This window comes from Equus przewalskii, chromosome 15, assembly GCF_037783145.1.
Source record: "Equus przewalskii isolate Varuska chromosome 15, EquPr2, whole genome shotgun sequence".
Classification (NCBI taxonomy): Eukaryota; Metazoa; Chordata; class Mammalia; order Perissodactyla; family Equidae; genus Equus; species Equus przewalskii.
The window spans coordinates 44,112,707-44,180,642 of record NC_091845.1 but is presented as its reverse complement, the minus strand read 5'-3'; the positions used below and the strand labels follow the sequence as shown (position 1 = coordinate 44,180,642).

General features: G+C 41.0%; 1 protein-coding gene across 3 annotated transcripts; it reads left to right on the top strand.

The window, feature by feature from the left end:
• The first annotated feature begins 13,051 nt into the window (after window positions 1-13,051).
• On the top strand, window positions 13,052-47,279 carry ABHD5 (abhydrolase domain containing 5, lysophosphatidic acid acyltransferase). Of its 3 annotated transcripts, XM_070577169.1 has the most exons (9): window positions 13,160-13,406; window positions 13,507-13,691; window positions 20,665-20,751; window positions 27,518-27,603; window positions 30,149-30,521; window positions 40,599-40,753; window positions 43,335-43,446; window positions 46,106-46,292; window positions 46,819-47,279. In XM_070577169.1, exons 3-9 carry the CDS (start codon window positions 20,717-20,719, stop codon window positions 46,906-46,908), a joined length of 1,038 nt encoding a protein of 345 aa, XP_070433270.1. In that variant the 5' UTR covers window positions 13,160-13,406; window positions 13,507-13,691; window positions 20,665-20,716; the 3' UTR covers window positions 46,909-47,279. The 3 variants fall into 3 exon arrangements, with proteins under 3 accessions (XP_070433268.1, XP_070433269.1, XP_070433270.1); XM_070577167.1 differs by lacking the exon at window positions 13,507-13,691 and having other exon boundaries at window positions 13,052-13,271; XM_070577168.1 differs by lacking the exons at window positions 13,507-13,691; window positions 20,665-20,751 and having other exon boundaries at window positions 13,052-13,271.
• Window positions 47,280-67,936: the final 20,657 nt, after the last annotated feature.

The window sequence follows — 67,936 nt, the reverse complement described above, 5'->3', positions numbered from 1 at the left end:
TTTAGAGAGGAGGAGGAGTGATTGAGTGGCAGGTGGGGGAGGTTTTTGGCATGTTGAAATGTTTCATTCTCCACCTAGGTGGTGGTTATATGAATGTTCACCTTATAATAAAGCACTGGGCTGGGTATTTGTTTTGTGCACTTTTCTGTACATGTATTTTAAGGGGAAAAAAGTTTTAAAAAAAGAGACGGGGAAAAGCAGTATCTTTTTTTTTTTTTTTTGGTTTTATAGAAAAGTCTGGGCCTTCTAGCATGGTGATTCTTAAGGCAGCTTATTACATAAAACTCAGCAAGCGTCTATTTATTGCTCTACCGCCTTCCTCTTCCTTAAGCTTCCCCTCTCTCTATCAACATCTCTCTAAAAACAGATTGCTTCTGCTCAAGGATAGAGTATGAGTAACAGGCAAAATCCTCAGGATTCACTCTTGCCATTGCTCCAACTCTTAGAAATCAATCAACTAGTTTAAATGTGATTATGCTATTCAAATCATTATGAATAAATTTGGGTAATACTCTCAGTGTAAGCAGCATGGGGAACTGATATGAAATGTTTACTTTTATATTTCCCAACTTGGGGATGTTTAGTTATGGTTATAAAGAGGTTCTAGCACGTGCTTTTAGTGTTAGATATTTACTGGGGTTTTTTATTGTTGTTTTCAATGCACTTTTATTCTAATAACTCCAAAGAAACAAGAGCATGAATAGATGTGAAAAATTATATTAATGTAATTTTAAGTTATTTACATGTTAAATAAAACATTTTACTTTAAAACAATACTATATTTCAGTCATAGATTCAGGATTTTTAATTCAAATCCTGATTGCATGCTGTTTAACATACAAACACTGGTTTTAGAATTAAATCTATATTTCGAATACTAAAGAATAATTCAAGAGGCAGTATTTAATGTCTCTTTGTTTTCTGTCTCTCAAGAGCAAAAAAAAAATCTTACACTTGAATAATGGCGAAATTGCAGTGATAATTCAAATAAATGGAAAACAGATTAAGAACTGCAGTTACATGAAGAATGAAATATCTCATTGTGGATTTGGGGGATTGAATCGTTAACTAAACTGGGCAATCACTTTTCTGTAAGTTGTCAAAATGGTTACAAATTCATCTAAGAAACTTAAATCCTCTCTTGCTTTGGAATTCAACTAGGATTCTACATATTTTATCTAGACTGATAATTGCTTTTTTTAAATTTGTTTTCAACCAAATAAAGATAATTACAGTTAAGCTGATGATACTCAATAGGAGAAAAAAAATAGAGGCTATATCTATATATCTCTCTTATCTATCGTAGATATTAATCTATCATCTATCTATCACAATCAAAGCAAATTTTTGGTTTATTTATTTTTTATTTCTTTTTTTTTTTAAGGAAGATTAGCCCTGAGCTAACATCTGCTGCCAATCTTCCTCTTTTTGCTGAAGAAGACTGGCCCTGAACTAACATCTGTGCCCATCTTCCTCTATGTATATGTGGGACACCTACCACAGGATGGCTTGCCAAGCAGTGCCATGTCTGCACCAGGGATCCGAACCGCTGAACCCTGGGCTGCCAAAGCAGAATGTGCGCACTTAACCGCTGCGCCACCGGGCTTGCCCCTGGTTTATTTTTAAATGCAATTCTATGGCATAAATCTGGAGATCATTCCTAATTTCCTAATAAGCTGGGAGGTTTACGGTTAAGAGCCTAAATTTTTTAGCAGACTTTGGTGGTATTTTTATATAATGTTTCTATGCCTGGACCAATTTGATTTCCAAGTTTCCAATAAGGGTGAAAAATAATCCATCTGATCCAATCCTCAGAAGTGAAACTGGGCAAAAAGACTAGATTCAGCTTTCTTAGAATTAAACAACCCAAGTGAATAACTGATTTACAAATTTAGTCGATAGCTGAGGTCTCAGTTGTTCTAATTATCTGGTTACGCATTACTTGGATGAGCTGATTGGCAGTAGAAACAGAGCCTCTGGCTGATGACAGTTGCCTTCTGGCTCAAAAGTACATCTTTGGCTGGCAGCTAAGCGGTTATTGCTCTACACTAAGAAGACCAGCAAAACTAGTCTTGTCAGGTTCACAGGCAGACACATTACTAACTCTTTTCAACTGCCCTGCAAGAGATGCAAATCTGTCACCACTGCTATAAGCACATCTCCAGGCAGTGCCTTAGCAGTGGGGGTAAGTGGTGGGATAGCCTTTTATCAACCACCGCCACCTCATGGGACAGCTACCACCACCATGCTAGGGCATATGATAAACTAAATCAAAGAGACAGAGAAAAGTCCTACAGTTCTTGCTGCTTTCTCTCCGTATAAGTGTTGGTAAGCAATAGAACCTCTCTATTCCCTGATTTCCCATTTGTATGATGGAAAAAATAACATTAACTGTCAAGAGTGATGGAAGGATCACTTGGCTTAATCAGACGGCATTTGAATCCTTTGAAGGCGTTATTTAAACGTGAGCTGTAACTCAGTCAATAAAAAGGGTTTATTTGGTCTCCACAGTATATAGATTACAATATAGTTCAAAGTTCTTCCAGGAATAATAAAAGAAGTAGAGGATACATCTCTATTCTTAAGGAACTATTATACTTCAGGGAAGATAGGACCAATCCCAGTTAAGGTTGCTAAGCACACTAACAAAAATATAACCAATTGCAGCCACTGGCAAGGAATATATTTCTCCAGTGGTCCATGACCAGATTCAGAAGTGGTGAACTGGAAGTTCTACTGGACCCAAGCAAGGAAAACTAGGCTCATGAGATGGGTTCACTACTGAGGGTTTAAGAATTTTGGTGAATCATTTTAGCATAAGCTCATGTTACTGTGTAATTTTTGTTTTTAAGATTTTATTGTACTGAAAAAATTCTCTTGATTACAAAATGGTAGATTCAGTGTTAATTATCACTAAAATTATCATTTTTGTTTACATACAACTTTCCCCCAAGAAAAAGAATGCACATATGTACATAAATGATGGTTTGAATGTCTAGTTTGGGGAGACTGGTAAGTTCATAATATGAAAGTAGCAGGTAGTAATATACATACTGAATATGCTACTGTACTTGAAAGATATTTAATAATAGTCTATTTCTCCCACTTGCAGCTGAAGAAATTACATTAAATCAGAGACTACATTAAGAAGAGGAGTAGCTAAGCAACACCTTAAAATCTCAAAGGAGAAGAGTAACAAAAAAGCCGTAAATTTAGCTATTAAATGCATATTCATCAGCACAGCTAAAAAAAAGTCTTCATAAGCTGATTTGCAGCATCTATTAAAACAAAATTAAAATCTAGAGCAAGTTACATTGTCCAACTGAAATTCTTGAAGCTCAAGTATCTATGAGGGAGCTGCGAGTCATCTCTTCTGCTGCATGCCTGCCTGGATGGCCTGCTCTATTACTTTCTCCCAGAGTGTTTCAAAATTTGCTTAATAATCTGAATTGTGCTTATGTGAGGATGTTCACTTTGTGATAATCATTATGATTTGTGCTGTATACTTCAACTTAAAAGAAAGCAAGCCTTATTTGAGGCTCACTGTCATGAATCATTACCCCACTTACTTGATCTAATAACCAGGTCTCTATCTTCCAAATGCTTAAATATGCTTACCTATACCTGTGTATATTTACAGAAAGTTCTTATACCTTTGTCATCTCTTTGTGTGGTTTTAGTTTGCTTGTCTTTATTCACTTTTTCCTGTGAAACCTTAATCTCTTTGCCTGTCATCTCCTTTGTAACTCTCCTACGTTGAGGAAGAGTAGGCAGTGCTGTGTTGGTAAACCAACTCTCAAAAAAAAAGAGCTCTCGTTTGAGGTGATTGTCAATTTCTGTGGTATAACTACTCCTGGTTCAAGACTCCATGGTTTAACCTCCAGCTCAAAATTCCTGAATATTTAACAATGATTCATGAATTGATAAGAGCCAGCTCCAGCCATGTAGGTAAACAATAAGATGATAGTGAGTTTTTGCACTGACAGAACAGCATTTTCACTAACTACTCATTCACTCATACCACCACAAAGTTCTTCCAGTTGCAGGCACAATCATAACATATTTCAGTGTGGAATCAATGATGGGTGAAAATTGTTCCTTCTGTGCATCCCTGCAAAGCTAAAGCTAAATAAGCCAATTTGCTGAATTACTTAGAACAAAGTATTTATTGCATCACAGATATTTCCCACTTGTCAGAAAATGTAATTGAGCTAAGACGCCAATTGCTGTTTGTTTGCTGCCACAAGTGCAGACTAAACGGAATGGATATTCAATAAGCTGTACTAAACTGAAGGATGCATTTTCAAAATGGTGAGGGGGTGAATAAACGGGTAACATTAATGTCAGGGAATTATGGGTATGAATATTTTCTTTCTGCTGCTGTATAAACTGTCCCTGCTACAAATGTTCAGTGGCATAAATAATGACTACATGTACAGGTTTTGCTCTTGGAAGTTCAAACACAGAAAGGCAGCTGACACTTTCAATGTCAACATTTTGGAGGGCAACATTTTTCCTCATCTACGAGGATGCCTATTATTTCAGCATGGACTGATCACAAAAACAAAACAACCAAAAGAAAAATAAAAGTTAAAAGATCTAAAATATGGTGGGAAAAATTCTTTTTATAAACATTAATTGTACTGAAAATAAAAATCCAGGGCTCTTTTATCACAACCAAATGAAATGAAAGGTGGAGGAAAGGAGTGCTATTAAAATTGTCTCCCCAAATCATCATGACTTTAAATTTCCTCGGGCCATAGGACGTGATTGGAAATTCAATGTTAGTCCCTCTGTCCTCTTCCTTTCCTCTCTCTTCCCTGCCCCTAACTCCAATGTCATCGAAGCTTGAAATTGGACAGTCACTTTTAGGACTTCCCTCTCTATCTAAGTCTGGGTTTCCTAAGGAGTCATGAAAAGCACTAGAAAGACATCAGAATGGGAGCTGGTGCAAGTGTGAGGATTATTTTAAGGGTCATGATTATCTGATTTTCGATCACATGTTGATGGGGATATTTGGCCCCTCTGTACTTCTGGATATTCACCCATACATCTACTGTCCTAGTGCTGGAACCACGACAAACCTTGGTGACAGAGAAGGGGACAGCATCATGCAGCTCTCACTCTATTTCACTTGTGATCTTTCTCTTATAGGCATGCCTGTGCTAATCCTACCACTCACATCTGTCCTTTCCCTACCTTTCCACTTACTTCCCTCTTTTGCAGTGGTGTGAAGCGAGAGCAGACTTTCCGATGAAAGGCTTTCTGTTGAGGTTGACTCCTATAATAGTAGCGTAATAGTTTCACCATTCTCAATACTTAAGCCAATTTTAATGTCTATCATTACATAAAAATGAAAACGAGTGTCACAGTTTGGAATCTGTGGGAAGTAGTCTCTGAGACAGAGTTTAATGTTCAGGGAATGCCCTTGACATCAACACCTGTAGGAAGAAGGGGAGAAAGTGCGATTGGGCAGAGGAAAAAGTTGAGCAGTGGTACAGGCTCACCAGCCTCAGCCACTGGAAGTTCTGGAGAAAAACGGTTCATCAGAATTGTCCCACTTTGGGTGGAAACGGCTAGTTCGTTACATTGCTACCTCCATCCATCATTAGATGTGAGCCGTCCTCAGAAGGGGAAGGCAGCTGTCTGCAGCTGAGGTGTTCCCTGAAAGGACTGAAACCTGGAAGCTGTTCTATTGAAAGACTCCCAGCAGCAGCAGTAACAAGTCCCTCCTCGAAGACGGATTTGAACACCATCTCTCCATGTTTACCACCACGAATCTCCTCACCCTGAAAAGTATCTGTCATTGTTCACATATCATATATCCTTTATAAGAGCATAAGAGGCTACTTGGTAATACTTTTTTTTTTTTTTTGAGGAAGATTAGTCCTGAGCTAACTGCTGCCAATCCTCGTCTTTTTCCTGAGGAAGACTGGCCCTGAGATAACTTCTGTGCTCATCTTCCTTTACTTTATATGTGGGATGCCTGCCACAGCATGGCTTGCCACACGGTGCCATGTCTGCACCTGGGATCCAAACTGTCAAACCCCAGGCTGCCAAAGTGGAACGCTCAAACTTAACTGCTGCACCACCAGACTGGTCCCTACTTGGTAATACATTAAAAACTATTTGTGATTTCAACAAATGGTGCTGGAGCATAGGCAAAAACCAAACAAACACCCTCGACCCAAACCTCTCACTTTATACAAACATTAACTCAAAATGGATCATGGACTTAAATGTAATATATAAAACCACAAAACTTTTAGAAAAAGACAAAGGGACCTCTTTGGGACCTCAGGTTAGGCAAAGAGTTCTTAGATAACACTAAAAGCATAAGCCATAAAAAAAAAATCAACATGTTAGATTTCATTAAATTAAAAACTATTGCTCTGCAAAAGACCACATGAAGGGGATGAAAAGATAAGCTGAATATGGGAGAAAATCTTTGCAAACCACATATCTGACAAAGTACTAATATCTAGAAAATATAAAAAGCTCCCAAAACTCAACAGTGAGAAAACAGCAAAAGACATGAACAGACATTTCATTGAAAACGATATACAGATGGCAAATATGCAAGTGAAAAAATGCTCAACATCACTAGTCATCAGGGAAATGCAAATTAAAATCACAATGGGACATTAATATAAATCTAACAGAATGGCTAAAATAAAAAATACAGACACCACCAAACGCTGACAAGGATGTGGAAAAACTAGATCAATTACATTTTGCTGGTGGGAACAGAAAACTGTACAGCCCCTCTGGAAAACAGTTTGGCAGTTTCTTGAAAAACGAAATATGCAACTATCATGTGACCCAGCAACTGCATCCCTGGGCATTTATCCCAGAAAAATTAAAATTTAGGTTCACATAAAAACCTGTACACAAATGTTTGTGGTAGCTTTGTTTGTAATATCCCCAAACTGAAACACCTCAAATGTCCTTCAACAGCTAAATGCTTAAACAAACTGTGGTACCATGGAATAGTATACTACCACGGAATACTACTCAGCTATAAAAAGGAACGAACTGTTGATACAGCAGCAACTTTAATGAATCTCCAAGGAATTATGCTGAGAGAAAAAAAGTCAATCTCAAGAGGTTACATATTGTATGATCCCACAACGTTCTTGAAATAATATTACAGAGACAGATTAGTGGTTGCTAGAGGTTAAGGACGGAGTGTGTGCAGGAGAAAAGTGGGTGTGGGTATAAAAGGGCAACTTTAGGGATCCTTGTGGTCATGGGAATGTTCTATACCTGTCTTGCATCAATCCTAACAATCTAGCTGTAATATTGTCCTATAGTTTTGCAAGATGTTACCACAAGGGAAAACTGGTAAAGGATACATGGGATCTCTCCATATTATTCTTACAACTGCCTGTGAATCTGCAATTATCCTGAAATAAAAAGCTAAAAAATCTATTTGTGAAAAAGATCTCGAACTCAATAAACCAACGATATAATTTAGTATGTATATGAAATAGCAGCATTACACATTGGTGGGGTAAAGGGTTGTCACTGAATGATGCAAGGGTGATTCAATTATCTATTGCTACATAACAAACTACCTCAAAATACAGTGCCTTAAAACAATGACCATTTTGTTTTCTCACAGTTTTGTGGGTCAGGAGTTTAAGCTCATCTGGGGAGATATTTTAATCCATGTGGTATTGGTCGGTGTCATTCACTCAGGCGGTGGGTGGGTGGGCTAGAAATTCTAAGAAGGCTTCACTCACAAGTCTGGCGCTTCCATGTCTTGACATGGCCTCTCTCTCCACTTGGCTAGCAGAGCTTCCCCACGGCATGGTGATCTCAGGGTAGTCACACTTTTGCCACAGTGGCTGACTATCAAGAGGAATTACCTGAATTGGTAAACATTGAAGCTATAGATCTCTTAAGTTCTAGCCTTGGAAAATACACAGCATCACTTCTGTCAGGTTCTGTTGGTCAAAACAGTCACAGCTCAGATGGAAGGGGAGGGCAAATAGACTTCAACTCTCAATGTGAGAAGTGGAAAGGATTAGTGGCCATCTTACTCCACTGTTAAGTACTTGAATTAACTATTTGAAAAAATATGTTTCTTTGTGGGAAGTTCTTAAAAATTGTACGTAGTCAATTCAATGAAATTACATATTTAATTTAAAAAATAGATATTAAGCCATCACCTCACTCCCATCAGAATGGCTATAATTGACGGGACAGGAAACAACAAGTGTTGGAGAGGATGTGGAGAGAAGGGCGCTCTCATACACTGCTGGTGGGAGTGCAAACTGGTGAAGCCATCATGGAAAACACCATGGAGAGTCCTCAAAAAATTAAAACTAGAGCTACCATATGATCCAGCTATTCCACTGCTGGCTATTTATCCAAAGAACGTGAAAACACTAAAGCATAAAGATACACGCACTCCTATGTTCATCACAGCATAATTCGCAATAGCCAACACTTGGAAGCAACCTAAGTGCCCATCAAGGGATGAATGGATAAAGAAGATGCGGTACATATGTATATATACAATGGAATACTACTCAGCTATAAGAAATGATGAAATCCAGCCATTTGTGACAACATGGATGGACCTTGAGGGTGTTATGCTAAGTGAAATAAGTCAGAGGGAGAAAGTCAAATACTGTATGATCTCACTTAGAAGCTAAAAACAACAACAATAATCACACAGAGACAGAGACTGGCTTGGTGCTTACCAGAGGAGAAAGGCGGAGGGAGGAGGGCAAAACAGGTGATTAGGTACATGTGTGTAGTGATGGATTGTAATTAGTCTTTGGGTGGTGACCATGATGTAATCTACACAGGAACCAAAATATAATGATGTACCCCTGAAATTTATATAATGTTGTAAAACAATGTTACTGCAATAAAAAAATAAAGTACATATTCCCCACTCAAAAAAAAAAAAAGATATTGAGCTACTCAGCTTTTCTACTTCATTTTGCCAGTTTGTACAAGTTATGTTCTCTAAATATTTTTGTCTATTTCACATAAGTTGTCAAATTTTGGGCGATAAAGCAGTTTGTAATGTTGCCTAATTATCTTTCTAATGTTGGTAGGATTTGTAGTAATATCCTCTTTTCCAAACATGATTTTGTTCATTTGTGCTCTCTCCTTTTTTTTTTCTCTTTCATGATCAGCTGGCTAGGAGTTTATCAATTTTATTTTTCTCAAAGAACCAATTTTTGGCTCATATTTCATGGATTTTGCTTTTTCTACATATCAATATGCTCTGGAGAGCTTTTCATATTAGTACATATAGTTCTACCTCATTTTTCCTAATTGCTGCCACCGAACTTCATATTATGGGGGTACCAGAATTTATTTAATTACAGGCATTCTTCTTATTATTAATTTTGCTATTAGAATACTGTACAAAACATCCTTTTATATGTTTCTATGTGCTCACGAGAAAGGCCAGACCCCAAGCAGTTAAATTGCTGGACCAGAGGGTACATTAATTTGACTTTTTTAAACAAGTAAATTCCAAACTGTTTTCCAAATGGCTGTATCACCTGGCACTTCCACCAACTGGGTAGAAACATTCCTTATCGATCCAGGTTCTTGCCAATATTTAGTACCATGAGCCTTTTTCATTTATGTCATCATGGTTTCAATTTGCATTCCCTTGATCACAGATGAGTGTGAGCATCTTGTGGCTATTCTGGCTTGAGAATTTTCTCCTCTGAGAAGGATTTTTTTTAAATCTATTTTCAATTTATTTTTATTATTCACTTTTTCTTTATATAGCAAAGATATCAAACTGTGGTTTCTCAACATGTCCAAAATAGATTTTCCTAGTCTGTTCCATATTTTTGCATTGTGTTTTATTGTGTCTTTTTTCACACGCTTTAAATTTTGATAGAGTTAAATTAATCATTATTTTCCTTTATGGCCTGATGTTTGTATTTCACTGAAGGCCTTTTCTCTGGCTCTGAGAGTTCAACTGACATTCGTTGGCTAGTCAGTCTCTTGTCTCTGGAGGGCAGCTCTACCACTGAGTTCTAGAACCCAGCCCCTAGGTGACCATGCTCTTCTCTCCTCACCTCTCCCACCATAGTGGAGCTCTCAATCCCTCATGCTTTACTGCAGGTTTAACATCTGTCCTCTCATCAACCCACCATCTCCAGGCCCCTTACACACCTTGAAAATGACAACTTGGAACCACAGAATGACAGAAAAAACATTGGGAATTGTCTAGTCTCAAACTCTCATTTTTATAGATGAGGAGTATAAGATCCAGACCTTGCTATCCAACACGGTAGCCATTAGCCAGATGTGGCTTTTTAAAATTTAAGTTAATTAGAAGTAAAAATTCAGTTACACTGGCCAAATTTCAAATTTCAAATGTGAGCTACATGTGGCTCACAGTGACCATATTAGGCAATGGGGGATTAGAACTTTTTCATCATTGTAGAAAGTTCCAGTGGACAGGGTTGCTCTAGAGCTTCATTACTTAAAGGGCAGACTGCTGATTGGCAGCAGGACCCTAGGCATCATTGGGAGCTGGTTAGAAATTGAGAAGCTCTATTAATTAACAGAGAATCAGGCCCCATCCCAGACTTACAGAGTCGGAATCTGCAACTTAACAAGATCCTCAGGAAGTTTACATGAGGGTTAGTCAGAGAAGCCCTAATCATGTTATTTTTTTCCCCGAGGTCACATAGCTGATTGGTGTCCAGGCCCTTCCCTGACCTGGCTACCATTTTCCCTTACCATCCCATGTCCTAATTATTATCTCCCTACCACACCTGCTTTCTGACTCTGTTTAATTACAGCACTTTATAAACATTTATAAGACAGCCAGGCCATTGAAGCCCTCAGAAAACCTCCATGCTTTCACCCTCATTCTTTGCAAATGCTTGCTTGGTAGACTTGTGATATAGGCCCAGACCCCTCTAATGGCTGTGGTGTTGTTCAGCATTTCCCCTGGGGAATCACTGTTGAGGGGACAGAAATTAAAGCCAACCTTAAAAACAGTGGGACACCACTCATCAACTGTATGGATACTTGGTCTTGGTGGTATACTGGTAGCATTCAGTTCTTTGGACTCCACAGCCCTGAGGTAGAGCATGCAGAGCAGGCGATATACTTGCCTTGCTAACTGTCACACCTGACCATCTGATTGGAGAGTTCAAAGTAGGCATGGTGATCTCCTAACGTAAGCACTGCTCATTCAAGGTAATTAATCAGTAGGTCACCAAAAGGAAGTGGATTTGGTGATAGGGCACCAGGCTGTTCTGGAACTCTGGGAGGCCTGCCCTCAGGGCACCACCAAAATACAGGAAAGCAGTGATGAAGGAGAAAGTCCGGCCTAGGCAGTGTTGAGATTGCTGTAGGCAGAACTGTCCAGGTGCAGCTTGCAGCAACAGATGTTAGCCTCATTGTCTCCCAAGAAGACACAAAGTCCAATGGCTCCAGGGTGGACTGGCAGTCAGGATGGAGCTGCAGGGTTCCTTCACTGTTGGCAGCACCCAGAGGCTGCTTGGATGGCTGATTTCAGCTTGGACTTCTTGCCATAGTCAAGAGCAGCTCCTCTACCAGCAGCAAGGTGAAGCCTGGGCCAGAGCTACCCAGAGAGCTGGGGAACATCACATGCACCCCTCTGTCAGTTTCTGGATAAACTCCAGCACTGGATCAATGATCTCTCTTTGTTTTTCTTTCCACCATGCAGCAGCCATAGGCATCTATAAGAGCAGGGTCCAGGTCCACAAAGACCTCTGAGGGTGCACGAATGCCAGCCCAACTTTCTGAAGGCGGCCACAACCTTGGATCTTATTGCTGGACTCAGTACCGCTGGGCTGGGACTGTACTCAAGGCATTAGAGTCCCCAACAACAGCTTGGCCAATATAGGAGGAGGTGCCCCCAATACAGACGTGGTCTGAGAGGTGGAAATTTCACAGGGTCAGTTTCTGCAGACACACTACAAGTCTCTGGCAACACCATGGATTCCTGGAAAAGTGTTTTTATATGTCCTAGTCTTCCCTAAGATATTTATGAATTGGACCAAATACAATAAAAATATTTATTAGTTATTACTACGCTCAAGGGATTATGAGTGGCTCTTTTTTCCTCCGAAGTCACAGAAGACACCATCCCTATCCTCAAGGAACTTCCAGTGTAGGCGGAAGGATATTCAATAACGTCCATTAAAAATGCCTAACAATTATACAAGGCTGAGAATCTGAGTGCTAGATGGGTGACAGAGACAGGCGGGGTTAGAAGGGCTCAGAGGAGAGAGAGAGGCTGCAGTGAGGGAGAGAGGGAATGAGAGCAATGAACTGCGTCTAAAATAAAGGGTTATATATTAGCGTGGGCTCTGTAAAGGCACGAGCCCTATTTCAAACCACTGTTTCTCAGCGTTTGGAACAGAGTGGGCATATAGTAGGCACACAGTAAATACGAACGGATGAATGGTAGGGAGTAGTATATGTCCAAAAGCAGGCAGTATCAGATGGCTAAAAGGCTTGAAACCAGGCTAAGCAATGTTGACATTTACGTTAATGATTCCCGCTCAATAACTCCTAAACACTGACTCTCTACACCCCTCCCGCGTATACAGAGCCCCGGCCGGATGGGAGTCGTCGGTTTTGGCCACTCCTGTAACCTCAGCGCCCGCAGCAGCACCCCACACGTCGGTGAATACCGACGGGCTGAGGCGTCCTGTGAGTCGCCTTCTCTCACTGGCTGCCCACGTGCCGGGAAGGACTGGCGGAAGGCCACGTATCACCTCCATTACGACATTTCCATTCGCCATTGCGGCGTCTATCAGGATGCTATCATGGCTCTTCGAGGGCAAGGTCGCGCCTCAGTCCCCAAGGTGCTACCAGCACAGCGCGCAGCACCTGACAGACAATACCAGCGGATGATGCACTAATACGGTCATTACTGAAATTAGTTACTACCTAAATCGGCTGGTAACTCTCATCGGTTTCTCACGGTTGACTGTCCCACCAAGAACCTACACCCGAGCGCTCAGGCGGGATGACGCATGCGCGGCTGGCAGGGTGGAAGGGTGGGGGAGGGTCAGGGAGGGAGGGCCGGGTACGCGCAAGCGCGCGGCCGCGCCGCCGGGCCGTGCGAGAGGGCGGGCGACGCATGCGCGGGCGGCGGCGGCCTTAAGGACGGCGGCGGCGGCCCGGAGGGGCCCAGTCGGCCTGTCAGCCGGCTTGGAGGGACCGCTCGGCGCTTGCGCGGCGACAGCGGCCATGGCGGCGGAGGAGGAGGAGGTGGACTCGGCGGACGCCGGCGAGAGGTGAATGCGGTCGGGGCTGCGTGGGGCGCAGGCGCGCGCCCTCCGCTTCGGTGGGGTTCGGGCCGGACGGGCGGCCCCGAGGACTCGTAACCCGCCCACTCGCTCCTTCATCCGTCCCGGGAGCGAGTCGGCTTGGCGCCCGAGGTGAAGCGCCGGCCTCGCTCTTCCCCGGGCGCGCGCCGGTCGGCGCCGGGGCGCGGGAGCCGTCTGAGCGTGACCCCGGCCGCGCCGGGAGGCCGCTGGACCCCCCCCCCCCCCCGCCAGTCCCGCGGAGCCTGCAGTGGGTGGCCCGGAGCCTGGACCTGGGCTCCTAGTCTGCGAAGGGTCTCCGCCCGGGCGGCGGCGGCCGGCGGCGGTGACCGGCGGTCCGTGCACCTGACTCGAGTCACGGGAAACTTCCAGGTCCCTTTCCGTCGACAGGTACGCGCTGTGCTCTGTCCGGCCTGCGACAGGAACGAAGGCGCCCCGGGCCGAGCCGTCCACAGCCTGGAGGAAGGGGAGGCCCTGCCTTGGGGCCGTGTTAGATGGAGAGCCCGCATTCACCTGAGGGGCCGCGGAGATGAGGCGCTGTCGAGGGCAGGAGGAGCCCAGCTTGGGGGACAGGGGCTTGAGGGAGTGGGTGTATGGCTTTGGGTTTCAGAAGAGGTTTAATTTACAGATGCTTTGTAGAAAGAAAGTTAAACACGGTGTGGATGGCAAGTTCAGAGTTAATAATCTTTAAGATGGAGAGCTCCTTTGCTTCCAGGTGTTCTGGCATTACTGGAGAAGTGTGTGTGTGTCTGCGCCTCTGGAAGACACATACATGTAGAAAACTCTGTGGGAGTTGGAGGACAGATGTCCAATGTGAAGCTTTTTGATATACGGATACCCTAAGTTTAGGTTATTCTTTTCTACCTGTAACTAACTTCATGCTCTTGTCAGTAAGCGAATAGTAGAGGAAAAATTAAATTTCTGTGAGCATCATTGCCTTTTTTCTCTAGGCTGGTCTTATCGGAAAGTACATATGTTTAATATTTTGACAACAGTTCTACTTCAGATATGGGGAGAAGGCTGCATATGAAACATAACCTAATGATAGAAAATATGGAGTACCATGAAGACGGGGGTATTTGGAAAGATGCCAGAGGGGAAAAGTTGTGAAATATTAGAAAATAGGTTCTTCCTTTGAGTTTTGTTTGTATGATGAATAGGTTGGTTGTTTTGCTTTGGTAATGAACTTCCTTGTTGAGGTGAGGTGCTGAGTGTCACGTGAACACAAGTAGGAACCTAAGTGGTAGCTTCTTCCCAACTAGTTTGTCACAACATTTTTAGTGTCTTTCTAAGACTGCTCTTCAGTGGACTCTTTGGTGTCCATGTTGTTGTGGGGCTTGGTAGTCTAGGGCACAACTGTGAAAGGAATTTGTGGCTTTGAGTGATGATAAGAGGTCACGGGGGACAGACTATAAAATATCCTTAGCAGCTGACCAGCCATAGTCCCCCAACAGAGGTGGGCCTCCTTGGTACTCTTGGCATTACACTTGAGCAGTGTCCAAACTAGTATGGCCTTCTGAACTATACAGGGCGGGGGGGGGGGGGTGGGGGGGGTGGGGGGGTGGGGGTTGGGGCGCGGGGAGCAAGTACCTGCTCCTGCTGGGTGTTCCCTAAATGTCTCATATTGAACCCTCCTACTGGGTGTTCCCTAAATGCCTCATATTAAACCTAAGGTTGACCGTATCTGCTAGGTATTACTGTTCCCATTTTTCAGTTGGATCTGAACCTGGGAGGAATACTAGCACCCCACTAGCACGTAGCAGGGCTGGAGTGGAGCCCCCCCAGGTGGCTGGATTTAGTCTAAGAACGCTTTCCCCATGTCTTTGCTGCCTCTCTCTGGGATTGGGACTCATGGGGCGTTTGGTTCTTGTTTCTTTTGCTTACTCTACTGACTCTTGGTAATTTAATCCTTGGGTTAATACAGAGTTCACTCTTTTTTTTTGGTTAATCAACAGTAGAACTATCCCAAGAGCCAAGTGGATTGTGGCAAAACACAAGTCTCGAATTAAGTTCCCTGTCTTTAAGACATTTCAGATTTTGATGGGAAGGTGACATCAACAAAAGAAACAATTATAAAATGGTCATCGAAGGCGTTTTGGAGTATATGATTCTTGTCTTTTCCTTTGTGACTTTCAATGAGGACAGGCATTCCTGGGAGCCATTTGGCTTTCAACATCTAACCCTTTTGAGTTGCAGTAAGGTTGAGAAAGCTAAATGTAACAAGAGTAGGATAGACTTCTGTGAATTGTTGCAAGGTTGTCCCACAGAATGATTATCAGTTGAATTTAGAGGAAAGCTGTCACAGAATTGCTCAGTTGCCAAGTAGACCATAAAATAGGTGGTTTGTAGTGGTGTGCTGGAGTTATTGCTAAATTTTCAGAATTTTGCCAACCATTGGCAGCTTGAAATCAGCCATGGTGGTAGTATTTACACCATGGAAATCATCAAATGGTATAAATAAGGGATTTTTTTCTCCTCTTCCCCTCTAGTAGGTTTACCAGCACCCTACTGGATTTACATTAGAATTTGACTATATTTCTTTGCCTTGGAGATAGGAGAGTGGATTTTTCTATCTTTAGAAAGACTGCTAAAATCACTGACTCTTCTCTGTTGCCATCTCCCCTTCCCAAACCCTTGCCATCTGACTTCTTAAAAATCACAGAACTGGGCCCGGTGGCACAGTGGTTAAGTGCACACATTCTGCTTCCTCGGCCCAGGGTTCGCCGGTTGGGATCCCCGGGGGCGGACATGGCACCGCTCAGCAAGTCATGCTGTGGTAGGCGTCCCACATATAAAGTGGAGGAAGATGGGCACAGATGTTAGCTCAGGGCCAGTCTTCCTCAGCAAAAAGAGGAGGATTGGCAGATGTTAGCTCAGGGCTAATCTTCCTCAAAAAAAAAAAAAAAAAATCACAAAACTCCCCAATGCCACATCCCAGTGGGCTTTTATTTTTCCCAGTACTTATCTTTCTTGGGTTCTTGTCAGTGTTTGACACTATAAACTCGTACCAGACCTTCTAGCTCTTAGGACATTTTGCTTCTTGTCTTACCTCAGACCAGTAGTCACTTTTATTAGGTTCTCTTTTTTCCATTCTCTAAATGTAGTCATTCTCCAAGATTCTGTCTTCATCTTTAGTACTCTAGTGATGTTTCTAAATGGGTGCCAGATGTTTTCCCCTGATTTCTCAAATGTAGCGTGTCTAGACCAGGATCTCATTTGTACCTTCCTTCCCCTGAACTAAACAGTACAGAAAGCTCAGTTCTTTCCCTTAACTTCCCTATTTTTATTAGGGCACTTATGTTGTTCTGGTCATATAGATTCAGAACTGTGGCATTATTTTTCAACCACCTCTCCCCCCTTTATTGCCCTGAATACCAACCAAATCTGTTACCAAGTCCAGTAGATTCTAAGTACAACATCACCTTTCCATTCTCACTGTCGCCTAGGAGCCACCTAGTTCAGACCCTCCTTATTCCATTTTCTGGATTGTTACAGGCCTTACTAACATGTTCTGTTCCTATGCTCTCAACGTAAGTTATTCCATTAGTTACTTTTTAAAAAATTTTTATTATTTTTTTTAATTGCAATAACATTGGATTATAACAACATATGGCTTTCAGATGTACATTGTAATATATTTCAAATTCTGTGTAGATTACATCATGTTCACCACCCAAAAACTAATTATACTCCATCCCCTCACATGTGAGCCTAATAACTCCTTTTGCTCTCCCCCCTTTTTTCCCCCATGGTAACCACCAATCCATTCTCCGTTGCTATGTGTTTGTTTGTCGTTGTTTTAATCTTCTACTGATGAGTGAGATCATACAATGTTTGACTCTCTCCCTCTTATTTCACTCAGCATAATACCCTCAAGGACCATCCATGTTGTCACAAATGGCCAGATTTCATCATTTCTATGGCTGAGTAGTATTCCATTGTGTATATATACCACATCTTCTTTATCCATTCGTCCCTTGATGGGCACCTGGTTGCTTCCGAGTCTTGGCTATTGTGTATAATGCTGCAGTGAACATAGGGGTGCAGGTATCTTTATGCATTTCTGTTTTCAAGTTCTTTGGATAAATACCCAGCAGTGGGACAGCTGGATCATATGGTAGATCTATTCTTGATTTTCTGAGGATACTCCATATTGCTTTCCATAGTGGCTGCACGAGTTTTCCCTCCCACCAGCAGTGTATGAGGGTTCCCTTCTCTCCACATCTTATCCAACGCTTGTTTCCTGTCTTGTTAATTATAGCCATTCTGACCGGAGTGAGGTGATAACCTCATTGTAGTTTTGACTTGCATTTCCCTGACAGCTAATGATGTTGAGCATCTTTTCATATGCCTGTTGGCCATCGGTATATCTTCTTTGGAGAAATCTCTGTTCAGATCTTTTGCCCATTTTTTAATTGGGTTGCTGGCTTTTTTGTTGTTGAGATGCATGAGTTCTTTGTATATTTTGGATCTTAACCCCTTATCTGATATATATATCTGATATCTCTTCTCCCAGTTGTTAGGTTGTCTTTTCGTTTTGTTGATGGTTTCCTTTGCTGTGCAGAAGTCCATTAGTTACTTTTATATCCCCAAGAGGCACTGTCTTGTTTGTAGCATAGCCACATTATTCTATATAGCCACATTCTATTATGTAGCACATTATTGTATGTCCTCAGCCTGGCGTCAAAGCCTTATCAGGCAGCGTGGCTCCTGTCTGTCTTTGGAGTCTTATTTCCTTTCTGTGCACTGGGCTTTAGCCAAGCTGTATCTTTCATTGTTTCCTAAACTTGTTTCTTACTCACCTCCGGTTTCCCCATGGCTTGGTTCATGTTGTTTTCTCTGACCCAAAACAGATTGTGATCCTCCTTCTCTAAAGGTCCATGGTAGTTTCCCAAGCTTCCTTTATGGCACCTATACCATATTTTAAAATACAATTATTTGTATATTTGTTTCATCAGCTCATTGAGGACAAAGCTTTTGTCTTACTCAAATGTCTGGTAGAACCTAAAGGGGCTTTATAAATAGTAAGGTTCAATAAACTTTTATGAATTAAACACTTCAGTTGTAAATTTATGCTGATATGAACATTAAGATAACCTCGTAGCTGATTATACATTTTGCAGGTAGTGACTTAAATTTTTTTCATCCTATGATATTCAAAGAACATCAAAAGATGTATTCATAAGAAATTCAAGATTTGAATTTGATTAGGACAACAATTAGGATCGTGAACTTCAATTATATTGGAGAGGTTGAGAATATGCTTCTTTTTCTTAACCTTGGATGAACCAACAGTGAACCATGCTTCCCTGTTTTGCCCTTCTCCAAAATGCCGATCACAGACCAGCAAATGCAGATTTCAGCCCTGTGACAAAGAACTTAACAGCAGATTGTAAAGGGATGGTGCACTTAATAAAAACCATACCGGATAATACATTTCACAATTACAGATGTCTCTGAATGAGTCCTTAAATATTTGACCTGTATTATTTATAATAGCCATTCAGAAACATTATATAGTTAGATTTTTAGTCTAACCTCATGATTCTATAATTCTAAATTCCTCACTTCTGATTGTGAAGCATAAAAAATGTTGTTTAGAAATATGATTTTATTAAAACTTAGTTTGAAACCTAGGATTTTGGGGTTTTATTTTCTTTATCTACTGGGATGAATTTATTTTAGAACTAACACAAAATGCCGCTTGGATTTGTTAAGCAGTGTAAATCTAAAAGTACACGTGTAGCTTCTTTAAGTATGTTTGGTGGTGCTGTATCTGACTCCAGAATGGCTTGTTTACTATTTGAGGGAAGGTAGGAAACAATTGGGGAAAGAATATTACCAGCACATTGTTGTGTCTAAAATATTTCTTCTCCAACTCTGGGTCTTTAAAAGTTACAGATTAGAAATGAAAAAAAAGCTTAAAAGAATGCTAATTAATATGTTAAAATATACTAGAGGACCTGTGTTGTCATTGATCTAATTGTTAGTGGAGCATTTGAATCATTTCAGTATCATTTATTTAAAATCAAATGGCATGTTAGTCACTTAAATTATGCTTGTATGAGACATACTCCTTTTTTCCCCCCTTCTTTTCTAAGAATAGGATTTAAGAAGTCAATTCCCAGGAAAAAAGGCCTTTATTTGCCCAAGTGTTGAAATTTCCAAGTTGGAAGTTTTTAATAATTTGTTGGTTGTTAATTTCAGAGGAATATGTATATTCACACCTCTAATAAATTTGTATATTTATAATAATCAAAACTTCATAGTTTGTCTAAATGAGGTAGAGTGCTGTGCTTAGAGTAGCCTATGGAGAGCAATAATAAAAATAATTTTTCTCTCTTGACAGTACCAGTATAGGGCTGGAGGCCATTTTAAACAAAATTGTAATGTAATGAAATCCTCTTTACTTATAACCTAATTAGAAATGTTAGGTGGCCAAGAGTGTGTGGAAATTGGCCAGACTTCTGTATATTTTTCCTCAGAATACTTTGAAACTCCTTTCACTGTTTCACAATATTTATAGATTATGCAATTCAGGTTTAGTAATACTGTAGATAGTCAAATGTCTTAGAGGACAAAACAGGAATTACCAGGAAACTTAAATGTTAATGGCATAGGATATAAGTACCATGTTGATATTTTTTTAAAAGATTAGGTAGAAAGTTAAGGGAAAAATTTCAGTGTTTTATCCCTCAAACTCAGGATACCTAACATAAGATTTTTTTTTTTAACTTTTTTTTTCTTCTCCCCAAAGCTTCCCAGTACATAGTTGTGTATTCTAGTTGTGAGTGCCTCTGGTTGTAGCTTGTGGGACGCCGCCTCAGCATGGCCTGATGAGCGGTGCCGTGTTTGGGCCCAGGATCCAAACCCGCGAAACCCTGAGCCGCGAAGCGGAGCGCGCAAACTTAACCATTCAGCCATAGGGCTGGCCCCTAACATCAGATTCTTAACTTAATAAATTCTGTTAATATATTAAGCACATCTTATTTGACTTTCCTTAGAATTGCCACCTCAATGTAGTCTTGTAAAGCTTTTCTTGCTCAGAAGTCTGCTCACTAAAAAGATTCTTTCTCGGGGCTGGCCCCGTGGCGGAGTGGTTAAGTTCGTGCTCTCCGCTGCAGGTGGCCCAGTGTTTCGTTGGTTCGAATCCTGGGCGCGGACATGGCACTGCTCATCAAACCACGCTGAGGCAGTGTCCCACATGCCACAACTAGAAGGACCCACAACGAAGAATATATAGCTATGTACCGGCGGGCTTTGGGGAGAAAAAGGAAAAAAATAAAATCTTTAATTAAAAAAAAAAGATTCTTTCTCTGTATCACAGGTTATAGAGCAGGATTCCTTTTGTTTTTTTCATTAGATGCCTTAGATCTTGGATCCTCAGCCTTCCTAATAAGGTCGGTGCTCAGCTGATGGGGCTGTGTAGAAAACCTTTTGATGCACGTTGGTAAGTCTTCCTGGAGTAAGATAGGTATGGTCCCTGTGATGAAGGGCTTTTCTTTATATTGTGATTGACACTTTGGTCTCTTCTGTAGAGCCTCAGCAATGGATGATGGTATTTATTGATTCATCTGCTTAAATAAATTAGAGAAGTTAAGTTTTGCTTTTCTTTTTATTTTACAAAGCTGTGAGGAGGCACCCCTGTATCTTTTTCACTGTTTTATAGCTGGGCCACATGAATTTAATTTTTACTTTGGATTTTGTGACCTCAGAAGTATGGCTGGATATCTGACAAGCTTCAGTCTTGTGTCCTTAGTTCCAGTATCCTGTCCTTAGTTCCAGTCTTCCACACACTAAGCCTAGAAATGCAGAACAACGCTAAATGGCATAGGAGATCTTGGGGCAGGGTCAGAAGGTTTCTTTGATGATGAAAAAGGTTGATGAGGTTAATTTACACCAGAGACAGGAGGTGGAGTCGGATGGCTATTGAAGAGGGTTGAAGCAGTAGAGGTGGCAAGCTAAGGTGTGGGAACTCGTGATCAACTAAAGAATGGACAAGAGGGACCTGCTTTTCACTTTCAGAAATGTTCCTTTGATCCTTTTATGTGCATAGCACTCAATCCTGTATATCTCTAAGAAAGATGTAGAAGACAGTTTCTATAAAACATTTTCTCATCTGGTTAAGACAAAAACTGATTGGACAGAAACATTATCAGGGCTTAGGGGAAGTGAGGTATCTTTACAGTTCCATTGAGTGAAAATAAAATATTTTACTATGTTTTGTTAAATATGGATTTTTCAGTTTAAATATACTTTAGAAAAACTCCACTTAAAAAAATTGTCTGCTTTGATGAAAAGGCTGCCATAAGAACCTGGAGAGTGTTGGTGCCTCTTGTGTTGAAGAGCCCTAATTTTTAATGTAATGTGATAGACTTGCAAACATAAAAAAACATTATTTTGCCCCTTCTCTTTGAGTTAAGCCCATCACTAGGAGGCAGAATGCAAGGACATGATAATCCTATCCTTTGAAAGTTGGTTTTGTGATGAGTGGTAAATAGGTGGAGATAGGCATAATTCCTATATTCCCAGCTGGTATATAACATATTAAACTCTAGTGCCTTGTACATAGTAGGTATTCAGAGACTGAATTCTTTTCTGAATGTAATTTTTTTTTTAAAGGCTAAAACAAAGGGGCCAGCCCCATGGCTGCGTGGTTAAAGTTCACGTACTCCTCTTTGGCGGCCAGGGTTTGCACGATAGGATCCCCACTGCCAACCTATTCCACTCATTGGCCACGCAGTGGAGGCATCCCATGTACATGTCTAGGAGGGTTGGTACAGATGTTAGCTCAGGGCGCATCTTCCTCACACACACAAAAAGACTGAAACAAAGACTATGTTTGTGTTTTCCTTGCCCCAACATGTTTATGACGTCAGTTGGAGCAATAGTAGATTATAGTTCAGTTCACTTTAATTTTCCTTTTTTTTTGTGCTGACCTCTGATGCTCTCTGGCAAAGAACCATGCAATGATTTGAGGGCTATTTGTTTAAGAAAATAGATGAGATTGAGTTGTAAGTAACTTCCTCTCGGTACTAATTCATACTTTTGTAGCCAAACATAGACCTTGATGACCATTTCTGGTCAAGGACAAAAGAGCTTCAGCTTAATAATAGTTTGCTTTTTAATTTTAAGCCCTAAAGGTCATGAGATTCTTTTCACTTAAGTGCTTGTTAACTACTTTTTTTCAACAATTGAAAAATTGTTGAATGAATTGAAAAATTCATTGCTGAAGCCTTGAATTGTTTTTCCTTGCTAATTTGTAAATACATTTATTTATTTATAAGTAGACTAATATGAATGTTTAGTTAATATTAATAATGTTTTCTAGTATCTTTACACCTTGATAATAAGTTATAGATAACATTTTTGGGGCCTGCCGGCAGGTCTTATCATCTTAACGTGTTAATGCAGAAGGTTTGAAACTGGCAGTGGAGAACATCAGAGTAGAGCCTCATTATATGCAGGCTATTGTGTATTTTCTCTTCCAACATTCTTTTCTTCACATAATATTTCCATAGTATAACCACATGCCATGAGAACCTGACCAAATATATCTGCTTGTAGTCCTGTCCTTTAGTCCTACGTTTGTGTGCGTATGTATTTATACATCTACGTACATACACATGTACACACATATACAATGCCACCGAACTTACTAGGAAGTTCTTGTATCTAAAGATAAAGAGACAAGAAGAAAGTTGACTAGCAAATACAAAGGAATAACTTATTTATATGAAAAAAAGAGTGGGTTACTGTGATTCTAACCCCCGTTCCTATATTGTTTATGCTGTTTTTCTTGATTCACCTCTTTGCATCGACATTTTTTAGTTTTTTGTTTTGGGAGATTCAGGCCCTTGCCTGCACATATCCTATCTCCTAATAAAGAACCAGTGGTGCCATAAGTGCTCTTTGCCTAAGCAAATGAACAGCATCTGCCTTCCTTCATCCTCTTCTGGGCTTTCTTATGACTGAGGCCTTCAGTTCACAAGACACAGATATCAAGCACTTGCATGGCCACCAGCCAGTTAGTGTGTTTGGCACTGGCAGTATAAGGATAATTTTTAACATAGGTTTAGCATTCATTGTGCTCATGGTGTCGTAGGACAGATAAGTATGTAAACAAATAACCACAGCAATAGTAACTCTACCTGAAACAAGGACCAGAGGAGTGATTAACGACCCCTGGCCTTGGCATCACGATCAGAGACAATATCTCAGAAAAAGTGAGGCACAGGACATTCTGGGTGGAGGGAAGAGCTGAGCAAAGAGCCATAGAGGTATAAAATACTGTGACATTCTGGGAGTTGTGAGGTACTGAAAAAGTACAATGTGCAAAGGACAAGATGGGGAGAGAGTAAGCTGTGGATGGATTGTAAAGCACCTTCTGTACAGGTCTTAGGAATGTGACTCTATCCTGTAGGTAATGACAATTTCTCAGATGTTTTAAGGAAGGTAGTCACCTGAGAAAAAAGAGCTTTGAAGTCACTCAGAACTGAACTCAAATCTCTGCTTGTGTTGTTACTTACTAGCTGTATACTCTTGGACCTGGTGCTTAACATTTCTGAACTTCAGTTTTCACATCTATGCGATAGGGATAGCTTGGACTGAGAATACCCTGGATTGTGAGTGACTAGTCATGCAGCAAATATTATTTATTGAGTGCCTGTCATACATAATGCTCAGAGACATTCTACAGGGAAGAGAAATGCAGGAGGAGGAGCCTCCAGAGCTTAGAAACAGCTAGATGCTGGATCAACCCATCCAAAACTTAGCACATTTGTCTATTCAGACCTATTCTTTTTTGTTTTTTTTTTTAAGATTGGCACCTGGGCTAACAACTTGTTGCCAATCTTCCTTTTTTTTTTATTCTGCTTTATTTCCCCAAACCCCTCCTGTACACAGTTGTATATCTTAGTTGCAGGTCCTTCTAGTTGTGGAATATAGGACGCCACCTCAGCGTGGCGTGATGAGTGGTGCCATGTCTGCGCCCAGGATCCGAACCCTGGGCTGCCGCAGTGGAGCGCGAGAACTTAACTACTCTGCTGCGGAGCCGGCCCCTATTCACACCTATTCTTATTCTGCATTCTCTGTCTTTATTAGTGACACCTAAGACAGAAACCTGGGAATCCTCTATTATACCTTCTTTATAGCCAATTATCAAATCCATCGTGTCTTACTTTTTTTTTTTTGGTGTAAAATTTTATTTTGATGAAATGCTTAAATTTTAAGTGTTCATTTGCTGAATTTTGACATATGCATGTATCTGTGTAATCCATTTGCCTGTTAAGATGGAGAACTTCGCTGTCATGCCAGAGAATTCTCTCATTACTCAAGTGATCCACTTGTAATTCATTGCAACCAATACATTTCAGATGAAGCCATAACTTCATTCATATCATCAATATGTATTAATATACCTGCTATTGAATAGAAACTGAGAATGCAGTGTGAGCCCAAAGTCCTTACCTTTAGCCTTCAAGATTCCTACAGTTGGGTGAGGATACTGATGAGTAAATAAGAACTTTGTAATATGACTTGAGAAGTAAGAAAAAAGAGCTTGAGTATAGGGTGCCATCCTGCCCCCTTGACCTAATTTTTTTGTGTGTGTGGGTAAAGGGGAAATGAAATCTAATCTAAGGTTGGTAAGAGGAGTAATGAATCATGAAAGGAAGGGGAGATGCATATTCCAAGAATATTCAGGGCCAGGAAGCAAGAGGACAGGGAATATTGTATGACTAGAGAACAGAGAGAGAATAAGAAATGACAAAAATGATACTGGAGTGACAAGTGAAAGACTGGATGGAGCAAGACTGAGTTTCCCATAGTAGGTCAACTAGAAGTTGCCTTACCTTTGAGGCAAGGAGTGATGCAAAATGACAATTTGTCAATTCCTGTCTTTGAACTCCCTCTAAACCTTAGTTAAAACTCTTATTTTAGGAATTCCTTCCTAATTAATGCCACATAATCGTTTGTGAATCATTGTTAGTGACATCGTATAATATCAACTACCATTTATTGACTGATCCTCGTATTTTATCTTGGACACACTTTATGCTTTATATTTTGTGGTGGTGGTTTCTAAGCATAATTGTCTCCAAATATATATCCATGTTCTAATCCTTTATATGGCAAAGATTTTTCAGACTTTTAAGTTAACTGATTGAGTTAAATATAGTGAGATGTGGGGCCGGCCTGGTGGTGCAGCGGTTAAGTGTGCACGTTCCACTTTGTCGGCCCGGGGTTTGCCAGTTCGGATCCCGGGTGCGGACATGGCACTGCTCAGCAAGTCATGCTGTGGTAGCCGTCCCACATATAAAGTAGAGGAAGATGAGCATGGATGTGAGCTCAGGGCCAGTCTCCCTCAGCAAAAAGAGGAGGATTGGCAGCAGTTATCTCAGAGCTAATCTTCCTCAAAAAAAAAAAGTGTGAGATGATCCTGGATTATCTGGATGAGCCCTAAGCGCAATCACTAGTATTCTTTTAAGAGAAAGGCAGAGAAAGATTACAGATAGGTAGAAGAGGAGAAGACATGTAGAAAGAGAAGGCAATGTGGCAATGGACATAGATAACCGGAGTGATACTGCCACAGGGTAAGGAATACCAGCAGCCACCAGAATCCAGAAGAGGCAAGGAATGGATTTTCCCCTACAGCTTCTCTTGGGAGTCTAGCCCTGCTGACACCTTCGTGTCAGCCCAGTGGTATGATTTCAGACTTCTGGTCTCCAGAAGTGTGAAAGAATGGATTTCTATTGTTTTAAGCCACCCAATTTGTGTTAATTTGTTACAGCAGCTATTGGAAACAATACACTTGTTATCTCAAAACACACTTCATGTACTTCTTTATGTGCCACATGCTCATGTCATTCCCTTCACTGAGAATGTCTGAACCGCTGCTCTTTTTGGTAACTGATATGCCCCAAGTGATTAGAATCTTCATCACAGATAGTAAGTGCTCAATAAATACTTGTGGAATGAATCAATTCTGTCATGTATTACAGTTGTTAAGTCACCTATTTCTTCCATTAGATTTTTTTTGCTTTATCTTTTGAGTTGAGACATAATTGACACATAACATTCTGTAAGTTTAAGGGATACAACCTGTTGATTTGGCACATTTATATATTGCAGTATGATTACCACCATAGCTTTAGCTAACACCTCTGTCATGCCACATAACTCTTTTTTGTAGTGAGAACGTTTAAGATCTAGTGTCAGCGATTTTGAAGTATAGAATACAGTGTTGTTGACTCTAATCACTATGCTATGTATTAGATCTCCAGAACTTATTCATCTTCTGGTTGCAAGTTTGTACCCTTTAGCCTGTTTTGTTTTTAAATATTCCTTGACTTCATGTTCTTGTCTCTATCCCTGTTGCCAAAGCCTTGGTTCAGGCTCTTACATCTCATCTGGAATCTGCAGCAGTTGGTCTCTCTTCCTCCTCTTACTAATTTTCTTTTTCATGAGAAAGTTCTCACTTTAAGTGACACTGGCTGAGCCCTCACTAACTGTCAGATGACTGCTGATACTCTACATTATTTCAGATTGTTAGTATAAACAAGTTGAAGGCTCACCCTCTCCTTGGTTGGCTACTAGCAAAGTGTGTCAGTTCCAACTTCCCCATGCCTTTCCTCACTTCTTGCCTTGATCAGTTCACCCTAGGCAGATTGTACATGGGCCAGTCCCCTGCATTTGTATTAGGAGTATATTCTACTTTGAACCATTAGATTTGAAGCTATTTTTTTCAAAAAAGAGATCTCATATTTTAATAAGATTTCTCTTTGCTCAACTCTTATAGCAGGTGTATTTTATACCTGCTGTGAACCTACCATTAAAGTGAGCCTACTCAGGGTCTTTAACTTTTTTGTACTTCCACCCTGATGAGAGGCTGTCTTCCAGTGGGTTGGGGGAATGCCTTTTTTGTCTTTGTTTGTTCTGCCTGTTTTTAGTCTCCGCTTGACTATTTGGACTCTGACTATCCATGAAGAGAAGATGGACTTTATCTACTTGTAGCTTCATAGGCTGAAGTTGAATATCTGTATTCCAGTACTTTACCACAATGCTTTGTACCTATTAGATGAATTTTGTTACATATGGATAGCTTCACCATCACACAGACAGTACATTTTCTATTCCACTTTTCTTCTGCCTGTGTAACAGTTGGGAGTTGAGAAGAGCATTAACTCACTGTTTGTATTTTGTTTTTGATGCTCCAGGTCAGGATGGCTAACTGGTTGGCTTCCTACATGGTGCCCTACATCTACATCACACCTTAAAGAAGCTGAAGAGAAAATTTTAAAATGTAAGGTTTTCTTCTTGTAAGTTAACTGAGCTATGTATTCAAATAGGTCCAGTATGTCTCATTGGCCTAAAACTGGAGATAAGATTCTGTGGTGTTAGTTGTTGGCACAAGAACTTTTTTCCTTTTCCATGTCATCAGTAAGTGTATAAATGTGGGGAGGCAAGGGTTCTCAAATTTTTAGGTTTGTGTCCCTGTTATACTCTTAAATTAGTAAGGACCCCAAGGAGCTTTATTTATAGATTATAGCTATCAAGGTTTACCATATTAGAAATTAAAAGTGAACGATTTAAAATATGTTAATTAATTTTAAAACAATAGTAATAAACTCATTACAGGTTAAAATAAATAACGTTTTCTATAAGTAACTGCTTTCTAAACAGAAATGTAGTGAGAAAAGTAGCATTGTTTACATGTTTGTAAATGTCTGGCTTAATATAAAGCAGGTAGATTCTTAATATCTGCATTGCATTCTGCGGTGTTGGTAATCACTTACCATGTGATCTCTTGAAAACTCCATTGTATACCCATCATCAGAGTGAAAAAGACAAAGTCTTAGTATTATTATAAAAATAGTTTTGACCTTGTAGACATCTTAAAAGGTCTCAGGGATTCCCCAGCTATCCCCAGACTATGCTAGACAGGCTCTAGGTGTCCCCAGAGCAAGCAGCTTTGTATAGTGGGACAAACACTGTACTATAAACAAGTAACCTGTTCTAGGCCCACATCTGCAGTCAGGTGGTTACAGGATCTTAGGCAAGGAACTTCTCAGCTTCTGATTTTTTACCTGTAAGATGAGAGGGTAGGATGATCCTTAGAATTTTTTCTGGTTCTAGTATTCTAAGATTCTTTAATTCTACATTTGTGGCAGTGCGAAAACCTTTTCCTATTTCTTATGAGCACAGATGTTTACCCACACTTGTACTGCTAGGAGAGTATTCCCAGGTATCTGTGGGTGTATTTTTAAGCAGTAGTGTTTGTGTAATTTTGTTCTACTCATACAATTTAGAGGAGTGAATTACATGGTACAGTTCACATACGTGATTGCTGTGTATGTATGTGCGGATATTTGTCCGCAGATGTTTTTCATCCTCTCTACCACAAATGAGTTTTCTTGTTTGTGCATTTGAATAATTCAGGAGTAAGTGACTGTAACTGAATATATCCATAGAAAGGACAATTAACCATCTTGCTTGGATTTTTTAACTTGAAAATGAATTTCTACTCTGTATACTTGGGTAATCTTGTTCTCTACACAGCTGGGAAAGTTGTCATTGTGGTTTACTGAAATAAAAAAATTCTTGTCACAAGATAAAAAAAGGTGCTAGATGCTCAATTCACGCATTTAAGAAGCTCATTGCTTCCCTCCGGCAAAGGTTGTAGGGATGCAAATAGTGAGAGTTGACCCTGCTCCAGTGTGAGACGTGAAAGCAAGTGACTGATAATGGTGGAGTGAGCTCTCTGAAAGAGGTTACAGATAGTTTCAATGGAAACACACAAACTGTCTGTGTTCATAATGCTGATGTGGTTTGGCTTGGCACTAATGCTGGATCACCTCCTTTTCTAAACTGGTGGCATTTCCACCTACTCAGGGGAATGGGCTCTGTTAATATTCTGAATGAATGCTAGGTTTCCTCTTTGCTGCCACTATGTGGGTACAAAATCTGAGATTGTTTCTTTGGTTAAAAGGGCAGAGGCTCTGGTTCTCCAGTGTTTGTCCACTACAAATGAACGTGCACAAATAATTAAGGGGTATCTCTAAAGTGTAGCTATTCAGTTGATAATTTAATGTAAATGAATTTCAAATTAGTTCATCTTTAGTGAATTTGGGGGGAGACTTAAAGTATTTAGTCCACAGTATTGAAGGTAAGTAAGAGTTTTTATCTACAAAATTGTGATTATTTGCATTTTCTAGGGATATTGTTGAACTTGCACTCGGACTACCTGGCGCCTCAAGCTGAGGAGTTCTTACCATACTCTGTCACCTTTCTTTGACTAAACTTTGTGATGACTGAAGATTTCAGTTATGTGTTTAATACATATACTGTTAATCCTTCCCTAAATTCATTATTACCTTTTAGGGAAAGATGTTTCTTTTGAGTCTGACTTGAATCTTCAATGCTTAATCTTCAAGTGTTGTACAAATTCAAGGGAGTAGTCTTTTGTTATTGTCTGCAAAGCTAGGGACCTTAAAATAATGGATTCAGTGACCACTAAGTTCCTTTCCAGTTCTGGTAGTGTGATACCCTCATTTGATAGATGTGGAAAGAAGTCCAAAGAGCTAACATGACTTGCCAAAAGACCTTGGCCACAGGTACTTGAGACTTGTCTGAGATAGATCTTCCCACTTAGGTGTAAAGTATGGTAATTAAGAATTACTTCAATAAAATGTGTACTTTTTTTTTTTAGGGCTGACAGAATAAAGGCTAAAATCATATGAATGGATACCAGATGGTTTCTAGATTATTAATTTCTGATTGCTCTGAGAATACTATCCTTCTCAGAAGTAGTGAAGCTAAGCAGAATTTCTCTTTTATGTTTTCATTAGATGTCCCCTGCACATACAAAAAAGAACTTGTTCGTATATCTAATGGAAATAAAATATGGACACTGAAGTTCTCGCATAATATTTCAAATAAGACTCCACTTGTCCTCCTTCATGGTTTTGGAGGAGGACTTGGACTCTGGGCACTGAATTTTGAAGATCTTTGCACTGATAGACCCGTCTATGCTTTTGACCTCTTGGGCTTTGGACGAAGTAGTAGACCCAGATTTGACAGTGATGCGGAAGAAGTGGAGAATCAGTTTGTGGAATCCATTGAAGAGTGGAGATGTGCCCTAGGATTGGACAAAGTGATCTTGCTTGGACACAACCTGGGTGGGTTCTTGGCTGCTGCTTACTGTTTGAAGTACCCATCAAGGTAAGTGATGGTGATAGAAGAGAGACACCCAAGTGCTCGTCTCTACTTCCTGTCTTTGGTGGTGGTTGGTGTCTGAGCTTTATAAGACAGACATTCTCTTAAAGGACCCTATAGACCAAATAGCCACAGCTGATGGCCAGTTTAGTAGCTGAAATAATGACGTCATATTTTCCATTACACATGCTACACATTGGTTGAAGGCTTAAGAAAGACTTTCTATTTGTTAAACTTAGAATGTATACAATTTAAGCCGCAAGTGAAAATTCTTGTGGTTTTATTGTTATTGTCGTCATTAGACCTATGGATTCTAGCAGTCTTTTCCTCACCTTCTCCAGGTTATAGTGAGCTGTAATGGGAAAACAGAAGGTTAGAAATTAGGACTCCTAGGTACTAGTGTTATCTTTGTGGCTTAGTGCAAATCACTTAACCTCTAAGCTTTTCCTCATTTCTTCATTTCTAAACTACAGAAAATATACCTGTATAATGTATCTTACAGAGTTTTTGATTGTACTGTGCCCTAACCTTTATTGTTACAGAATTATTTTTCAGAGACGTTGGATTAATGAGTGTTTGCTTCAGAATCTTTGTAGCATCTCCTTTCTTTACCTTATTTTCTTATGCTATTTCCTATTATTTATGTTGCTACTCTGAGGGGAGGTCATACTTGAGTGCTAAGAAAATCTCATTTTTGTTTTGCTCATCCTTTGGAAAGAAAAAAGATCAGCATTTTTGTGTTGCCGATGTATTTTTCCATTGGACTAATTTTTAAATCCAAGATTGCAACCGACTTTTGACATTGAGGTCTGTGAATGAGATATGAATGATGGTCATTTGCAGAGTGCATGTATGCACCTGTGAGGCTGCCCCATTGCATAACTCCAGGTGTGCTGTTGACACAGAATTTGATGGTGGAGCAGCAGCCCTGTGTACCTGGGGTTTTCCTCTAGAACAGCCAACTTTTTCTCTACAGATTCTTTATCTAAAATGTCAGCATTTGCACTTGATTTTTCTGGAGAGTTCCTAATCTTGTGTGTCCTAGATGTAATAGTCTTGTCTACTGGCAGACGTCTTCTTTCAAAAGAAGTCCAATTTTTTTCCTCCTAGTTGGGTTTTTGGGGATTACTGTCTTTTTTTTGTGTCCTCCTCAGTGACAAACACCTAGCTGTATTTGTGGGCAAAGGAAGACAAGGATACTTTTCTGGTATAACACAACAGGGCTATTTGTGGAGGTTGGGCTTCCTTTGTTTCTTATCAGGTGTTTATTATGTCTATCCTGTGGTATTTATCCCCTAGAGATACGACATGGAGCTCTGTGGGCTAGACTCTGGTCATGAAACCTCTTAGAGTCCTGACTCTTCATGGCTATCTGCTGTTTAGTTCAGTTGGTGAGATTTTCATTTGCAGTTGTGAAATGCTCTAAAGAAATAAGGGGTTTCAGTGATTCAAAAGGGAATGACTACTTCAAAACTATCTGTAAAAGAGAATAGCAACATATTTTGAATGACATGGGAGGCAGAACAAGTATCTAAAATAAAGCCAGTGGGGGCCAGCCCCATGGCCAAGTGGTTAAGTTCACACACTCTGCCCCAGCAGCCCGGGGTTTCCCCGGTTTGGATCCTGGACGACCTAGCACCGCTCATCAAGCCATGCGTCCCAGATGCTGCAACTAGACGGACCCACAGCTAAAATATACAACAGTGTCCTGGGGGCCTTTGGGGAGAAGCAGGAAAAAAATAAAAAAAATGAAATAAAGCCAGTGATCTCTGCATTGGACTGACTACCTTTTATAGAATGATTCTTGAATATTTGTGCCTAATGCTAGAAATCAAACTAAAGTACTGTATCAGGACCAAGAACCACTAAGTAATAGCAATAGACGAATGTGAGAATGCTTGAAATAAGTAGGATGTTTAAATTGGCTGATTGCTGTCAAATATTGAGTGGAACTCTACAGAATATGTTAGATATTGAAGCCTATATTTTAACTGCATAAAACTTAAATTATTAAACACAAGTTAATTTAAAAATAATGAGGTTCTCTGAATTTTCGGTAGCCCAGATAATGAATGAAGTCCAGTCAGAACACTGTGCTTGGCACATAGTGGGTGCCCAGTAAATATTTCTGGAATAGATGAATCTGGAAAGAGAATTGTAACTAAATTCACCTTTTAGCTTACCATTTTATGTTCTTTTTCTGCTTTCTCCTTCCACCTTGCATAAAAGCATTAAGAGATAGGAGTTGGTTATGTTATACCTTTGTCGACGAAAATAATCCATAACCAATCTATAAATGAAAATTTGGGTGAGTTTATTCTGAGCTTAAATCTGAGGATTATAACCCGGGGCCTTTCTTCCCAAAGGAAGAAAGGGCACCAAAGAAGTGGGGTGCACAGAGTGGTTATATACCCCCAGAGAGGATGTTTCACATAGGATTGAAATGTCCCTTTTACAATAGTCTCGAGACTGCTCTGTCGGCACAGCGATTGGTGGAAACAGCAGGTAGGTCTTCTGTCTCAGTGAACACAGCAGGGTGGCAGTCTGTTGTCTCCAGCTGAGTGGTCACAGGTGAGCTGGGTGGTCAAAGGTGAGTGCAGCAATCAGTTCCTAGCCTAAGGAAAAATGCTTATCCCTAAGGAAATGCTAATGTGGGGGGAAGTTGCACCTTTATCTCAAGGGCCTTTGTTCTGGCCATAGGACATGTCTAAGCAGATATGCAATGCGTGCTCAATAGCCACAGTCAGGCCCTTTTGGAAAAAACAAAGTCAGGCCGAATTAGGTTTATACCAAATGGCTTCCTCATATACTACAATATATCCTATTGCTTGCCATTTTTATTTGCCACCTTTCCACTTTCTTTATGGGAGAAAAACTGATTTCATATATGTAAGTGTAAACCGGAAAGATTTCAGTTTTAGCCCTTTTGACCAGTTAATTTACATCTTAAGTTACTGTGTCTCATAAAAACAAGTTATAGTGGAAATAAAGGTGAGATCATTTTGTGTGTATGTGTGAGAAAAAGATATTAGTGAGAATGTTTTTTCTAACATATACATAATATATCTACATATTTTACATAGTTAATAAATTAACCTGCCATTTGAACCAACAACTTCAGTTAATTTAGAAATGTGTTAAAGCTACAAAATAAAAGTAAGATTTTAAAATTTCTTTCTTTCTATTCTTATAAACTGGATAATACCCCAGTGTAGCACATAGTATGGGAAGGCAGAAGTTACAGTCTCTTGGGCCTCCTCCTTTCCCTGGGTTTTTTACTCTGTTGCTTTTCAGGATGGCTTTCCTTGAAGCACTTCTCTTTCAATGGAGAGGAAAGAGATAAATGAATAAGTATATCTCTGGTTTTTTCCTGTAGGCGCATCATCTCCTTTGTTGCAGATGTTCCTTACTGCCAACATTACTTTTAATGTTTCTCATTTTAATTTCATACCATAAAGAAATTTTTTCTGTTTGATCCTGATTGAGGAAATTCATACAAATTTACATAGATGATGTGTAGTTACGGTTAATAGAACTGTTCAGTAGACTCACAGATCCGAATGCAGTTAAACACAATTGATTACAGCAAGTGTAGATGTTCATAATTAGAGCAAACCTCATAGTAAGTGAGCTTTAGCGGTAACTGTCTCTTCAAGTTGCATTCATACTGAGCAGATGGGCTGGTTGTCTGGGTCGCTATCTGTGTGATCTGGAATGTTTTACCTGAGCCAGGAAAGCCTCCTTGTGGTACGCACGTACTGTCTCTGGTACAATAGAGTGGCCCTTTTAGTATCAGCTAAGCAAGTACAGAACTGCCTACTCTAAATGTCTCTTATCCAACTTTCACTTGATCCAAGTCCTTTTGTATTTAAAGACTTTTATTTTATTTTATTTTTTATTTTTTTTAAGATTTTATTTTTCCTTTTTCTCTTCAAAGCCCCCCGGTACCTGGTTGTATATTTTTAGCTGTGGGTCCTTCTAGTTGTGGCATGTGGGATGCCACCTCAGCATGGCTGATGAGCCGTGCTGTGTCCGTGCCCAGGATCTGAACCGGGGAAACCCTGGGCCGCCAAAGCAGAGTGCGTGAACTTAACCACTTGGCCACGGGGCCAGCCCAAGACTTTAATTTTTTTAGAGCAGTTATAGATTTACAGCAAAATTGAGAGGGAGATAAAGAGATTTCCCATATAATCCCTGTGACCCCTGCACATGCATAGCCTCCCCCACAATTACTATTTTTATTATGCTGTCATGAGATTAAATCTTTGAATTTCAGAAAAAAGTTTGTAGGGTTGGGGGAAAGGCTGTGAGAGGAGGGAAAGAATGGTCTAATAGAAACCAAATGAGATTCAGTTCATTTCTTTACTCATTGTGCATCTTTTCTTGTCTCTCTCTTTCCTTTTTTTTCTCATAATGGATTTAGAGAATGTTGCTTTTTTCTCTTCCTCCTCAGGTATGGAAAATCTTTTTTTTTCTCTTTTAAGTAAAACAACAGTTCCTTAATTTCTGTTGTTTCTATGCAGGAAGGAAAAATAAACACAAAGACAACAATTTTTTACTTGTTGGGACTTCCTGTCCCAATCCATACCTATTTCTGTCCTTATCTTTTATGGGCAGCCCCATTCTTCCATTCTTTGTTTATTTTTATAGGACAGTTTGAGGACAAGAGTGAATATGCCTAATTTAATGTGCTTGTTTAGGAAGGATTCTCATGATGGAAAAAATTCATCAGTTTTTATTCTCTATTTTGGTACAGTAGGTCATCCTGGGTGCTTCATTTCTATGAGCAGCAGAGTGCCTCTGTCCATACAGATTGTTTATAGCCTAACTTGTGGCAGTGATCACATATTTTACGTGGATTCTTGATACTGTTTAAAAACAGTATTCAGCAATTGTGATACTTTGTGTAAAAGTACCCAAATGATTCCTCCATTGAAATATTGGTGATGAATGAAATACTCCTAACACCATGTTCCAGCAGATTGATTGTGTTTAAATAATGTTGAGTGACTTTCTGTGCTTTTAAGGCTTACAGTATATTGTGGGAAGAGATTCAAATTAAATAACCACGCAAGTAGCATGACAGCTGTGGTGAGTGCTGGGCATGGGAAGTGGGCGGTGCTGTGAGAACTCTTGATGAGAATCTCTCCCAGTCTCGGGGGTCCAATATGGTACCCTAAAGAAGTGCAACTTGAACTGAGGTTGACGTCTCAAAGGGGAGTAGCAGGAGCGCATTCTAGGCAATGAGGACAGACCTTGCAAAGGCCCTGTGCTAGGTGGATGTCTGGACCATTCTGGACAGGCCATGTGGCTGGTGGGCAGAGAAGTTATGAACCAGTTAGTAGATGACTCCACTGGGGGCACAACCCCTGGGTTCCTTCCAAGAAGATGACCTTAGTTCATCTCAGTTTTCTCACCACAGTGTGTAATAGTTACAGATGCCATCTGTAATTTCACTTGTAGATTAATGTGCCATGTGATAAACAGTTGGGTGGTATACTGGCTGCCATTCTGTAAAACGTTCTTCATCAGGCAATGTCTGATCACCTTAAGATGGGAATGAAGGGAGAGTAGAGTAAGCCAGCAATAATAGCCAAAGATGCCATCTCCTTTCTTTCGTTTATGTGCTTATTAGATTTTTCTTTTAATTTTCCTTTCCTTCTGGCCCCTGCTGCTCAGGACTCCATAGGGAGACTATCTGTGTTTTATACGTATTTGTTATAAACTAAGGAAAAGGACACTATAGAAACTTTTACTTACTAAGAAGGTGTTAAGCAAAGGGATCTATTCCAAGTTAGAATAGAATAGGTTACAACTGGTCTTTACTTCTCCACTAAAAAGTTTTCAGATCATCTGATCTTTTGACCTTGCCTGGCACTGTCTCCTAACTGTGTAGACCTAGGCTGAACATTTCTTGTCGGCCCCTCTTATGACGAAAGGCTGTTGTACTTGACCTGAAGTTGGAGGTGTTTAGTTGCTTGTTCTCTGAACCTGCCCCATCCCCCACCCCCAGTGGCTTGGAGCCAATGGGAAATACCTGGGGCTAACTTCATCTTGAGAATGCCTCATTTATGCACTGACTAGAGTCCTTTCTAGTCTTCTTGTTCCTTTCCTTGTTCCTCAAGTACGTCCCGTAGACTCCCTTGTGCATTTTGGTTCTGGGTCTGATCGTTCTTGGTTTTGTATGTTTTCTGGTTGGTGGCTGACTTTAAATCTCATGAGTCAGGTTTATATACCCTTGTTAGCATTTATACTCAGCTGTCCCAGCATGTGGGAGCAGGTGTGTTGTCTACCGCCTTGCTCTTTAGGTTGTAATTTGCTCACCGTCTTCAAACGCAAGACCTACTCTAATGACTAACCCAGAGAAGAATGCCTTTTTGTTTCCAAACTGATGGGCTGTTCTCTTGTTCCTGCTCTGCCGGTTCTTTGTTTCCCTGTAGTTTGAATGAGTCTCTGATTCTTGACAAAAATATGTGATAGGATGACTCACATCTGCTGTTTGGCTAGACCCATTCCTTAATCTTGGCTGTGAACTAACAATCCCATTAGGGTCTTCTCTGTGGAATATTACAGGGTAGGGTCTGGAATATTATAATAGTTTAGATATATGTTAAAACCAAATAATTCTTCAGATGAGGAGATAATCTTTCACTAGAAAAGGAGATGAGAAGATAGCCGGGGAACTTAGTCTGGTGCCGGGTTATAATAATCTCTGAGCCAAAACCTGTGATGAGGCTTTCCTGAAGAATAGAAGTTAAATTACTTGCTGCTCACATGGTTCTAATCACTGTTTTCCCATGCTCCCTGGAATAAATTGTGGTCTAATAGTCTTCCTATTTTTGCTACTATAACTAGCCAACATTTCTGCGTATTTATTATCTGATAGCCACCAACCTAAGTGCTTTGCATGGTCTGTCTCATTTAAAATCCTTAAACCAAAAATAAGCAACAATTACTTTCTGAGGTCATTTACGTGTGGTGGAAGCAGATAATGTACAACTACAATTTAGACATTGCTGCAGAGCTTTTAAAAAATTGTTTTCAGGGGCTGGTCTTGTGGCATAGTGGTTAAGTTCAGTGTGCGCTGCTTCAGCAGGCCGAGTTCATGGGTTTGGATCCTGGATGTGGACCTACACCACTCATTAGCCATGCTGTGGTGGTGACCCACATATAAAGTAGAGGAAGATTGGCATGGATGTTAGCTCAAAAATAAAGTAAAAAAGGGTTTCAAACTTTTTTGACTATAACCCTCAAGTAAGAATTATATGTGTGTGTGTGTCTGAAACAGAAGTTTTGTGGAGTTATGCTTGTTATGATATATTTTCCTATTCCAAAGTGGCTCTGACTCTCTAAATGGATTTTACTGCTCACTAATGAGTAGTAACTTGCAAGATTAATATAAGAAATTAACAGTGACGTTCTGATGTCATCTGGGAGACCAGACTGAACTAACACCTGTGCTTAATCTATGGTTATACTTTATAAAATTTGTGTATCCTTATAGACAGGGACCAAAGGGAACATGGAATGTGTGCTGAGCATATTCCAAGTGTTAAGCACCATGCTAGGTTCTGAAGACACAGGACGGACCAATTATTGGAGCAATTTACTTCCTTTCCCAAAAAAAGGAAAGTTATCTGCTCTAGTATATATACTTTGTATAACTTGTTAAACTGGCATTTTACCTAGAGATGGTTTTTTTTTTTTTTTTTTGAGGAAGATTAACCCTGAGCTAACTACTGCCAATCCTCCTCTTTTATTTGCTGAGGAAGACTGGCCTTGAGCTAACATCCATGCCCATCTTCCTCCACCTTATACATGGGACGCCCACCACAGCATGGCTTTTTGCCAAGCGGTGCCATGTCCACACCCGGGATCCGAACCAGCGAACCCCGAGCCGCTGAGAAGCAAAACGTGCTAACTTAACTGCTGCACCACTGGGCCAGCCCCTAGAGATGATATTTTGAAGATCCATATTAAACAAGGCAAGCCAAAACTAAGGCAAAAACAGAATAACTACTTAACCAGGGATAGATGAGAGTTTCCCTCCCTCAGGTTTTCCTTTGTCCTGCCTCTTCTTGAGGTAGCAGGTCAGTAAGAGCCTAGACCAGACTGGACCAGATCCTTAACAAATCTGTAACAAAAATTTAATCATCTTTTAAGGTAAAGTATGTTTAATAAAGGGTTCATTTTCTCTTTAGGAGGTAAGTCAGTAGTGAGTAATACTGGCTGTTTCCTAACATGATTGTTTGCTGCTTTCAACTAGGTGGCTGTTTCATTAATTCCAGTCATACCCCTGGCACGCCCTCCCACCCACCTCAGCTCTCACTGTGGGCTGTAATAAGAGGAATTTAGGAGACAGTCAAAATATCAGAGATTGTCTCTGCCATTAAAAAACAAAACAAACTCATTCCTATCCCCCTTCCCATACACTGTTAGAAAATAGTCTCTTAACACTTTAAAGCAGTGAAGGCACTTGAGTATATGGAAATCTCATGTATCATATATTACCATAAAGATTCCTAGTTACATTCCACAAATCTTCTGAAGGCTATGAAATCTAGAGTACAGTGTTAGGACTGGCCTAGAGTTGCTGAAACTTGAGCTTTACCTTTACTGATATGTTTATCTTATGTTTTTTGGCATGTTCTTAGGAGACAGAGCCTTCTGCCCAATGGCTTGTTGGCATCTGTTAGTATACTGGCGTGAGGCAGTATGGGTTTTAGCCTGAGTTCTACATTAACTAGCTTTGTGTCCTGGACTGGGTCACATAGTGCATCTCAGTTTCCTTCTCATCTGTAGGATGAAAGATTGGGCTGAGTATTCTCCAAGGGCTTGGAGCTTTATGATCTAGGTCTATGTTCTGAAGCTTTCTGTTTGGGAAAATGCAGCAAAGCAAAGGATTCATTACTAACTCATCTTTATTTGTGCTGACAAAAATAATGAAACATTTTCTGTAGGGAATAATAGCCATCTATTCTCATGTTCTGTTTTTTTTACCTTTCTGGTTCAATTATGGCTTATTTTTAATAAATAATTTTATTTTTAATAATATAGTATTTAATAATTTTATTTAATCATGTTTAATAATTTTATTTTTAATAAATAAATAATAATTATGAATTATTATTCATCCTTGGGAGATTTTTGCTGGTATTTGTTGGGTGTTTTGATTACAGCTGAATATCATCTTGTGTCAAGAGGAGCTTTATACTTTGTTCAGGATCTTTATGATGTATAAGACCATGATTTGGCCACATAGAGGTATTGCTGATAGTTCTGGTTTTCCTTCATCACATAGAGGTTTCATAAGATGGAAGAAATAAAAGTATTAGTGATATGAAACAATGTTATGTGAGGTGAGACTGAAGGTTTACTGTTTGGTCAGTAAAGAAGAAAATTAGGAAGGGTTGGGAACAGAATCTAATACCAGTATACCATGATGTCATGGGTAGGGTAGGTGTGTTCCTATTTACCAAGCTAGAATCCCAAACTGGGGGGTATTTTTTCAGCCCATATTATTACATTATCCTTATGTTTGTGAAAAGTTCACTTAAAGTCCTTTTCAATCTGCCTAAAGTCCTAATGCCTACTACATTTTTAAAATGATTGGTAGAATAGGAGATAACTATTGTTGGTGTCTGAAGCCATATGAGTATAACATTAATCTCAGTCATTTCTTTAGTGTCACCCTTGAGATACATGGAACCATTGGATTTTTCTGAATGGTTGGTGATCTATATCATCTGCCAGAGTGTAGCTTAAATAACAACAAATGCTATCTTTTCTTGTTTCTCAAGGATAGTCACATAGTTTTCATGTACCCTTTCACACATCCTTTATTATCCATTTTTAGATACATTAAAAATGAAGCCCTCTTTCTACCATACACCTCTCAAATCCTATTAAATCTCAAGAATTCACACAGAATAAGAGCATGATGTATCCTGTTCAGTCATTAGTTTTCTCTTTGATGTGAAGGTGTTTGAAAGTGGTTCATTCTACCTTTACAAATTGTGTTAGTTCTTTATCGTCCTAGGGTGAATGTGCTAAATGAACTTAAATCTGTTCTTTCCCCAACAGGGTTAATCATCTCATTTTAGTGGAGCCTTGGGGTTTTCCTGAGCGACCAGACCTTGCTGATCAAGACAGACCAATTCCAGTTTGGATCAGAGCCTTGGGAGCAGCATTGACTCCTTTTAACCCTTTAGCTGGCCTCAGGATTGCAGGGCCCTTTGGTGAGTGCTTATGTCTGTGTCCTAGGAAAGCAGAATGTTTATAGATTAGCAGTAGAGGAGTATTTTAGTTGAAAATCTTAAAACAAAAAAGTGGAAACAATTTTTCTCCTCCTCCTAAAAAGTACCAGTCCATTCATAAAGTTGAATGAAACCAGACTCTTCTCCTTGAAGAGGAGTCTTTATATTGTAAACATTACAGGTAATTAGCAAAGCAGAGAAAGGCAGGAAATGCTGAGGATGAGGATAGCTGGCCTTGAACATTCTGAAAAAAGCCAAGCAAGCAGAGTGTCTTTGGGAGGTTTATCTGCTAGCCCAGCACATTGGGAGAAGTGCAGCATGTTGACCTGTTGGTGAACATTAGAGAGCATTTGGCTGGTTGATCATATCCAGCCGGCAGGTAGGTCACAAAGCCTGACTGATCCACCATGGGAACGACAGACACCATCACACTTACAAATTCTTTCCTTGCCCCATAATGTTAGAGTGTTTAGAAGATAGTCATCCTTTTCCACAAAGATTTTGGGGACTCCTTGTTTGTGTTTCTGGTCACATTTTGAGGGTACCAATGTTTAGTCTCTGATTTAAGTTCACTTGACTCTCAGCTCCTCTGTCTCAGCCCCACAGCCAAGGGAATTTCCTTTCCTTGTTGTCGGAGATGGTGATGGTCTGGACCTCTGCCTTTTTCTCTTAAAACTTATGTCAGTTAGAAGCACTTCTAGCTGAAAGTAACTCACTGCCTAAGTGGTTTAAAACATAAGGCCTTTTCTTATTTCCTTAACAAGCAGTCTAGAGGCAGGTGGTTTTAGCATTTGTTCTCGTAGCTAGCTAATTGTTGTTAGGGTTTGAGTCTGTGTCTGTGATTCTCTCGACCTTTTTCCTCACAGTTGTGTGATGGCTGCTATGGCAGGAAGCATTGTCCCACAAAGCAGCACTCTGAGCAAGAAGGGAAAGCATGGAAAATGGTTCTTCTCTCCAAGATGCTCTTTGTCAGGGGGAAAAAATCTTACCTGGAAGTCCCCAGCAGACCTCCGCTTATGTTTCTGCCCACCCCTAGTTCTTCTACCAGCAGAAAAGAAGAAATCTCTGTGACCGATCAATCGTGATTTGTTCCCAAGGGATGAGTGAGGGGCTTGCTTTCCTGGGCATGTTGCTGCCTAATTAATATACAAAAGTTAGGTTCTGTTACAGCAGGAAAGGAAGAGAGGCATGGGGTATGGGGGGGGGGGTGGTGTTGTGGGTGAGGGTATGGAAATACTGCTGCATAGGTGACTGTAGATTCTGCACCCCTCAGCCAGGCCTGGCCCTCCTTGCCCTTTGAGGTAGGGAGAACAGTGGGACTGCAGGAATCACACGAGGGCACAGGAGTTGAACTGGTAACCACACTACGCTCCCTCAGTGTTCTTATAGATAGCCTTTTTCCCTCCCCTCAGTCTTTCACCCCTCTCTAATAGAGCCACTCCTTCTTAGGTACCTGGTTCTCCTTTGATGAACTGCATCGTTTAATCTGTATAGTCCTGAAATATAAGTGGATTTTGCTTGCTCACAGTTACACAAGTAGCAATTATGGGAAAAGTTAAAGTATGAGAAGAAATTTGGAGACGGGTGGGGGAGGGAGGATGCTTAGGGGGGAGGGGACCTTTAAAGCCATGTCCTCTGTCTCCCATTATGGCTTGCATGTGGAGGTGCTAGTGGGGGGTGATGTAGAGTGTCAGCTGCATCCTAGAAAGTCTTGATGGAGCTGTATAATTCCTTCGCAGGTAGAAAAGTAGGGCCAGGAAAGAAGTAAGACTTTGCTAGGTTAATGGACAGTGATAGCAGAAAGAGAAACTGGCCAGTCTTGGGGACCCTAGAAGGGAAAACAGATGACTAGACGAAGGCTCCCGCTCTTCTCCCTCTTTTCTTTTGGGGGCCTAGTCCCTGCCTCTCACCTCAGGAGTGGCACCATGGAGGCCACTGTGGATGGCCTTAGCAGGGAGTATTGCTAGTGACCCAAGCAGAAACTGAATTTATTTTCCCACAGAAATATTTATATATCCCAATTCACTTTATTTAGATGTTAATGTGTTGGAATTGTGGAAGAAATACAAGTTAATAAGTTAATTTTATGTGTGAGCTGCTCTGTTCCCCTGCCATGTTTAATAGAATTTATTTTCCTACAAAAAGAAGTCTTAGACAACTAACTTATGTTTTTGAGCTTCTAAAGCACATCTGTAAGTCAGTATATTTTTATATTTAATTTTTTATTTTATTTATATTTATAAAGTTATAAATATAAATATAAATTTATATATTTATATATAAATATATATAAATAAAATATAAAATTAAAAGATATATATTTATAAAATTAAATTTTATATTTAACTCTTTAATTTTTATTTTGATCTTAGGGAACTTGAGGAGAGCAGCTTCTAGGATCTGTGCTTTTTTTCTACCTAAAATATATATTTGAATACATGTATATATGTAGCATGTAACACAGCATACAAGCAAACACTAAAACTTCGTCTTAATTAGTCTGTAAATCTATTATAATTTAAAACATACATATAATTTAAAACACTCATTTCCTGTTAAATAGGTTTAAGTCTAGTGCAGCGTTTAAGGCCTGATTTCAAACGGAAGTATTCTTCGATGTTTGAAGATGATACTGTGACAGAATACATCTACCACTGTAATGTACAGACTCCAAGGTAAGGGTTATGATTCTAAATTTACTGTGTTTGTGTTTTAGACTTTTTTTTTTTTAAATATAGGAATAGTCCAGGAGATTTTTATCAGTAGTTAAATGACTAAATTTAAAAGGACAAGTAGTTAAATGACTGTTACTTCTTAACTTACTCATCTATTCATGGGATACCTACTATATAAAACATTGTGCTAGATTCTGATGGGAGTTTAAAAAGCAAGATGTACTTTATCTTGCCCTAAGGTGCTTATGGGTAACTTGAGGAAATCTTGGTCTTAGGCAGTTCTAGAAAGTGGTTGGAGTTGAGAGAGTTTCAAGTAAAATAGCATTTCCAAACTGAGTATGAATATTCTACAAAAATAGGGGTGCTGGATTAAAACAAAAGTAAATGGTTTTCTATACCTTGGATCTTCTTATAATCTTTTACTCTGCCAAACGGTATTAAATCCCCAAATGCATGGGAGATGCTATGCAACATTTTTCAAGTTCAGTTGATGATTATACCCCTTTTTTACAGAGTAACTCTTAATGTCTATAGATCAGCATCCGAAACACTGCTGCCATGGGAGAGGGGTTGAGTAGAGGGGGAGGGGGCTTCTGCATGTATTTTGACAGTGATTAGAAGAAGGAGAGAGAGAGAGAGCATAGTAGCTAGAGGGAGCAAGAGGACCAAACAGAAGTGTTTCTTATCTTTAAAAAAATATGACTTAGGGATGTTGAGTGCAAGGCACCCATGGAGAAAACAGAGCCTGAAGTTAGTGGAGATCTAGGAAAAACCTGAAAGACAAGACCCTAGAGTCGCTAGGGAGAGGATCAAGAGTGGAGTGTCAAGGTGCGAGCTCCGGTTCTCATGCTTCGTTGTGTACCAGAATTATTGGGAGAGCTTGTCAAAAATGTGATTCCTGAGCCCTGTCTCTAAGACTCTGATTCAGCAGGTACTTTTGGGCCTTTAACAAAAGCCCTTTTGTTAAAGATGGGCTGCCTCTTTAACAAATGTTGCAGATGATTCTAGTATAGGTGGGCCGTGGACCACATTTTAAAACATAGAAGTAATACCTCGTCCTTTCTAAGACTGAGGCTTGGGTGAAAGGCTGTGGCTGGATGCAGAGTCAGCCTCCCTCGCCTTTTCTCCTCCCTCACTTTTGGTGGAAGATATCTACACACACTTTATTAAAAAGATTGAGGCCGTGAAAGCTGTTGAAGTGTAGCTGTAGCCTTAGTCTTTTGAATAAAGTAGGTTAGAGGTTCTCTGCCAAGAGTGAGGGAGGCTGGAGCGGTTTGGGGTACTCAAGAGATTAATGTTTTGTGACTCACTAGGCAATTGGGTCTGGTAGATTAGATCTTTATTCACTTCCACCTGGTCTGTCCCAGGTGCCTCATCTATTTCCCTGCATGACTGAAGTGTTTTATTCTTCGCTTACTCACATTTCGTGATTACCCAGGTCTGTGTAGTCCTAGTGTGTTGCCTTTCTTGTGGAGGAACTTGAATTCTTCATAAAATACATTTTGTAATTTTGCCTAGTACCACAATGGAAGCAGAAATGACAGCAAAATGGATCTATCCTGGGAGTTTGCCAAGTGTTCCTTGTTCTTTTATGTGATGGTCAGTCAGGTGTGGTCATGAAAAAAGATATAGAAGAGGCCCAAGAAAACAAATTTTATTATATTCACAGGTCCTAGAGAGTGGGTCACTGAATGCCATGAAGGGTCACAGGGGGCTGCCAGATTTTGGTCAGGTGGCAGAACATAGGGGTGAAGGAAAAGTCTAGGCCACAGCCTTCATTGGATTCTTCAGAAAAGGCAAGGCAGGGAAGGATGAACAGTTTAGGACTGGCTAGTTGAATAATTTCTGTGGCCTCTAAGATGTAGGGTTGGTCTCTATTTACCTAGCCCTGAGATGATTAAGGCAGAGGAATATTGCCTCCTGGGATATGTGGGCTGGACAGAAGAGATATGGCTCCAGATTGGTTAGTTTGCATATCAAAGACATGTTCCTCATGCAGAGTCAGCCTTCCTCACTTTTTTTTCTACCTCTAAGAATTTGCTAGCTCCAGGAGGCACAGTCTCCCCCCAGCCAGAGAGATTTTTTAAAATGTCAAACACCATAATAAAAATTGTTAATTTTTATTAGAAACACCATAAGAAAATAAGAAATTTAAATAAGTTAAATAAGAAAATTAACAATATAAACAATACAAAAGAATACTTAATCTGAGTTTCTTCTTATCTTGTTATTGATTTTCCCATTACAGGTAAAAAACTGGTACCATGAACCTGTGGAAAAGCTACCTTCTATATTTGAAATGTTAGACTGAAAAAACACATTTTAGCTTATCCCTGTAGGGAATTTAATAATTTAATGATACGGAGTTAGGGTTGCTTGTTTGGATTTAGAACATGATACTTTTTTTTCATCAATCAGAGTTTGGAGCATCCTTGTTTATCTAACAAAACATATATCTTCTGTGGGGTATATACAGAAGTATATGTCTTCCGTGAGGTTTGTTCCTTACAATTTTAGTAAATTATTTTCCCTTTAAGCTGAGGCTTTTCTTAAATGGGGTCTTGAGAAGCTAAATATGAGTGTGTTTTGATAGAGGTATGAGTGTGAGACATACTCATCCACAGAAGTAATACCTGTGATTTTCTCCTTTTCCTTTAAGCGGTGAGACAGCATTCAAAAATATGACTGTTCCTTACGGATGGGCAAAAAGGCCAATGCTCCAGCGAATTGGTAAAATGCACCCTGACATTCCAGTTTCAGTGATCTATGGCGCCCGATCCTGCATAGATGGCAATTCTGGTACCAGCATCCAGTCATTACGACCACATTCATATGTGAAGACAATAGTAAGTGTGTGGCTTTCTCTGCTTTCACATCTGAACTAAACGCGCAGCCTAAGTCAGAGACCTGATATCACTTGTGATAGGGGCAGAGTTTGGCCCACACAAGTCTTCATGTCCAACAGTAAGTTGCCTTTCTTGGGGGCCTTGCCTGTCCCTAGAGGCAGAGAGTCTTTGAGGTAGGAGTGACTAAAAGCAGGACAGGTCCAGTAGCACCTCGAGCAACTCCCACCTCACAAGGAGTACATTCTCACTTTGTTCAGTTTATCTGCTGGTCCTATCATTAGTAGTCAATTTAGAAATTTTTTTTGCATATTAAAATTTTAGTAAGGTTCAATAGATTTTTCTCTTTATTCTCAGCTCCTTAATTTGCTGGAAATGTATAATTACTACAGATCAGTGTTGGTTTTTCTTTTATGTTTTATTTACATATAGCTGTTCTCACTTTCATTGCTTAGAGTCTTTGCTTATATCATTGCATTTTATTAAATGCTTTTACACACTGACCGTCTGACTGCTTTTCCTTTCTCAGGCCATTCTTGGGGCAGGGCATTATGTGTATGCAGATCAACCAGAAGACTTCAACCAGAAAGTAAAAGAGATCTGTGACACTGTGGACTGAGCACACTGAAGATGATGTGGGAAAACATACTGACTGATACAATCCCTCAGCAGTAATTCAGTCGATGGTGAAGAGTAAGGAATACAACAAAAGAATGAGGCAGTCTTCTTGACTGTACTTTGCACATGTTTTCTTTGTGAAGTTGCTTGCACATTTAAACCAGTTAGTGCCTTCTAGAAGAATGGCTTTCCTTTCTCCTACACAAAATCGAAATATACAAGAGTCTCTAAACCTAATAGCTTTAATAAAGGTTATTTGTCCTTCTGCTATAGTGAAAAATTAGAATTTTTCAACTGAAATTCTTTTCATTTCTATATAACTTTGCTATGTCAAGTACTTTTTATATTACATTCTATATTGCCAATTTTAAAGAGTGATTTCTGGGTCTATTATTTTATATCCTGTAAAAGTGCACTTTATTTTCTTTGCTTGTTGTTACCATGTCTAATAACTGATATAGTTAATCAAAATTCAATGTGTTTTTATGTAAAACTGTCACTTGTGTAGAATACTTCATTTTGAAATGGAGTGATGAGATAGCATTTTGGTTAAAAAGATGGGAGTTGATCACTAGCATTAATTTTTCTGGTTTTCCCATGTTCTCTATTTATGGCTGCAAAGCCATGTTCAACGTTTTGAATGTCATCCATCCTGACATATCTGCATCAGCATAACTCTGTGGAGTCGTCTATTTGTGATATAATTCTCCACTTCCAGCGAAACATGACATTAATACTTAAGAGATTCAAGTACTGAAAAGCCTTAAGTAAAAGAACTGTTCTTTTTAAAAACCCCCATTAGTACTCTTCTGTGAACCAGGATGCAGCTTTTCAAAGGAACAGATTCCCCGACTGAGAGGATATTAAGACTGTTACCTTCCAGTAAGCCAAATCATATATTTTCATTAACATCTAACTCTATAGATGGGTGCTAAAACTGGATTACATTTTTACCACTAAAATATAAAAATAGGTGGTGCTATTATGTCTCACAGCACCAGAAATAAGGTAGCACTTGGGTTTTGTTTTTTTTTGAGTTTTGTGTTAATTAAATAATTTACATACTTGAAGTTATATTACAAAAATTCTATAAGGTTGATTGAACTATTTAACAATAATTACCATCAAGTGTAGCACTTTCTTGCTGTTTTAAAGTGAGGAAAACTTCTTTGAAACTGTGAAAAAGCTCCATGTGGTAACTGGCTGCTGAGAAAACCCTCTGAAGAAGAAAATTGAATAGAATTGTCACCAAAAAGGCATCTTTGCCGTATATTTTGCTGACAAAACCTTGCTTGTCTCGGAAAAACGTGATTATGTAAATGAAAACAGTGAGGTAGAACAAGTAATGGTTTGACGGTTTTGACTATTACATTTTTTAAATGGTTAATTAGGAGATTTGTAATTGTTAGGAATTGTAAGGTGGTATCACTGTTGATTAACTGCCAGAAAGACCGAATGTTCTGTTTTCAGCATCATCTCCCCTACAAAAGAATAGGCAAATTATACTGAAGCATGACAGATAGCTTCCCCATGAACAGTTTGTCTCACTTGTCGGATTAGCTAGATTAATGTGAAAGGTAACGTGAGAGCCAAGACATGTTGTAAGATTTCTCTACTTTAAGAACGAAAGTAGCCTTTACTTTTTTGTTAGTATTTTGGATGGCCAGATTCAAACCTCTAAGTGGTAAAATAATTTGGGTAATATTTTTGTTTGGTATATTCTCCAGTGTCTCTTAATTATTCTTTGCTGGCCATATGACAGTTTTCACTTGTACAGGAGTTTCTGCCCAGGAAACTTGGTTCCAGCCCTTGAAGGAAGTTACTGGGTTCACTTAGTAAGCTACGGGGTTTCTGGCCACATATGTGCCAAGTGATTCAGGAAAAAGATGTACCCAAATGTCAGGTAGAACTTATTTTCCCACTGACTGATTTTGCTTTATTTGAAAAATAGTGTCATAATTCTTTTTAAAAGTTAAATTTTACCTTGGGCTATAGTATATGTAATTTTGTGAAGATTGAACTAGCAGAGAAGGTTACAATCCTCAAATTCCTGAAAATATGTGGGTGCTAAATGTTTTCTTTAAAAAAATTCTATTAGAGTAATTGATCTCTGCTAGATTATGCACAGTGTACTTTATTTTACAGAATATATTTTACTGTGATAGTGTTGTGTATTTTCTTGAGTTTCTAGTATGGCCCCGTCCATTTCTATTAGTTGTCTTAGGACCATGGATCCAGTAAGTGTTCAGTAGCAGTTGTTGGCATTCTGAGGGAAGGCTGCCCTGCAGTGCTGGGACCTTCATACACGGCTCTACCCATGTGCACACATCCCTTAGTATGATTCCTCTTTTCTTCTAAAACTAATTTTCAAAAACAAGGTTGCTTAAAGTTCGTTTTAGAGTATTATTTAGAAAATACTTTTGAAATGTCTCTATTTGTATATGTATATATATATTTTTATACTTTAAAGGGCATACTAGATCCAAGTAAAACAAGAAGTTTTTCCCTGTGTGAAGGGACTGGAAAGAAGAAACAATGATAGTCAGAAGAACCCTAGAAAAGAAGAGTGGGGAAGGAGGGGATAACTCTACTAGATATCATAACATACTGTAAACAATATAGAGAAAGTCCAGGAATTTGGTATATAAAGGAAGCATCCTATCAATGGAGGAAAAGACTTAGAAAATGGAGTTGAGATAAATGTGCTTAACTATATGGAAGAACATAAAATTGAATCTATTTCTCACACTGTACACACGGATAAAATCTGAATGGATCAGAAACCCAACTGTAAAAATGAAACCTTCTAAATAACTAGAAAAAAACGGTGAATTTCTTTATAATCTGAGAGTAGGGGAAACTTCCCTATGACTGAAAATCCAGAAGCAATAAAAGGAAAGGTTTGTATCTTTAACTGAAAATAGTAGTGTTGGGTGGTCTTAAAAAAACAGTTAAAAAGTAAATAATAAATGGGCAAAAATATTTGCAACATTTATAACAAAAGGCAAATATAGCCCTAATATGTGAAGAATTTCTGAACTTTGAGAAATTGGCAAAATGGGTAAAAAGATATGAACAGACAGTTCGGAGAAAATGCAAATGGCCCTTAAACATATGAGGACATGCCTACTAAGAGAAATGGGAATTTAGACTACCAAGATGCCAAGGCCCATTTTCTTACCTATGAGATTGGGAAAAATCCAAGTAACACAGTGCACTCTGTTGCTGGTGAGACAGTGGGGCAACAGGCACTCTGAAAAGCACAAATTCCTACGGATGGAAGTGGTTAATAATTAGCAAAATTAAATATAGGTTCATCCTTCAGCCAGGCAGTCTCACTTCTAAACCTGTCTGAGGTGTGCTGGCAACAATACGAAATGGCGTATGCACGAAGATCTTCATTATAGCACTGTTTATAACTGCTAAAGGTCGGAAGCCACCCAAATGTGGGAGGGGATTGACGGAAGAAACAATGGTACTTCCATACAGTGGAATACCACACAACTATAAAAAGAAATGAGGCCTGTTTCTGAATACTATTCTGGAGTTATCTCTAAAGCAGAGGAGGTGAAGAATAGGTGGTGTGGTGTGCTACTTACTGTGTAAGAAAGGAGGAGACGAGTGGAAGAAATAGGCATTTGCTCCTATTTTTCTATTTTAAATGCAGTGGAAGAATTAGTTATACCAATAACTAATAAATCAGTTCCCGTGGTGGTGGTGGCAGGGAACTCGACAGGGATGGCAACTAGATCTGTATCTTGTTTTATACTTTTCACTTTGGGATGCTGTCAGTGTTTTCTAAAATTAAAAGTGACTCTTAAAACTAAAATTTAACTATCAGGTTGGAGGTATAACCACACATAGAAGAATTCCTTCAAGTGACTTTAAAGCCCAGCATTTTGTCTGCACTTTCCTAGTGGAATATGTTCTACAGACCAAAGAAATCTTAAACTGCATTCGGCATTTTTTATTTTTAGCAATGATATTGGTGGTGTTATTTTGAAACTGTGTGTATATTTATATGTGATAAAGCAAATATTTATTATGTTCAATGGAATTAAGAGCCAAGATTTTCACCATAAGAGAAAAGAGATACAAAAATAAAGTAAAAGCCCTGTGGTTGTATATTTCAATTGGAAATACTAAATACTGTAGTTTATTTTTCTCTTTCTGAAAAACACATTTTGCATAGCTTTGTCCACTGAAAAGACCTAGAAAAAGTCACAACCTGGCAGTAAGGTCCACCATAGCACCAAGCCTGTCCCACTAAAAGGGGCAGGGAAGGGACAGCATGAGGCTGGAACATCTTATGTCTGAAAGCTAGGAAATAATCAGAGTAACGTCGTGTCAGAAGGACCCAGGAGCCAACTTGAAGGGATTCCCATTGGCAAAAGATGGAACGATTTGAACATCAAAAGGAATAGTGGATTGAAACATATGAAAATCCATGAGGTCATAATGATAGGTAAAAAACCAAACTATTGGTTACCTTTGGAGGTTGCTAGGGCACCAACCCATTATTTTGAAAATTGCTAACTGGAAAAATGAAGCGTTTATCCTGACTTTCTTGTGTATCAGGTTAACTTGATAAGGGAAAGTTCTTCACTTAAGAATCATAGCTAAATATAGCCAGAGAAATGATCGGGTTAAGAAATCACCATTTTGTCACTTCTAGTGAAGTAATGGATCTAGGCTGCTAAAAGTATTAGGTGAAAGTTGATGATGGGAAACATTTTTTGGATGGCTCAGGTTGGTAACATCTGAACTCAGTGATCAATCTTAGCATTACTGAAAAAAGAACAACCAGATGTTACATGCCTGCGATGTGTTGCAATACTAAGAACCCAACACCAGCCACGATGAGGTATTGCCCAAAATGGAATTGAACCTGAATCTAATCAAGCTTCTGCATCTAACAATCAGTTTGTAAAAACTCCGGATATTGGGGCCAGCCTGGTGGTGTAGTGGTTAAGGTCACGCACTCCGCTTCAGTGGCCCAGGGTTCCTGGTTTCAGATCCCGGGCACAGACCTGCACTCATCAGGCTGTGCTGTGGTGGCATCCCACATACAAAAATAGAGTAAGACTGGTACAGATGTTAGCTCAGTGACAATCTTCCTCAAGCAAAAAGAGGAAGATTGGAAAACATGGGATACCGAGGAACATGTTAACATGCTAAATCGAGAATGTGGGAAATTCCGTAGGATGAGTAATCCAACTTCTTCAATAAATTGAAAGTGTAAAATAAAGGTGGTGATGATAGGACTTACAGATTGGAGAAACTTAAAGGACTTATTTCGGTCCTGATTTGAACAAAAAAAACTTAGACATTTTTCGAGACACTTAGAGGAAAATGTAAGGTGGATTGGATATCAGATGATATTAAGGAATTATTAATTTTGTTGGGTGAAATAATGATACAGTGACTACGTTTGTTGTTTTTTTAAGCCTTTATCTGTTAGAGATACATACTAAAGTATTTGTGGTTGAAATTATGACTGGGATTTACCTAAATATATTCCAAGAAAAAAAAGGCAGAGGGCAGGAAATAGGTAAAATGCGCAAAATGTTACGTTGAAGCTGAGTGACAAATACATAGGGGCTTATGTAGGGGTTTATTATTCTATTTCCTCTACTTTTTTGCATGCTTAAGAATTTCCATAATAGAAATGTAAAGAATAAAAGAATCCGGAGAGATTGGAGACTGCCAGTGTAGACAACTTTGTTTTGGGAGTAAAGAAAGAGCAGACAAGTGGGTAATAGCTGGAGGGGGAACTTGATGAATAACCCAGCAGAGAGAGGGAGAAAGTGGTGATGCAGAAGAGAATGGTTCAGGTGAGGCATTAGCAAGGCTAAGGGCAAATAGGAACTCTAATATACTCTTGGTGGGACTGTAAATAGGTATTACCCATTTGGCAAGTAATTTACAATATATGGTAAAATTCTAAGTGCTCTATACTACTTGACAGCCATATTTTTCCAGTTTTCAGTCCCACATACACCAGCACCCATATGCAAAGACATCTACAAGATGTTCATTGCAACGTTGTAATATTAAAAGTCTGGAACCTAATATATGATTGATTAAATTCTGGTACATTTAGGGGTCCACCCAGTTCCTGTGCTCTGCTTCATCGGCCCGGGCTTGGCTCGTTTGGATCCTGGGCACGGACCTATGCACCCCTTAGCAAGCCAAGCTGTGGCAGGCGTCCCACATATGAAATAGAGGAAGATAGGCACAGATGTTAGCTCAGGGCCAATCTCCTTGAGCAAAAAGAGGAGGATTGGCAGCAGATGTTAGCTCAGGGCTCGTCTTCCTCAGGAAAAAAAAAATTATAGCACATCTGTACACTGGAATATTATGAAGCCTTAAGAATGAGGTAGATCTCAATATATATGTGTAGCAAATCACATTGTATACCTTAAACTTACTTATGTTGTATGTCAATAATATTTCAATGAAGCTGGAAAAAATGAGGTTTATAAGTCATAATATGGAAAATTTCCAGAATATCTTTAGTGAAAAAATTTTTAAAAATCAAAAACCAAAATTCAGAATAGTATTTTATATGTATACATACATACACACATATATATATACACACATATGTATATATGTACAGAATAGTGTGTCTATAAAGTTATATGAAGATAGACTTATGTGCTCATATATTTGACATTTTGGGGAGGATAAATATGCACATGAATTTGTTAACAGTGGTTATCTTTGAAAAGGGACAATTCTTTCTGTTGTGTATGCTTTTGTAAATTTTGGATCCTTGTGCATTCGTTATGTTTTAATAAAAAACAAAATATAGAAAAAACATTTTGGGGGCCGGCCCAGTGGTGCAGCGGTTAAGTTTGCACGTTCTGCTTCTTGGTGGCCCGGGGTTTGCCGGTTTGGATCTTGGGTGTGGACATGGCACTTCTTGGTAAAAGCCATGCTGTGGTAGGCGTCCCACGTATAAAGTAGAGGAAGATGGGCATGGATCTTAGCTCAGGGCCAGTCTTCCTCAGCAAAAAGAGGAGGATTGGCAGCAGGGAGCTCAGAGCTGATCTTCCTCAAAAAAAAAAAATTTTTGGTTAATACGAAATAGGTAAAAAAATAACTAAAGGGCTTACCAGCTGTGGTGTTATCTGTGTGGATGTGCAGACCAGACTGGGGAAGAGGGACAGGTATTCAGAGTATGGCAGGCTGTAAGTCTCAGTAATTTAATTATCACAAACTGAGCTATAAAGTTATAATTGGTCTGTCTCTGCTCTTCTTAAGATAGAAACACAGTCCCAAAATGAAACTGCCCTCTTCATTTGTCCTCTTTTACTTAATCTTGAAAGGGGCACTTGAATTAGAATGTATATTTCTCTATATCTGTTAAGCTCTGCCTCTATTTCTGTCTCTCCCCATCTCATCCGCCCCACCATATCTTTCCTGCTATTTCCTTTAAAAATCATCCTTAAAAAAATTTTTTTTATGTTATATTAAATTAGAACCTGTTAGAATTTCTCTGTTTTCTGCCTAGAGCCTGGCTTTAGGACCACTTCATTAGATTAGCTCCCAGATTTAAAATTGAAATTCCTATCAAGTAGTTTTCTAAATGACATGGGTAAGGAATTTTATTCCACCATATATTTTAATCCTTAAAAATTTTTCTGTATATTCACTTAAGTCTTAAAAGGTTTCCATGAAGTGCCTATTAATTGAAAATTTAGAATAACATACACTTACTTTTTCTTATTAAACATTGTATTCATTTTGAGAGAGGGGTGCCTTGGCTGACAGATGCAAAGGCTGAGAGTTCTAAATCTGGTTTGCCACATTGTATGATTCTGGACACTTGGCATGGAGACAGGTATGAAGAGCTAAATGACTGGGCACATTTCCTCCTTGGTAAAATTAGAGTCATTACAATGACCAGGGAGGGGGAAGGACAAGTACGTTACAAACGTTACTTCTGTGTTTGTCATGTGTGTTATGAGTTGTTTTCCTAGCTTTTATCTATGAATGTTTTTATAATTGGAAGTTACAGCAATGGAAACAATTAAATGTTGAGACCAAGATGCCAGCCAGCTTGTCATATTTCTGCTGATTCACAAAAACCCCAACAAATCTTTAACATAATATCTATTTAAGACTTGAAAATGCTGCTTTCCATGGAGTGGAGGGGCAGCAGGGTTAGAGGATATGAGGAGTCAAAGATGGCAGAGGTAGGGAGGCGTCCCACTGACCTGTAGGAGACTGTTGAGGGACAGCTGTCCCATCTTTATATTGCCTCCTTCGATATCAAAAAGTTTTCAGTGATGATCTTAAGGAGTGAAGCATCTCCCCTCTGCCTCTGAATGACCTCTCAGCTTCACGTGGCCAGCACCAAAGATGCAGGCAGCTGACCCATCTTCCTTGGCAACCAAAGACAGAGACCACACTCTCAAGTACAGCCTGTTTCAGCAAACCTCTGAGTGTAAGACGTGGACGACACCAACTCTCAGAGCAGCCAGGCTTAAACTTGAGGGTGCCTGAGTCATCGAGGCTGCTTGTTACAAAGGCGGACTTGAGGCACTACCCCCCAGAGATTCACATTCTGCAGATCTGTGGGTGGGGCTTGGGAATCTACGTTTTTAACAGGCATGCCTCAGGACATCTGACTTAGGAGTGTTGATTTTTTGTTTGGTTTATTAGGCAGGTACTTTGGTTGGACTCGAACTACAAACGCTGTCTCTTGGTAGCAGCTGAAATCTCAGTTCAGTTGTTTTATCCTTAGCCATAGTCTGCCTGTATAGCCAACCAAAAATTCAGATAAGATTATATTCAGACTTTGAGGCTCCCCTCTGACTCTCACCTTTCCAGGACTCCCCCCTCATTTTGCAGTGGCTGTGCTTGCCCTGAACTCTGTACTCTGTTTCTTGAAGCCAGAAAGACTGCTGGTTTTCTACTAGCGTTCTGGTAAACCTCCCCATTTCGTGACCCTGAGTCATGGCCTTCCCTCAGGCTAAGAGCTGGGAAGATGCTGTCCTCTGTTCCCAGTGTCCACTCCCTCCCCGAATGGGCTTTCTTTTGTTCATTCTCTATCACCTTCAGGCTGTCATTTCTTGATATCTTCCAGTTTATCATTGTTATCAGTGGGTGGGTTAGTCCCCAGTAGGATCTTCCTCAGCTGTACTGGAAGTAGAACTCTTGGATCAGACCTCAAGATCACTCTTTTCTAGTGTTCCTGCTGTACAAGCTTGAGACTTGATCAGGTAGAGGCTGGCCTCGCTGAAAGACACATTTGCATCTTATTTCTGTACTTACTTTACATACCATCAGCCTACTGTGGCCACATCTAGCAACTATGGATATTTCAGTTTGCTGTAGAAATGTAAACAAGACATAGCCAATGCAGGAAAAGCAGTGTGGTATTTGTACTACTTTTAGAGAATGAGGCCCCAAACTTAGCTGAGATGAAAACCAAATACAGCTTGCAGTCAATATCCTGTGTAGAAACTGCCATTTCTGTCTCATCTCCCTACAGCAGCTTCCTTTTAAGCTCTTCAATCTTTAGCTTTTGCTGGCCTCTCAGGCCTTGCTTACCCTCCCCAGCAGCGGCTCCAGAAGCTTGCAATGTTTTGTTTGTCTGTTGTTCCCCAGGCCTCTGCTCTCTCTGGGGTTGTATTTCTTGTTCTTCTCGTTGGAGCCGTGCTGGCTCATTGTAATCTCACAGCCCTAATGCTGCACATTTTTACTAAGCCAACAAAAGCAAAATGGTTAAATTTTTGAGAGATGTCAAATTCTTATAAATCAGGAAGGTTCTAACAACTCCAGATTGTACAATAAACCCCCACATTCTGCATTACTCAGAACCCCATGACACCAACTATAGGATAAGGTTGGTGAAATCTTATTAGTCTGGAAGCCAGTGAAAATCTTGAGGGTGAAATGCCTTTAAACTTCTGCATTACTGCTGGAAACTATTCTTTGATTTCCTAACGCCAACCCATAAAAGCCCTAAAAGGTGACACTTCCGATACATTTCCTCCATATCTCCACTCTCCAATGCTGATCCAGAAGGAATATGAAAATAATGAGCTGATACTAATGAGGGGTTTATTTACTACACTGAGACTGAGGAAGCGGGATCTGGAATTCTGAGAATCACAGTCCTTTTGATGTGGATTAAGGCTGCCCCAGCTAGAGAAGCCCAAGGTGACCTGGCCTACATGCCAAACTATATGACCCAGTGGACTTTTTTTTATGGTATGAATTAGGACTGCCCCAGGGAGAGAAGCCCGGGGCATCCTCACCTGCATGCCGATCTATATGGCCAGATTCGTATCTAAAGTTATATGACCGCACAATAACCAGACCCCATCTGCACTGAAATCATTTAATGACTTTTTACATCATCTTTTCTTTTTTTCCAGTAAAAATAAGTCACATACCCATGCCTTATAAAATTAGCCCTAACCCTCAACTCGGGGCAGCAGCAGGAGCTCTGACTGCCCGTGGGTCTTGTCCCCACGCACCAGCTCTGCCTGCCCATGGGTCCTGTCCCCATGCCAGCGGGGGCAGCAGCAGGAGCTCTGACTGCCCGTGGGTCTTGTCCCCACGCACCAGCTCTGCCTGCCCATGGGTCCTGTCCCCATGCCAGCGGGGGCAGCAGCAGCTGCTCTGCCTATCCATGGGCCCTGTCCCCATGCCAGTGGGGGCAGCAGAAGCGGCGGCAGCAGAAGCTCTTACTGCCCATGGGTCCTGTCCCCATGCTATTCCACACTATTCTCTAAATAAAAGAGCACTACTGCCAGATCTTGAGAGTCTAAGAAATCTTTCTTTCGACTCCTTGGCTCACCGATCCCGCATCATTTCGACCTGTGAATTGCTGCTCTCACATCTGCCTCCTCATTCATTAATCTTTGGGCTGTGGGAACAGGAGCCAGCCATTAAGTCAGGTGTCACACACATACCTATTGAGCAACCTCCACTGTCGGAGACACAGTCGAGAACCGAGGCAGAGGAATAAGACCTGAGTGCTTAAAATGGACACCGCTAAGCCTTGCACATAAAGCCCTGGATGTAGGGAAACACAGAGACCCTCCCTCAGCGTTCAAGCAGCTGGCATTCTCACCGCACTTCCAAACTGCTCTTTTTAGTCTGCTGAGTGGTTCGAATTGCATGTAACAAGCAAGGGTTTCCTGGTTCCTAACCTGTTTGCTGGGAGAGAGACTGAGCAGCAAGGAGCAGCAAAGAAAAAGCTGGTTCATTTTAAAATATGAGTCTTTTAAGTTTTCATGGCAACTCTAATCATAATGGCCTTGGGCAGAGCTCCCAAGAGACCCACCCCTGTGGAAAAGCAATAGGTCCCTTTCCTGGTAAGGACGGGCTAAAGGATGCATGACTGCAGAGACCTCATGGTGAAGTCAGCAGAGAATATACGATTGGGAGCCTGGTGTGTTTGAGGAATGGAGAGCAGGTCATCTCAGTTGATCGGAGGAAAATGGCATCCTGTGGGTGAAGACAGAAAAAGCGCTTTTACAAAAGGTGCCACAAGTACCTTATTTTGCCCTTACTATCTGTTCTGTGTACCTCATAAGATTTTGGATTTCATTCTAAAGGCAACACACAGATGTAGAAGTGAGTATGAAGAGGTTGGAGGATGGGACCAGGTACATTTGAAAGATAGCTCCCAAACCATCTCCATTTTACAAAGGAGGAAAATGAAGCTCGGAGAGGTTAAGTGACTTGCTCAAGATCACACAGCTAATGAGTGGTCAGCCAGGACATTGCAACCAAAACAGTCTCCTCTCCTTTAGAGTTCTTTTCATTCGGACTTCTGTTTGCAGTGTTTTCAAATATAAGTAATAGTGTAGCGTTGGCCTGCCATGTGTTAGAGTGAGCAGGATCCTTACAGGAAATCACAGACGTGACAAAGGTAGATAACTTGGTTGTGTAGGTAAGTTTTGATAGAGATCTCACAAAGCTGCCAGTCCCTTAGCAAGGCAGAAGTAGGTATTTTCAGAATGATTACAAGTTGCCCTATGATAGAAGGTGCTCAACTAAATATTGTAACAGTATAGGCCAACACTGTATTCAATGCTACAGAGACTCCAGTTAAGAAAATAAGTAAGGTGCGGACTCTTTCCTACGGAGTCATAAAATATTCAGGAGTCTATAGTTCCTTTTTGTACTTTGGTCAACTATACTATACGGTAAACATTGTATTGTTGCAAAGGGAGGGAGGTTCATCCAGCCTGGGGAATCAGGAAAGCTGAAGCAGGAGGTGGCATTTGAACTGAAATGTGAAGAAGCTGGTGTTTAAATACTATTCATATTTCACAAGAACTAATATTTATGGATCACTTGTGTGCTTTGAGCTTTGCAACATTGTTTCATTTAATCTTCATAATGACTCCGTGGGAAAGGTACACTTATTTCACAGAATTAACCTGTTAGAACAGATGCAGTTGTGCTCTGCCCTCGTGGCCTCTGCTGGGCCAGCTCCTGCTGGCATTGCCTGCCAACTGGTTCACCCCTACCTTTCTCCTGGGGCCTGCTGACCAAGAAGCCTCACCTGGAGATGTAATCTGGAAGGCATAGTCAAGGAAATCTGACACGAAGATAGAAAACAGATAAAACAAGCTGATGAGAGACGTGAATATTGGATTTCCTGGATCTATCTTCCATCTAATAGATGTTGCAGAAAGAGAGACTTTTAAAAAATTTTAATAGAGATTAGAAAATAGTCCATTTTTTAAAGTGAATTTCCTTAAGGTGCCCCAGGTGGTGAGAAGGTGGGAAAAAGTCACACATAGACATCACCTAGTGAAATTTCAGCCTCTTAAAGATGCCAAGGATCCTTGCCTAAGAATAAAGGGAAAACTTCACAAGTTCCTAGAGGGAGACGTACACACAAAGTGTATGTTGCAACAATCAGACTGGCACCCGATTGCTCATCTTCAAAATGAGGAACTATCTACACAATTCTGAACCTAGAATTGTACACTCAGTTTACTATCACTAAGTGTGAGAGCAAAATAACAATGCTCTCAAACATGCACAAACCAAGACAGGACTGGATGTATAATTTGTGGGGCTCAGTGCAAAATGAAAACGTGGGGCACCTTGTTAAAAAATACATTAAGAATTTTAAGATGACAACAGCAGAACATTAAACCAAGTCGGGGCTCTTCTGGGTGCAGGGCGCCAGGGAACGACACAGGTTGCATGCCCACGAAGATTCTCCTGGACCCAGAAAGCTTATCACCTAGGAGCTCTTTCTGGGGAAAACAAATTTTTTTTTAAAGAAGTGAGCAAAAAACCAAATAAGATGAAACAAAAGAGCAAAATGCTCTCCCAGTAAAACTTATAAAAAATTGTCTTAACTATAACGTTCTCTGTGAGGCTTAAAGTAGTGATTTCTAAAAATATGAGCAATAGAAGAAAAGTATTTAAAAATCATATGTTAAAATTCTATACATTAAAATTTGATGATGTCAACCAAAGGGATGGGTGAGGAGTAAGAGACAAGTAAAAGCACGCTAAATGGCTTGTCAGGTTCAGAGACGGGGATGTTTTAGATATTAATTAATTATTCACTTTGCTAGAACAACATATTTTTTAATTGATTTTAAATATTTAGAGATAAGAACTAGACAAAAATAGAATTTTGAACTTCAAAGCCACTAGAAGAGAAGAAATGAAGAAGAAAAAATAACCAATTCATCATCAAAAAAGGTAAGAGAAAATAAAAACTGTAATAAATATACAGCAAAATACAAAATAAATTAGTCAAAACATTTCAATTACAACAACAGAGATGAATGAGTTAAATCCTGGGATAGGCAGAATAATGAGACCCCAAAGCTATCCACTCCTAAACTCTGGAACCTGTGAGTAAGACGTGGCAAAGGGGACGAAGGGAGCAGATGGAATTAAGATTACGCACCAATGGACCTCAAAGTAGGGAAATTACCCTGGATCATGCAGGCAGGCTCAGTGTCATCAGAAGTCCTTAAATGTGGGAGGGGAGGCAGATGAGTCAGAATCATTGAGATGCATGAGACTCCAGCAGCCATCGCTGGCTTTGAAGGAGAAAGGGGACCACCAGTCAAAGAATACCTGAAGCTTCTAGAAGCCAGAAGTGGCAAGGAAATGGATTCTCCCTGAGAGCAAGCTGAAAGGAACACAACCCTGCTGACACCTTGATTTTAGCCATTAAGACCCATTTTGGACTCTGGATCTCCAGAGCTGTAAGATAATAACTTGGCGTTATTTTAAGCCACCGACTTTGTGGTAATTTGTTAGAGCAGCAATAGGAAATGACCACACCCTCATGTAAAAAGACAGACTCTCAAATAATATAAAATCAACACTAAGTAAAACAAATACCCTAAAACAATGGAGGTTTTAATTCAGCTATCCGCCATGTATAAGAGCAAAAATAAACAAATTGTGAAGCTTTATTTATTTATTTATTCAAAAGTATGTGTTGTGCATTTAATGTGTGCTGGGCAGTGAGCTCGCAGAAAGTGCAGAACAGAACACACTTTCTCCTGGCCCTTAAAGTTGGAGGAGGGGGCAGTGTGAAAAGCATTCATTTGGATATCAGTAAAATAATGACAGTTCCCGGTAAATGCTATGAAGGTATAAACAGGATGCCAAGATTAAGACCACTTGGCAGGTGGTTGTGGGAAACTTGGGGAGGGAGATTGAAGCTGAGATGAGCAGCTGCAGGAAGCAAAGCCTCAGAATTCAGAAAAGGGTGATGTGTCCGTAGAAGGCACTGCTCAGACCTTCTGCTGTGGGAAAAAGTTGACTGACACCCCAAAGCTGCCCTTCTAGATCCACCTCTGCATTCCCACCGAGGCCACGCTTATCCCAGCCAGCTCCCAGCCAATGACTGAGCATGGTGAGGGTGCTAGAGCCGGGCCATTTCCACCTGATGCAGGATCCTCTCAACGGGCAACTTTGGCTCAGCTGTTCCCCACTTACCTGGCAGAAACTTTCTTGGAACTGCACTGCTGCCTGAGACCCTTCTGGCCCCATCATCTATCCTCTTTCCTCTCCTTTCACATGTCAGCTCACCCTTCCTATTTTAGCTCTCTCCCTTTGATAGACAATTTTCCCCAACAAATGTCTTGCACATCTATTACCGTGTAACAAATTGCCGCAAAATTAGTGGGTCAAAGCAACACACGTTTTTTATCTCACAGCTTCTGTGGATCAAGAATCCAGGCACAATGAGCTGGATCCTCTGTTTCAGGATCTTTCACAAGGCCGCAATCAGGGTGGTGGCCAGGGCTGGGGTCTCATCTGAAAGCTTGAGTGGAGACGGGTCTGCTTTCGAGCTCGTGTGGTTCTTGGCAGATTCAGTTCCACATAGCCTGATGGATTGAGAACCTCAGTATCTAGCTGGCTGTTAGCTGAAGGCCACCCTCAGTTCCTTGCCTCACGAACCTCCCCATTGTGGTTACTTCCTTCATCAAAGTTTGTAAGCTGAAAAGACAACAAAGAGAGTCTGCTAGCAAGGCAGATGTTACAATCTTATACAATGTAATCACAGAATTGATGTGTCATTACCTTTGCCAGATTCTATTGGTTAGAAGGAAGTCACAGGTCCCATCCACACTGGAGGGGAGAGGATCACCCAAGCATGTGCATAGCTGGAGGCAGAGATCCAGGGACCATCTTAGAGCCTGTCTGCTACCACTTGCATTCACAGTAAGGTTGGTCAGACCTGGGAGACTTGCTGATACCCTTGGTTTACAGAAAGCCTCGCCTGTTCTTCCCATAGCTGACAGAATAGATATCTTGCCCATAAATATCAGTACGTGGTTTCAAGTGCAATAGTATGATCACTATTTGTTGAATGAACATATCAATTTGCTGCAAATGAAAGCAGTTTTAAAAAACAGAGTCTGGCACCGTTAATAGGTTGTTTTAAATTTGCATCATAAAACTCATTTGGCAGTTTTGCATCTTCAGAGGTCAAAATTTTGAGCTATGCAAGATAAAGAAAAAAGAGAGCTTCAGTATTCCAGAACAAAATTTTCCACAGCATACCCTTGTGTTTGCCCTTCACATCTGGACCGTTGTCACAGTCCTGCCATCCACAGCCATTTACATTTGAGTCACGTTTCTCTCTTGAAGAAACTTGAGCAAATACAATACTTTCTTGTAAATGTCCTTTATTCCGGGAGGAAAACATATTTTGGGGTACATAGATACTTTTCCACAGCAATAGTGCCACAAATTTTAAAATACTGTGTGCAAATGGGTGGTGACTGTGTTGTGTTAACCCCCCCAGTGAATGCGTTTAAGATGCCATTACTGAGAATTGATTCATTCACACCGTTACCACTTTTTCTTGACACAAGAATCAGGCCAAAATGCTCATCCTGCAAAGCCATGTGTGAGGTCAGGAAGTCTGGATTCTTGCCCCAGCTCTACCACAGATGAGCTAGGCAGCCTTGGCAAGTCACCCACCCTGTCTGACCCATAGTTTTCTTGTCCGTGGAATGAGGGGGTCAGACAAGTAGTCTCTCTCATCTCTTCAGGGATCTATTACTCTGCAGTGAGCTCCTCGGGGGTGGCCATGATTAGCTACCGTGGTGCTCCCTCTGTACTAAAGCTGTGCAACCACTCCCAGCTGTTGGGAGGATGGCTGCTAGTGGCTCACAGCTGTCTCCTTCTCTGGAGAATTGCCCTGGGCCAAATAGGAGCTTCCTTACTGAGCTGGTTACACCCCGCGCCCGATGACTGACTGACAGGGGGCACAGAAAGCCTGCCCCCTTGCCTCCCTGTGGGACCCAGTCTGTGCAGTTCATTCTTCTGACCTCCCCGTGGGATCAGGCTGAGGTTAGTCTCCAGCTGAAACCACATCCTTGTTCAGTTCCCCCCCCCCGCAACCCCCCACCTTCTCCTGAGCACCAGCCCAAACCCAAATACACAAGAATCCTCTCTCAGGCTCTCCTACGAGGGACCTTGATCCAAGAACGAACATTGCCTGAGAGGGGAGGGCTCCTGGATGTGGGAATCCACAAATTCGCCTGAGAGTGTAAGGTCACCATGAAAATGGGGAATAGTGAGGTGTAAAAATGGACAGGAAGCCTTGAACTAAAGCACTAGGGGTATTTAAATTAATATACAATCTTTAGTTTACAGACAATTTAGTTTACGTTTGTGGTGATGGTGGGACCTCTAAGTAGAAACATCTGTTCATGCCTGGCTCAGAGTGGTACTCAATAATTATTGAACTAAATTAAACTGAATTTCTAAAAGGGGGCCTAGAATTCTTGTAAGAGGCATGATCGTAGGAAGGAAGAGATTGGGGGCATGAAGGGGAGAGGGAGAGAGTACAAGGAAAAGTCTGGGATGCCCTAGCTGAGGGCTCACCCTGTCCCAGCTCCTCTAGAAGCATGATGGAGATCGAGGCCAGGGCAAGACAACATATCTGAGGGGTAACCTTAGCAGGTGTGTCTAGATTGTAGGTGCCAGCCCTTGGGGGCATCCTTGGTAGGCCCTTATCTCCCTATTTGTACCATCAGTCACCTCCCATAATATTGTAAATTCAATGGAAGGGAGAACTCTCATCTTCCCCCTGCTCTCTGGGTTCAGCGACCCTGCCTTGCTTGGTATTTGGGGGAAGAAGAGCTGGTGACGATCTCCTTGGGCCCATAGGGACAGGTCAGGGCTTCACTTCCTCGGGGCCCAGTGTGCTGGGATTCATGGTTCAGTGACGAGACACTCCGGCCCCCTCCGGCTGCTTTGCCCACACCCGGCTTTCTCCGTGCTTCTCATCCCACTTGACTTATTATTTTACGTCTCCTTCTCCGCTCACTGCCGAGTGGTCGGGGAAGGCTTGGAGGCATTCATCCTGGATTTTTCAGAGCAAGTGATGGGCAGCCATAGCAGGGAGCAGAGATGGGGGGCCGAAGAACAAAGGTCTCTCATCCGCACCCCAGCCCTGGACCCTCTCTGGAACTTGAGATCCATTCCAGGCCATCAGCTGTGGCCAGCGCAGAGAGTATGCCCGTCCCCTGAGCCATGGGCCTCTCCTGGTTAACATTCCACCAGGGGCCCCAAGGGCAGAGGGTCAGCCCCTGAATAATGTGATGGGACCTGGAGTTGGGGGCGGGGCCTCCCCTCGTGGTCACTTCTTCAGAGGTGTGAGCGTTTTCCAGAGTGAGGTTTGAGGTTCCTAACCATGGCCTCCAGGCTATGACCCAGGACCCGGGGGAGGCCTTTAGGACACCAACTGTCTGTTAGAAATGCCCCACCCACCTCCCGAGCCCCTCAGTGGTCCCGGTCTGCATCCTTGGGCAGGGTGTGACTTAATTTTCTTTGGAGGGGAGTGTTTAATGGTAAGTTGGGGGTGGGATAGGAGAGAGGAAGCAGATAAAGGAAATCGAGGAAACGAGCAGGGGAGTGGGTGACAGCCCCATGCCACCTGTGCTCTCATCACCCATCTCCTCGAACACTCTCAAGAACTTGGGTGAGAAACCGCCTCTCGGCCCTGTTTCTTCGCATGTAAAATGTGCTCAGTACCCACCTGAAAGTGCTGGTCATTGCACCAATTCCTACACCGTGCTGTGAGATAAGTACTGTCACCATCCCCATGAGAAGACAGAGCCCTGAGGGGTTAAGTGACCTCCTTGGTGACTTTGGAGCACTGGGGAGGCCCCGCAGGGGAGGTCCCCAGCCAGATGCTACTGCAGGGGGTTTTGGAACCAGGTGGAAGAATGAAGATCCTGAGCACCTTCCATTTAGGGCAGGGGTTGGCACACATTTCCTTTAAAGGGCCAGAGGGTAACTATTTTAGGCTCTGTGGGCCATATGGCCTCTGCTGGAATGATACAATTCTGCTATTATAGTTCAAAAGTAGCCATAGACAATATATAAATGAATGACTGTGGCTGTGCGCCAATACAACTTTATAAAACCAGGCTGCCAAGCTCTGGGTCATAGTTTGCCAAGCCCTGATTTAGAGTCACATGACACAGATGGATCAGGAGGGGTTAGGGTGAGACGTGAAGAAGTGAGAAGGGTTAGGGTTAGTGGGGCATTGCATCATTTATATCAATCTGTATAAATGGTGTCCCATGGAGTTGTGCAGTGCACAGACTGCACAACTATACATGGTAGTCCTGAGGGTAAGATAAGAAGAAAACTAGTCTTATAATCTAGACTGTTCTACTCTGGGAATGGCTAAGTGCTGGGGCCCTGGGTAGAACCCTGATCCTCAGTGGAGTGGAAGTGACAGATTGTGAAAGGGCCTTGGAGAAGAAAATGGGAGGGCCACTTACTTGCCCAAAGATAATGCACTGTGAAGAAAATCAAGGTCTCAGCAGTTGTCAGGAGGGTACGGGATTGTGCAATGCCCTATAATCTAGAGATTGAGGAGGGCAGCCCCACCTGGTGACGTGGCCTCATGGAACTTGGCCACCCTGCTTTGTGGGGCTTGTGCAGTTCTGCTCCAGCGCAGAAGCAGGGCATGGCTGGGAGCATTACAGGAGGAAAACCCTCACGAGGCAGAACCGCACATCCAAGAACAGACTAGGAAGGTCATAGGTCTCACTTCCTTGGAACTCCATTCCTGGGTTCCCAGAGCAGCTGGACACACAGTTGTGTGGTAAAGCCTAGCTGACCTTTGGCTGCGCTCAGCAGTAGCTACTCCAGCAGATCGGGAGCAGGACAAAGTGCAGGAGAAAGATTGAAGCAAGTCCTGCCTTGAGCAAATTTGATCAGGACTGGATAAGGAAGATGGGAAACCCATTTCTCCAACAAGCTCCAGGCTGTTGGCAAAGTCCCTCATGAGGAGTTCTGCTCAGGACAGTGGAATGCGCCCACCAAATGCTGGGACACGGGTGCCATGCTCAGGAGTTGGGAGCTAACAAGATGAGGCTGGAGAACTGGCTCTGGAGCCAGAAAAGGAGCAGTGAGAGCGGGAGGTCTCAGCCTTGTGAGGGTCTGGCCTGCTCTGCAGGGCCATGAGCATCACCTACCACAGGAGACACCCCGGCCCTGGTTCTGCCAGCAGCAACTCTATCTGCAGCTTTTTGTTTTGTTTTGTTTTTGTTTTTTTGCTGAGGAAGATTTGCCCTGAGCTAACATCCAATGCCAATCTTCCTTTTTTTCATATGTGAGCTGCCACCATAGCACAGCCACTGACAGACAAGTGATGGACACCCGTGCTCAGGAACTGAACCCGGGCCGCCAAACTAGAGCACACCAAGCTTAACCACTAGGCCACTGGGGCTGGCCCCTCTGCAGCTTTTAAAATCCCTGATCTTGGTTGTGAAGCTGGGGACCTATTATGCGACAACAGCATTCACACTGCTTGCCCAGAAATTTAACTCAAGCAAACTTCTCATCTCTTGCTTTGACTCCAGGCCCCGTGCATGACTCAGGAGCTGGGCTGTTTACTCAGGCATTGAATGAGTCACTCAGAAAAGTTTATGAATTGAACACCACCAGGAAGGGGTAACCCAAAGTAGTTTTCTAAAAAAGATCTCCAGAGAAAGAAGCCCTCTCCCAGGTTCTGAGACCTGATCGGTGAGCTGTTCCCTGGAGGCAGAGGAATGCACTGGATTGGACGTTTCCCAAACTGGAGATGTGGCAGAATGAGCTTGGGGGTCTTGTTAGAACTTCGGAGGCCCAGCCTATGAATCAGACTCTGTTGGAGTGGAGGCCAGGAATCTGTATCGGACAAGCTTCCCCGGTGCTTTTGATGCACAGCCTGGTTTGGGAGTCCCAGCCTAGGGGACGTCTCGAGATTTCTGCTGGCCCTAGAGCAGAGCTGAAGTGACTGCCCCAAACCGTGCCTCAGCTGCCCCACTGCCCCTGGTGTTTTTGGCTGACCCGGCTACAGTCTAGAAGGAGGAGACAGGAGGTCAATGTCAGGACATGGTTCCTGCCTCCAAGAGCCCCCAAGGCAATGTAGAAATCACAGCAACAGTTACACGCCTCTGCACAGCCACAGACAGAAATTCAGGGGCACCAACCCTTGAATGGAGTAAATCTGACAAAGCAGGAAAGTGACTGAGTCCTCCTCCTGTCTTTTT

What these genes read in the sequence shown, in the direction of transcription:
- ABHD5 (XM_070577167.1), top strand. Translation starts at nt 13,225, where the DNA reads ATGGCGGCGGAGGAGGAGGAGGTGGACTCGGCGGACGCCGGCGAGAG. An exon ending in TGTAATGTACAGACTCCAAG is followed by an intron (nt 43,447 to 46,105) that starts GTAAGGGTTATG and finishes TTTTCCTTTAAG; the next exon opens with CGGTGAGACAGCATTCAAAA. An exon ending in ATTCATATGTGAAGACAATA is followed by an intron (nt 46,293 to 46,818) that starts GTAAGTGTGTGG and finishes TTCCTTTCTCAG; the next exon opens with GCCATTCTTGGGGCAGGGCA.